Source organism: Oncorhynchus kisutch, linkage group LG25 (genome assembly GCF_002021735.2).
Source record: "Oncorhynchus kisutch isolate 150728-3 linkage group LG25, Okis_V2, whole genome shotgun sequence".
Taxonomy (NCBI): domain Eukaryota; kingdom Metazoa; phylum Chordata; class Actinopteri; order Salmoniformes; family Salmonidae; genus Oncorhynchus; species Oncorhynchus kisutch.
The window spans coordinates 24,220,717-24,292,805 of record NC_034198.2 but is presented as its reverse complement, the minus strand read 5'-3'; the positions used below and the strand labels follow the sequence as shown (position 1 = coordinate 24,292,805).

At 41.9% G+C, this 72,089-nt stretch overlaps 2 protein-coding genes across 2 annotated transcripts; both read left to right on the top strand.

The window, feature by feature from the left end:
• Nucleotides 1–13,724: 13,724 nt before the first annotated feature.
• tekt3 (tektin 3) lies at nucleotides 13,725–29,519 on the top strand. Its single transcript, XM_031804551.1, has 7 exons — nucleotides 13,725–14,337; nucleotides 17,911–17,994; nucleotides 18,101–18,171; nucleotides 18,826–18,969; nucleotides 21,575–21,797; nucleotides 28,987–29,141; nucleotides 29,276–29,519. Exons 1-7 carry the CDS (start codon nucleotides 13,753–13,755, stop codon nucleotides 29,490–29,492), a joined length of 1,479 nt encoding a protein of 492 aa, XP_031660411.1. The 5' UTR covers nucleotides 13,725–13,752; the 3' UTR covers nucleotides 29,493–29,519.
• Nucleotides 29,520–50,826: 21,307 nt separating this feature from the next.
• On the top strand, nucleotides 50,827–60,106 carry pmp22b (peripheral myelin protein 22b). Its single transcript, XM_020460378.1, has 5 exons — nucleotides 50,827–50,965; nucleotides 51,618–51,709; nucleotides 51,923–52,016; nucleotides 56,790–56,930; nucleotides 57,804–60,106. The coding sequence occupies exons 2-5, from the start codon at nucleotides 51,632–51,634 to the stop codon at nucleotides 57,962–57,964; spliced, it is 474 nt and encodes a 157-aa protein (XP_020315967.1). The 5' UTR covers nucleotides 50,827–50,965; nucleotides 51,618–51,631; the 3' UTR covers nucleotides 57,965–60,106.
• The last annotated feature ends 11,983 nt before the right edge of the window (nucleotides 60,107–72,089 follow it).

Sequence of the window (72,089 nt, the reverse complement as noted above, 5' to 3'; positions counted from 1 at the left end):
TTTTTCAAGCAGAAATTTGCTTCCTGCAACACTAACTCAAAAAAGTTCTGGGACACTGTAAAGTCCATGGAGAATAAGAACACCTCCTCCCAGCTGCCCACTGCACTGAAGATAGGAAACACTGTCACCACTGATAAATCCACCATAATTGAGAATTTCAATAAGCATTTTTCTACGGCTGGCCATGCTTTCCACCTGGCTACTCCTACCCCGGACAACAGCACTGCACCCCCAACAGCAACTCGCCCAAGCCTTCCCCATTTCTCCTTCTCCCAAATCCATTCAGCTGATGTTCTGAAAGAGCTGCAAAATCTGGACCCCTACAAATCAGCCGGGCTAGACAATCTGGACCCTTTCTTTCTAAAATTATCTGCCGAAATTGTTGCCACCCCTATTACTAGCCTGTTCAACCTCTCTTTCGTGTCGTCTGAGATTCCCAAAGATTGGAAAGCAGCTGCGGTCATCCCCCTCTTCAAAGGGTGGGACACTCTTGACCCAAACTGCTACAGACCTATATCTATCCTACCGTGCCTTTCTAAGGTCTTCGAAAGCCAAGTCAACAAACAGATTACCGACCATTTCGAATCTCACCATACCTTCTCTGCTATGCAATCTGGTTTCAGAGCTGGTCATGGGTGCACCTCAGCCACGCTCAAGGTCCTAAACGATATCTTAACCGCCATCGATAAGAAACATTACTGTGCAGCCGTATTCATTGATCTGGCCAAGGCTTTCGACTCTGGCAGTCTCTATGGGGGTGCCACAGGGTTCAATTCTTGGACCGACTCTCTTCTCTGTATACATCAATGAGGTCGCTCTTGCTGCTGGTGAGTCCCTGATCCACCTCTACGCAGACGACACCATTCTGTACACTTCCGGCCCTTCTTTGGACACTGTGTTAACAACCCTCCAGGCAAGCTTCAATGCCATACAACTCTCCTTCCGTGGCCTCCAATTGCTCTTAAATACAAGTAAAACTAAATGCATGCTCTTCAACCGATCGCTACCTGCACCTACCCGCCTGTCCAACATCACTACTCTGGACGGCTCTGACTTAGAATACGTGGACAACTACAAATACTTAGGTGTCTGGTTAGACTGTAAACTCTCCTTCCAGACCCATATCAAACATCTCCAATCCAAAGTTAAATCTAGAATTGGCTTCCTATTTCACAACAAAGCATCCTTCACTCATGCTGCCAAACATACCCTTGTAAAACTGACCATCCTACCAATCCTCGACTTTGGCGATGTCATTTACAAAATAGCCTCCAATACCCTACTCAACAAATTGGATGCAGTCTATCACAGTGCAATCCGTTTTATCACCAAAGCCCCATATACTACCCACCATTGCGACCTGTACGCTCTCGTTGGCTGGCCCTCGCTCCATACTCGTCGCCAAACCCACTGGCTCCATGTCATCTACGAGACCCTGCTAGGTAAAGTCCCCCCTTATCTCAGCTCGCTGGTCACCATAGCATCTCCCACCTGTAGCACACGCTCCAGCAGGTATATCTCTCTAGTCACCCCCAAACCAATTCTTTCTTTGGCCGCCTCTCCTTCCAGTTCTCTGCTGCCAATGACTGGAACGAACTACAAAAATCTCTGAAACTGGAAACACTTATCTCCCTCACTAGCTTTAAGCACCAACTGTCAGAGCAGCTCACAGATTACTGCACCTGTACATAGCCCACCTATAATTTAGCCCAAACAACTACCTCTTTCCCAACTGTATTTAATTTTAATTTATTTATTTATTTTGCTCCTTTGCACCCCATTATTTTTATTTCTACTTTGCACATTCTTCCATTGCAAAACTACCATTCCAGTATTTTACTTGCTATATTGTATTTACTTTGCCATCATGGCCTTTTTTGCCTTTACCTCCCTTCTCACCTCATTTGCTCACATTGTATATAGACTTGTTTATACTGCATTATTGACTGTATGCTTGTTTTTACTCCATGTGTAACTCTGTGTTGTTTTATCTGTCGAACTGCTTTGCTTTATCTTGGCCAGGTCGCAATTGTAAATGAGAACTTGTTCTCAACTTGCCTACCTGGTTAAATAAAGGTAAAATAAATTTTTAAAAGGCTAAAATAAGACTGTAAATAAATAATAAGCTATTCACTTTTTGTCCTCGATACAAGGTGTTATGTTTGGGGCAAATCCAGTACAACACATTGCTGAGTACCACTCTCCATAATTTCAAGCATAGTAGTGGCTGCATCATGTTATGGGTATGCTTGTAATCATTAAGGGCTAGGGAGTTTTTCAGGATAAAAAATAAAAAGAATGGAGCTAAGCACAGGCAAACATTTTGAGGAAAACTTGGTTTAGTCTGCTTTCCACCAGTCACAGGGAGATGAATTCCCTTTTTCAGCAGGACAATAACCTAAAACACAAAGCCAAATCTACACTGGAAATGCTTAACAAGAATGTGAATGTTCCTTAGTGGACAATTTACTACTTGAAAATCTATGGCAAGACCTGAAAATGGTTGTCTAGCATTTATCAAAAACCAATTTGACAGAGTTTGAAGAATTTTAGAGACGTATATAGTGTATGTAGACACCCCTTCAAATGAGTGGATTTGGCTATTTCAGGTGTATAAATTGAGGTGTATAAATTGAGCACACAGCCATGCAATCTCCATAAACAAACATTGGCAGTAGAACAGCCTTTCTGAAGAGCTCAGTGACTTTCAACGTGGCATTGTCATACAGTAGGATGCCTCCTTTCCAACAAGTCAGTTCGTAAAATTTCTGCCCTGCTAGAGATGCCCCAGTCAACTGTATGTTTTATTATTTTGAAGTGGAAACGTCTAGGAGCAACAATGGCTCAGCTGCGAAGTGGTAGGCCACACAAGCTCACAGAACGGGACTGCCGAGTGCTGAAGCACGTAGAGCATAAAAATGTTCGTCCTCAGTCTGAACAGTTCCAAAAGCAACATCAACACAAGCACTACTCATCGGGAGCTTCAAGAAATGGATTTCCATGGCCGAGCAGCCGCACACAATCCGTAGATCACCATGCGCAATGCCAAGCGTCGGCTGGAGTAATGTAAAGCTCGCCGCCATAGGACTCTGGAGCAGTGGAAACACATTATCTGGAGTGATGAATCACGCTTCACCATCTAGCAGTCCGACGGAAGGATCTGGGTTTGGTGGATGCCAGGAGAACGCTACCTGCCCCAATGCCTGGCCTGCACAGAGCCCAGACCTCAACTCCATGGAACACCTTTGGGATGAATTTGAAAGCCGACTGCGACGCAGGCGTAATAGCCCAACATCAGTGCCCAACCTCACTAATGCTCTTATGGCTCTTATGGCTGAATGGAAGCAAGTCCCCGCGGCAATGTTCAAACATCTAATGGAAACTATTCCCAGAAGAGTGGAGGTTGTTATAGCATCAAAGGTGGGACCAACTCCTGTTTGCAGGTGACAACATACTTTTGTTTATGTAGTGTATTTTCGTATTTCATTATCATTTGCTAAGAATTCTAAAAACATGTTTTCACTTTGTGATTATGGGGTATGGGTGAGATTTTTGGGGGAATTAATCCATTGTGAATCAGTCTGTAACACAACAAAATGTGGAATAAGTCAAGGGGTATGAATATTTTCTGAAAGAACTGTATCTTGCCCAAAGATGTTATGCAGTTGGTAGAATCTTATTCCAAATTATTCACAGCTTTCTTGTGTGAAAAATGTGTGAAAAATGTGAAAAAATGTAAAGGGGGTATAGACCTTCTGTAGGCACTCTATGCATATACATTTAGCAGACACTCATCACATCATAGTGCCATCAGACTTTTGATACCAATGTAGGGTAAAAGATGGCCAATACATTTCTGAAAATACAAATGACAGCTTTCCAAAGTGTCTTATTACAAAATACATTGGAGTTCAGCTCAGAAGTCATTCAAATCCATATTTAATATACATGTCGCAGAAATAATCTCTGAAGACAACCAATGCCAATAGTTGCCGGCCACCATCACTCTTCCATACAAGATGTTTTGCTTTTGTATCTGTGCCCAATTTGCATATAATACAGTACATCTCATCACCTGTCTGACACTGACGACAACTGGAGACAAGCCCTGGGAGTGGAGGGCTACTGTCATTGTCAGTCCAAACCCAAAATCCTGATTACCCAGATTAGTGTAAAAGATTCTGGTAACATGACACACATATTGTTATTGTGTGCTACATTAGCTTACTGTGTGGACTCTTCCTGTGCTATGAATTATTAACCAGGAGACTGTAACCTATAGGCCCCAGGGTAGTTACCTCAGAGTGGGGTTAGGTTGGTTGTTGATGTGTCCAAAATGGCACCGTATTCCCTATGCAGTGAGTTACTTATTGGGCTCTGGTCAAAAGCAGTGCACTATGAAGTGAATAGGGTGCCATTTGGGACACAGTTCTGATGCTGCTGGAAGTGAAGACGGACTGAACTCATCTGCTTCAAACACTACACATACAGAAAAAAAGACATTTAAAATATACTTTTAGATCAATTTTTTAGGATACATGTGAAAAATGTCAAATTGGAGAAATAACCCCCCTCCGTTTGTTTTGTACACTGTTGCTACTCATTGTTTACTATCTGTGCATAGTTACTTCACCCCCACCTGTATGTACAAATGACCTCGACTAACCTGTACCCCCGCACACTGACACGGTACTGTCACGCCCTGACCGTAGATATCTTTGTTTTCTTTATTATTTTGGTTAGGTCAGGGTGTGATGAGGGTGGTATGTGTGTTTTGTCTTGTCTAGGGTTTTTTGTACATCTATGGGGTTTTGGTATTGTCTGGGTAAATGTAGGTCTATGGTGGCCTGAATTGGTTCCCAATCAGAGACAGCTGTTTAGCGTTGTCTCTGATTGGGGATCCTATTTAGGTTACATTTTGGTTTTGTGGGTTATTGTCTATGTGTAGTTGCCTCTCAGCACTTGTGTTATATAGCTTCACGTTCATTTTGTTAGTTTGTTTAGTGTTCTTCGTTTTAATAAAGAAGAATGTTGCGCCTTGGTCTCCTCATTACAACGAACGTGACAGGTACCCCCTGTATATAGCCTCATTATTGTTATTTTATTGTGTTACTTTGTATTGTAATTTTTTTTTTTACTTTAGTTTATTTGGTAAATGTTTTCTTAACTCTTCTTGAACTGCAATGTTGGTTAAGGGCTTGTAAGTAAGCATTTCATGGTAAGGTCTACACTTGTTGTATTCGGAGCATGTGACAAATAAAGCTTGATTTGATGTTCTTAATAACTAAATACTTTTGAGAGCTGAAATTTGTATTTTCAAAACACAAAATACTTTTTGATACTTTTTGTTTTGTTTTTGTGATTCACAATTATATGGCCCCCTTTCACCCTGCAGTGATATTAGACGTCTGATAGCACTTTGGTGTGATAAAACCAACTGCTAGTTGAACTAAACTTTGCCTTAAAGTTTTCATACCTCTTGACTTTTTCCACATTTTGTCATGTTCATCAACATAAAATACTCCATAATGACAAAGTGGAAACATGTTTGTAGAAACACATTTACATAAGTATTCACAACCCTGAATAAATACATGTTGGCATCACCTTTGGAAATGATTACCGCTGTGAGTCTTTCTGGGTCCCTCAGGGGCATTGTACACCTGGATTGTACTGTATTTGCACATTATTCTTTTTAAATTATTTAAGCCCTGTCAAGCTGGTTGTTGATCATTGCTAGACAACCAGTTTCAAGTCTTGCCATATATTTTCAAGCCAATTTAAGTCAAAACCGTAACTAGGTCACTCAAAAACATTCAATGTTGTCTTGGTAAGCAACTCCAGTGTATATTTGGCCTTGTGTTTTATGTGATTGTCCTGCTGAAAGGTGAATTTGTCTCCCAGTGTCTGTTGGAAAGAAGACTGAACCTGGTCTTTGTGGCTGAATGTGTTTGAAATTCACTGCTCGACTGAGGAACCTTACAGATTGGATTGGATGTGTAGGGTACAGATATGAGGTGGTCATTAAAAAAATCATGTCAAACACTGTTATTACACACAGATTGAGTCAATGCATTTTATGTTATGACTTTATAAGCGCAATTCTACACTGAATTTATTTAGGCTTACCATAACAAAGGGGTTGAATACTTATTGACTCAAGACATTTCAGCTTTAATTTTTTTATTAATTTGTAAAGATGTCTACAAACAGAATTCCACTTTGACATTATAGGGTACTGTGTGTAGGCTAGTGACACAATTTCAATTTAATCCATTTTGAATTCAGGCTGTAACACAACAAAATGTAGAAAAAGTCAAGGGGAATGAATACTTTCTGAAGGCACTGTATGTACAGTACATGCATCTCTAGCCATATAGAAATCGGTGGTGGTTGTTAGCCGATTTTAAGTGTGATGCAGTTGAATAGTGACAATGACATGTATTGCAGTTGACATCCATTCAAGCATTACACTCCAGTTTTTACCCCAATGTGTGAAATATATACAGAGCCAGTCAAAAGTTTGGACACACCTACTCATTCAATGGTTTTTCTTTATTTTTTTACTGTTTTCTACATTGTAGAATAATAGTGAAGACATCAAAACTATGAAAGAACATATATGGAATCATGTAGTAACCAAAAAAGTGTTAAACAAATCAAAATGTATTTTATATTTGAGATTCTTCAAAGTAGCCACCCTTTGCCTTGATAACAGCTTTGCACACTCTTGGGATTCTCTCAACTAGCTTCATGAGGTAGTCACCTGGAATGCTTTTCAATTAACAGGTGTGACTTGTTAAAGTAGAATTGTGGAATTTATGTCTTCCTTAATGCGTTTGAGCCATTCAGTTGTGTTGTGACAAGGTAGGGGTGGAATACAGAAGATAGCCCTATTAGGGTAAATGACCAAGTCCATATTATAGCAAAAACAGCTCATATAAGCAAAGAGAAACGACAGCCCATCATTACTTTAAGACATGAAGGTCAGTCAATCCGGAACATTTCAAGAACTTTGTGCTATGATGAAACTGGTTGCCACAGGAAAGGAACACCCAGAGTTACCTCTGCTGTAGATGATAAGTTCATTAGAGTTACCAGCCTCAGAAATTACAACCTAAATGCTACAGAGTTCAAGTAACAGACACATCTCAACATCAATTGTTCAGAGGAGACTGCGTGAATCAGGCCTTCATGGTCAAATTGCTGCATAGACACCACTAAAGGAAAAACAATTATAAGAAGAGACTTGCTTGAGCCAAGAAACACAGGCGATGGTCTGGTAGAAATCTGATGAGTCCAAATTTGAGATTTTTGGTTCCAACCGCCGTGTCTTTGTGAGATGCAGAGTGGATGAACGGATGATCTCCGCATGAGTAGTGCCCACCGTGAAGCATGGAGGAGGAGGTGTGATGGTGTGGGTGTGCCTTGCTGGTGACACTGTCAGTGATTTATTTAGAATTCAAGGCACACTTAACCAGCATGGCTACCACAGCATTTTGTAGCGATACGCCATCCCATCTGGTTTGCGCTTAGTGGGACTATCTTTTGTTCTAGAAAATGCAAAATGGTACAAATAAAGTAAAGCCCTTAAATGAGTAGGTGTGTCCAAACTTTTGACTGGTACTGTATATAAACAATAGCCTAAAAGTAGGCTAATTTTGATTGGCGTCAATAAGGAGATTCTGAATCTTCCCCCACAGGGGAATGCGTGAATGGCATTTCCATCATCTTGGTTGAATATCGTTTATATTGTAACGAGTGTGCTGAGATTCAGGAAGCAAGTTCAGGGAGTGAGTGTTTTAATAAATGAATGACCGAATGAATACAAACAATAAACACGAACCACAAACAACGCACCGACTTGAAAACAGAGTCAATAACACCTGAGGAAAGAACCAAGGGGAGTGACAGATATAGGGAAGATAATCAAAGAGGTTGATGGAGTCCAGGTGAGTATCATGAGGCGCTGGTACGCGTGACGATGGTGACAGGTGTGCGGGATAATCAGCAGCCTGGTGACCTAGAGGCCGGAGAGGGAGTATACGTGACAGATATTTTTATCACATCTATAAGCCAGGGAGGAGCAGCAAAGTTGCCATGTAACTCCTGAAATGCAAAGAAGCAGTAAATACTCATAAGGATAGTTAATAATAGAAATGCAATTTTACGGTGATGAAAACACAGCAGCCTGCCACTTCTGATGTGATATTGCACCCCAAAATGAGGAGATCCTACCAGAAATGCCAAAGTGACAGCAAATTTACGCTGCTATTTTCCATCCATCAACCATTTTCAGGCTGTTATAATGCAGACACTTATCCATATGACTCACAGATGTCCACTCTAAAGTAATGTTTCCCCTATAACATTCCTTCATGGCTAATCAGAAGGTTTTCAGCTCTGCTGGTGTTTGAGTTCCTCCTATTCTGATTTGACTAAAAGGTATTCTGGGAGGGTGGTGGTGGAGAAGTCCAGTTGTGTGTTCTAATGTGAGTTATTATACACAGCTGTAGTGTGAGGGAGGCCCATACTCCCTCCCCTGCCAAGATTTACAACCACTGTCCAAATGCACCCACCAGATGTGTCTGCCACTCCTAGGCCTAACCAACAGGAGCCAATGTCCAAAATCACACCATGGAGATATTATCTCTCCCACACACATGGTCCATTTCATCTGCACATGGATCTGGGCCTAGATCCAACAGAGCCATAGATGATTTAGCTGAGGGGCTTAACGCCCAGACAGACTGCACATATTACAGACACGTTTACCGTCCAGATGTTCAACATTCACATTTCATCTGGTCATAACCAGGCAGGAAGCCTGATTTAAAAACCATAAAGTTGATATTCACATTTAGAGGCCTTGAAATGCAACCTTCAAGGCATTTAGCAATAATTTTATATTTTCATCAGCAAAGGATCTCCTCATTTTGGGGTGCAATATCACATCAGAAGTGGCAGGCTGCTGTGTTTTCTTCACAGTAAAATTGTATTCCTATTATTAACTATCCTTATGAGTATTTACTGCTTCTTTGCAGTTCATGGGGCAGCAGGTAGCCTACTGGTTAGAGCATTGGACTAGTAACCCAAAGGTTGCAAGATCAAATCCCTGGTCTGACAAGGTAAAAATCTGTCGTTCTGCCCCTGAACAAGGCAGTTAGCCCACTGTTCCTAGGCCGCCATTGAAAATAAGAATTTGTTCTTAACTGACTTGCCTGGTTAACTTAAAAAAAATGTATTTGCATTTCAGGAGTTACAACCTGCCCTCCTGGCTTATAGCTGTGATAAAATAAGCTTGAGGCTCAACATGGTGAGAGAAGCAGGTGAGCATGTTCTTCTGAAAAGTATTGCTTTGCTTTCATGGCAAATTAATTCAGAATGTCTCCAACTGTTACAGCTACTGCAATGTCTGTAGATGGCTGTTGTTCAAATGGAATTGGCTATACTGTGACTATGTCCAAGGAGAATGGTGGAATTGGGGGGTAACTCTAAACTCCAACTGTCCTCCAAGTCACAGCAAATCCCATAATCAAAATGAGTAATTATTTTGCTTACAAGAGACACAATGCATGCAGTTTTGTGGGGACTCTCTCTGTACCCATTGATGTTGAAAGTATAACGTCCGCAGTGTGTCCATCAAGCACATTTTTTGATGGATTCAATCTATAAGGAATAATCCTGAACAGTATGCAGAAGGAAAAGGTTCTGTGTAACTGCATACTCATATGCAGTGGCCTAGCCTACCTTGAAGTATTTAACCCCCCCCCCCCAAAAAAGCTTCTCATTGCTTCTCATAGCAACCCATAGCAACTACCTCTGTGGCAACCGGAATGTAGGACAACTCACCTCCCAACTGAAGCAACCAGCTTTTCGGACGGTCCAAGATGCCATTGGTTTGTTTGAGCCCACAGCAGGAGTGGCCTGCGAACTTGTCCATCAATAATGTATCTTGGATTACCTTTCTAAATTCTTCAGCTCATTCTTAGGTGAGGACCGGTCGAGGAGAGCCTGTGTGCCGTTAGCGCTGGGTGTCAGGGAAACCTTTGTCTATTCACGTGTAAGTGGATTTTATTTCAATTCAGCCTACTGTTATTTACAAAAGATGCTCACATACCTGTGACTAAATGGCTATTTTTGCAGACAATTGGCCATGTGATATTTCTTTTAATTAACGTTTTTTCCAGTGGACATTTCATTTTCTCATATTATTTGCAATTACTCCATATATCAATGATATGTTAATGATGCCAAAAATGTGTGACATTCATGCAAATGTGGAATATTGAAATATTCTCAAATATTTTAAATATCTTAAAATGTCTGGCATCAGAAAGTAGCCTAACTTTCGAATTTTCCAAATCTCATCTCAGAAACTGAAATGGGAATAGCAGCAACCCAATTTGGCGACTGGAGTATGGGTGAGTGGGTGTGTGGAAAGGAGTGGGTAAGTGGAACTGAAAGTAGTGGATATGTGGAAGGGAGTGGGTGAGTGGAAAGGAAAGTAGTGGGCGTGTGGAAGGGAATGGGTGAGTGGAACTGAAAGTAGTGGATTTGTGGAAGGGAGTGGGTGAGTGGAATGGAAAGTAGTGGGCGTGTGGAAGGGAGTGGGTGAGTGGAATGGAAAGTAGTGGGTGTGTGGAAGGGAGTGGGTGAGTGGAAAGGAAAGTAGTGGGCGTGTGGAAGGGAGTGGGTGAGTGGAAAGGAAAGTAGTGGATATGTGGAAGGGAGTGGGTGAGTGGAAAGGAAAGTAGTGGGCGTGTGGAAGGGAGTGGGTGAGTGGAAAGGAAAGTAGTGGGCGTGTGGAAGGGAGTGGGTGAGTGGAAAGGAAAGTAGTGGGCGTGTGGAAGGGAGTGGGTGAATGGAAAGGAAAGTAGTGGGCGTGTGGAAGGGAGTGGGTGAGTGGAATGGAAAGTAGTGGATATGTGGAAGGGAGTGGGTGAGTGGAAAGGAAAGTAGTGGGCGTGTGGAAGGGAGTGGGTGAGTGGAAAGGAAAGTAGTGGGCGTGTGGAAGGGAGTGGGTGAGTGGAAAGGAAAGTAGTGGGCGTGTGGAAGGGAGTGGGTGAGTGGAAAGGAAAGTAGTGGGCGTGTGGAAGGGAGTGGGTGAGTGGAAAGCGCTCTGCTATATTTTAGAAGGTTTTGATTGAGCAGTATTTTATTTGTTTCGTTTCTTACCACTCAACTACCGTACACTGAGCTACGATATGTGTTTTGAAGCCAGAGGATTTATTTATTTTATTTAACCTTTATTTAACCTGGAAGGGCTCATTGAGATTTGAAATCTATTTTTCAAGAGCGTCCTGACCAAGGTAGGCAGCACCAAGTCATTACACAATTACAGACAGACAACATGAAAAACCTACAGGTAGTCTAGTAAAAAAACTGAATTCACAAGAGTATAACAAAATCATAAAACAGCAAATTAAAAACATTGACAGGTCAGGGAATCAGCCTCAAAATCCTTCATCAATGATTTAAAAACATTGACAGGTCAGGGAATCAGCCTCAAAATCCTTCATCAATGATTTAAAAACATTGACAGGTCAGGGAATCAGCCTCAAAATCCTTCATCAGTGATTTAAAAACATTGACAGGTCAGGGAATCAGCCTCAAAATCCTTCATCAGTGATTTAAAAACATTGACAGGTCAGGGAATCAGCCTCAAAATCCTTCATCAATGATTTAAAAACATTGACAGGTCAGGGAATCAGCCTCAAAATCCTTCATCAGTGATTTAAAAACATTGACAGGTCAGGGAATCAGCCTCAAAATCCTTCATCAGTGATTTAAAAACATTGACAGGTCAGGGAATCAGCCTCAAAATCCTTCATCAGTGATTTAAAAACATTGACAGGTCAGGGAATCAGCCTCAAAATCCTTCATCAATGATTTAAAAACATTGACAGGTCAGGGAATCAGCCTCAAAATCCTTCATCAATGATTTAAAAACACCAATCGGGACAAGTTCTTCCAGTTTAAAAGTATTTTGTAAGGCGTTCCAAGCCGATGGCGCAGAGTACATAAAAACCCTTTTAACAAATTCAGTTCGGACCTTTTGAACAGTTAGCAGGATTAAGTCCTGCGAACGAAGAGAGTACCAACCACATTTCTGAACAATAAAAATGCCTAAATAATATGGTTGTAAATCCAAAAGGGCTTTGTAAATAAAAGTATACCAGTGACTGAGCCTACGATTGACTAAAGAAGGCCAGCCAACCCTTGTATATAATGTACAATGGTGCGTAAGGGTTTTGCAGTTCAAAATAAATCTGAGTCGTAATTTCACTGTTGGTTTTACACAAAGAATGGTACATTGTCGGTTATTAAACTGGCAATTGTTGATTTTTTATTAAAAGTACTGACGATGGGTGCACTGTTTCCTTGTGTGTTGTACAGTATGTGTGTGCTTACTGTGAATGTCAGCCTAACTAATACAGTAGGTAGCTACTTCCCATGCTATTGCCGGTCAGTAGTGCTTGTTAAGCTGGAGCGAAGGGCACTGTGTCCCAGTGTTGTTGCCATTCTTTCCCTCCCCATTGAGTAGTAAACTATATGTATCTATCAAGATGACATCTAGATGGTTATCAACCTTAGTTATTTCTTGTGTAGGCCTACTTGAAATAAAATCATGGAAAGGAGAAAAATTGGCAACTTCAGTAACAGATAGCGACACAATGATGATACCAAAGATATTTACAAGAAATCCAAGATTGTTCATCTGTGTCGTTATCAATGGGAGCAAATTAAGCATAGTGGACAGAACAAGCAAGGAGGTGGTCAGAGCCAAGCACGAGCTAGCGAGATCCTTTGGCGCTTGATTGGATGTTTTTGCATATTTCCATTGGGGAACACCTTCTCTGTAAAGTGAGTGAGCACAATAACTCAGTTCACCCTTGCACTCCTTGTAAACAACGCAAAGGTTCACGTCTACAAAACTTAATGCACTATTTTCGTAACAGATTATAGTTTTGACAACAGAAAACTCTATTGAGCTCAGGCTTTTATTTTGTGAGAAAATGAGCCGAATGTTGGCCCAGTTCCATCTCGCTGCAGACTCTCTCACTGATGGCCACTGGGCTTCCTCTCCTCACCATATTGGTGGGGAGTGGACATTTCAACCGGATGCTTGAGAATTATACATCCAGTGAAACATCTGGCCCCTCGTTCTAGCTGTCGTGATAACCAGTAGGAAGCATGTCGGCAGGCACGTCAATACAACACCGGTGAACTGGTCGCCGGCTTATCGGCTCCTTGTGTAGCCGAATCAGTCACGCAATTACCTGATTCGCTTTCCATACACCCACTCCTTTTGACATACCCACTTGCCTATACTCCCGTTGCCATATTGGGCTGCTTCTACCTATACTTGTGGAAACTGCCGAGCAAGTATAGCATCATCACTTCAGATTTTTGTATCTTATTGCCTTCAAAGATTCTCAATTAAATCAGTCGTCATGACATGTTTAGTGAAGCATTTGTTGACTGCAAACGACGATAGAATGACTCAACTGTTTGACAGATAATCATCAATTTATTGACAAAATGGCTAAATCACGACTCTTTTTCAATCCTAGAAGACATTAGAATGTGTTGGTCTTGTGAAAATATAAGAGAAGGATACCAATCTTTCTCAGTCTTATAAAGACTTAATGATAACAGATGACATGTGATATGCAAATACACTAATACACAGATCCAATATTGCATGTTTTCAGGAGAAAAGAAGAGCCCTGAGAGGAAGAGCGACAAATGGAGCTAATGGGATCCACCTTGACGGCGGAGTACACCCGACCCAAAACCAGCCAATACTTCCCAGCCATCTCCAACATGGTGTCCTCCTACCGGAGCAACCAGCCTGTGCTGGCCATGAACCCCAGTGCCAACCAGCCCTGGAGGACTAACGCCTACTACCGCACAGGCAGCGCTGCCGCCATCCCCTCCCTCTCCTCCATCCAGAGGGAGAACCTAGGCTTCGACCTGGTCCGGGCCAAGACCATGTTCTACCCGTCAAACCGGTCAGCCATGACCACCCGCTACACCCCAGACGACTGGTACAAGTCCAACCAGAGCAACTACCGTGAGTCGGAGTCGTCCAGGAACAGTGCGGAGCGGCTGAGGAGGGATACCATCAGGTTGATGCAGGATAAAGAGCAGCTGACAAGGAGGACCCAGGAGACCACCAGTAAGAACATCGGGGAACGCCTCAACGACATCAGTTTCTGGAGGTCAGAGTTGAACCATGAGATAGACAACATGGTGAGCGAGATCATGGCCCTCACTGAGGTGAAGAGAAGGCTGGAGAGAGCCCTGCAGGAGACCGAGGGGCCTCTGCAGGTAATGGTGTGTGTGCATGCGTGCATGCGCGCTTGCACGTGTGCGTGCTAAGCTCTATGTAAGAGTGTCCTGTAACTCCAACAGTACACAATGCATTCACACAGAAATGCAGATTGTGCAGTATAAAGCATAACAAACTCCATCTCCAGTGCACCTATTTAATCATCCATGCATGTCACTTACTCAACACAGGATCTTACTGTGTCTGATGGTGGTGGATAAAGTGACAGTAGAGTTATTGGTTCTTCACACCACTTCAGAGCAGATGGGGTCATCATTCACAATACTCTAAATTAGGTCACACGTGTCCTGTTAAGGTTGCTGGGCAACCAGGCAACCTTCCACAGAACAGCACCGGTGGTCATTTGTCCTAACCCAAAGTTCTTTGGGGTGTATAGTAGCGTCAACTTGATCTGGCTGGAGATCTGGTGACATGAAGGACCCACACATGGTAGTGGAGATCAGGTAGCAATAGATCGTTTTCAGAGAGGACCTCTAATAAGTAATTGGAACCTATGAAAAGAATGTATACTCACTGTATAGAGAGTCATACCAATCAAATCATAATTTGTGTATATACAGTACCAGTCAAAAGTCTGGACACACCTACTCGAATCAAGTGGAGAAGATGCAGGTCTCCCTCTACAATATTCACCCAAGGAATGCTCTTTGTTTCAAGATTATTTTTCCCGTTGAAACTCTAACACGTTCAAAGCTGAATACTAGAGCAATATTTCTAACATAGAACGTTGAGAATGGTCAGAGGCGATCTATAGAACACTAATGTAAATTGCATTTGTTATTTTGTGATGTCATTAAAAATGTTATAAAGGAAATACTGTAATTTGGAAAGTATACCCACTACATGTGCAAAGTTTCCATGCTATGTATTGTGCATGTCATTTGAAAAATGATTAGTGTTTTTGTTAACAGAGGGATGTGATCAAATCAAATCAAACTTTTTGTCACATGCGCCGAATACAACAAGTATAGACCTTTCCGTGAAATGCTAACTTACAAGCCCTTAACCAACAGTGCAGTTCAAGAAGAGTTAGAAGTTGACTGTTTATAGATGTGATAGGTAAAGACCTTTTAGAGTTGACTTCGGGAGATGGTAACTCTTAAAACCACTCTCAAGGTTCCCAAATCCTAATGAGTTCATTGTTACATTATTAATTTAAATTGGGTAACAATTAAACATAGTTAGTTGATTAGATAAATAACAGTCCTCAAATTAACGTTAAAGTCAAGTCACGACATAAGTATTCATACCCTTTGCTATGAGGCTCGGAATTTAGCTCAGGTGCATCCTGTTTTCATTGATCATCCTTGAGATGTTTCTACAACTTGGAGTCCACCTGTGGTAAATTCAATTGATTGGATATGATTTGGTAGGTTTACAGCCTTATTCTAAAATTAATGGAATAGTTTTTTTCAATACCCCATAATGACGAAGCAAAACTGTTTTTTTTTTTTTTTTTGCTAATTTATTAAAAATGAAAATATTACATTTACATAAGTATTCAGACCCGTTACCCAGTATTTTGGTGAAGCACCTTTGGCAGCGATTACAGCCTCAAGTCTTCTTGGGTATGACGCTACAAGCTTGGCACACCTGGACTTGGGGAGTTTCTCCCATTCTTCTTTGCAGATCCTCTCAAGCTTTGTCAGGTTGGATGGGGAGCGTCTCTGCACAGCTATTATCAGATCTCTCCAGAGATGTTTGATTGGGTTCAAGTCCAGGCTCTGGCTGGGCCACTCAAGAACATTCAGAGACTTGTCCCGAAACCACTCCTGTGTTGTCTTGGCTGTGTGCTTAGGGTTATTGTTTTGTTGGAAGGTGAGCCGTTGTCCCTATCTGAGGCCCTGAGCACTTTGGAGCAAGTTTTCATCAAGGATCTCTCTGTACTTTGCTCCGTTTTTCTTTCCCTCAAGCCTGACTAGTCTCCCAGTCCCTGCAGCTAAACACATACCCACAGCATGATGCTGCAACCACAATTTTTCACCATAGGAATGGTGCCAGGTTTCCTCCAGACGTGACGCTTGGCATTCAAAGATGCCTTTTGGGAAATTCCAAGCAGGCTGTCGTGCCTTTTACTGAAGTGTAGCTTCCGTCTGGCCACTCTACCATAAAGGCCTGTTTGGTAGAGTGCTGCAGAGATGGTTGTCCTTCTGGAAGGTTCTCCCATCTCCAGAGAAGAACTTTGGAGCTCTGTCAGAGTGACCTTCGAGTTCTTGGTCACCTCCCAGACCAAGGCCTTTCGCCCCAATTGCTCAGTTTGGCAGGGAGAGTCTTGGTGGTTCCAAACGATGGAGGCCACTGTGTTCTTGGGGACCTTCAATTGCTGCAGACATTCTTTGGTACCCTTCCCTGGATCTGTGCCTCGACACAATCCTGTCTCGGAGCTCTAAGGACAATCATTCAAACTATTGGCTTTTGCTCTGACATGCACTGTGAACTGTGGGACCTTATATAGACAAGCGTATGCCAATCCAAATCATGTCCAATCAATTGAATTTACCACAGATGGACTCCAATCGAGTTGTAGAAACATCAAGGATAACCAATGGAAACAGGATGCTTCTGAGCTCAATTTTGAGACTCATAACAAAGGGTCTGAATACTTATGTAAATAAGGTTTTTCGGGTTTTTTATTTTCATAAATTCGCTAAAAAATCGAATCAGTTTTTAACTTTTTCATTATGGGGTATTATGTGTAGATCGAAGAGGAATACTTTCCAAATGCACTGTAAATCAGGAATGCAGACAGGCTAGCTCATTATATCTGTATGAGTGACTGTGTCCAACACAATACCCCCTGTTGTTATGTTGGACACATAATGACCAAAAAGAGGATGTTATTTTTCTCAATGACATGTAAAAAATAAAAGGAAGGAAATACATTACTACACAACATAACCCCTAACTAAATCAAGCCTGAGGGTCTTGTAAGTATAAAAGCAAGGATTGCTTTCATGTAATAAAAAAACATTGAAAAGATAGTGGAATGGGATAATGTCTTACTGTGTTGTGTGAAGAATCAAATACTTACCTTGTATGCGGTACAAATCCCATTATTGCGGGAGCACCTCCTATAAGAGTATAAATTAGGCTGTTTGAGAAGGTTTGAATTCGAAGACACCTGCCTACACATTGTTTCAAGTACAACAGACCAACATACCTACTTTAGTAGGTCAGAGCTGTGTGCTGGAAAATCTGGGTAGAGAATGGGTGGAGTGGGCATTGTGGTGTGCATGTGAATTTCCATTATTTTTCAGCTTCAGACCAATGCCAAATTTTCAGCTAAAACATTGTTTTTTGTTTTTCATATTAGATAACGTAGAGTTATTTGGCCATTAGATTGGAAGACGATCCTTCTACCACACCAGACTCTGTCTGTGCTTTACACTACTGCACTAATATATTTCCTATATAGTGCCTACTTTGGGCCAGAGCCCATAGGGCTCTAATCAAAAGTAGTGCACGATGGGCCCTGGAGAAAAGTAGTTCACCATGTAGGGGAATAGGGTGCCATTCGGGACACTGAATTAATATTGTGTGACCATCAACAGGTGTCCCAAGAATGCCTGTATCACAGAGAGAAGAGAATGTCCATTGATCTGGTTCACGACAACGTGGAGAAAGATCTCATAAGGGTACAAACAAAGACATGTCAATACAATCATGACTTATGACTATTAATCCTAATGATCAGAACCTTATTAACTGAACTGATTCCTGTTTTGCTCATTATGTAACCAGGAAGTGGAGACCATTAAGTCATGCCAGGAGAGGATGAGGAGACATCTAGACAAAGCCATCGCTCAACTAGCGTGAGTCTACACTCCTAGAGTATGGACAGGACTACTGTATAATAGGCCTTCACTGTTTGAAAACTACATAGCAAATCCTCCAGTGTAAAAAAGAGAGAGAAATCAACACAGAGAGTGTTAAATCAACACTGACTGTGTTAAGTCTGTGGACCCATATAGACACCAGAACCGTATTAAAATACATACTGTTTGGTGTACAGCCAAACTGAAAATTGATAAAGCAACATTGATGTCTCTGTCACTAACAAACCACAGTCATGGGTGGTAACTGTACAATTTACTCGAAAGCCAAGGCACTCTGGGATATTTTTGAATAATGCTTTACACTAAGCATTGTGTTAACGTAACACTGTTCCAGCATCTATATGGGTCCACAGAGTGTTGATTTAACACTCTCAGTGTTAGTTTTGTTTGTTTTTTAACACTGGAGAATTTGCAGTGTAGGGGCCATTTTAACCAATAGTCCTACTCAGGAAAAAGCAAGCTAAAAAAAGGTCTCTCTCCAGGTATAGAAATATATTTACAATGATGAGACTTATAATAAGACATTACAACGGCTCATACTTGCACATAACACAATAAAACATTACACCTGTCGGCGCAACGTCAAGTGTTAAAGTGTTACTATGCCTCTGTGTGTGTTACTTCCATCAGGTCAAACCGAGCAGCTCAGCATGAGCTGGAGAGAGACCTCAGTGACAAGGTGACAGCCCAGAGAATAGACAATAGGTGTCACCATCTCAGGAATGCGTCAGACGGGATCAGCTACTACAGAGGGATCGAGAGACTGGACCCATCGTAAGTCATACCTCCCCACTACTTTAGATGTGAACGTTATACAGCTTTGTGATTGAAATGGGAGATACTGTATATGCTGTGAAAGGGATTGCCCCCTCAGCCATGAACATTGTAAAACATTTTCATGATCTTCAAGCGCGAAAACTTTCAAAAATGAAAACAATTAAAAATCTTAACAAAAGGCGTCTGGTAGAAGTAAATTAATCCACAAAAAAAAACAAATACAATTGTAGATACAGTTGAAGTCGGAGGTTTACATACACTTAGTTTGGAGTCATTAAAACTCATTTTAGGACTGGTGCACTTCACAAAATAGATGGCATCATTTGGAAGGACAATTATGTGGATATTGTGAAGCCACATCTCAAGACATCAGTAAGGAAGTTAAAGTTTGGTCGGAAATGGGTCTTCCAAATGGACAATGACCCCAAGCACACTTCCAAAGTTGGGGCAAAATAGCTTAAGGACAACAAAGTCAAGGTATTGGAGTAGCCATCACAAAGCCCTGAACTCAATCCTATAGAGAATTCGTGGGCAGAACTGGAAAAGTGTGTGCGAGCAAGGAGTCCGACAAACCTGACACGAGCTCTGTCAGGAGGAATGGGCCAAAATTCACCCAACTTATTGTGGGAAGCATGTGGAAGGCTACCCGAAATGTTTGACCCAAGTTAAACAATTTAAAGGCAATGCTACCAAATACTAATTGAGTGTATGTAAACTTCTGACTCACTGGGAATGTGATGAAAGTAATACAAGCTGAAATAAATCATTCTCTCTACAATTATTTTGACATTTCACATTTTTTAAATAAAGTGGTGATCCTAACTGACCTAAAACAGAGAATTTATACTAAGATTAAATGTCAGTAATTCTGAAAAACCGAGTTTAAATGTATTTGGCTAGGGTGTATGTAAACTTCCGACTTCAAGGATGAATCAGACTTGTGGAGATCTACATTTGGTCTTCTGAGGTCTTGGCTGATTTCTTTTGATTTTCCTATGATGTCAAGCAAAGAGGCACTGAGTTTGAAGGTGGGCCTTGAAATACATCCACAGGTACACCTCCAATTGACTCAAATTATGTCAATTAGGCTATCAGAAGCTTCTAAAGCCATGACATTATTTTCTGGAATTTTCCGAACTGTTTAAAGGCACAGTCAACTTAGTATATGTAAACTTCTGACCCACTGGAATTGTGATACAGTGAATTATAAGTGAAATAATCTATCTATAAACTATTGTTGGAAATATGACTTGTGTCATGCACGAAGTAGACGTCGTAACCTACTTGCCAAAACTATAGTTTGTAAACAAGAAATTTGTGGAGTGGTTGAAAAACGAGTTATAATGACTCCAACCTAAGTGTATGTAAACTTCAGACTTCAACTATATAATCTGTTGATTTATTGTATAGCAGATGTAACAGATATACATTCAACCCCTATCTTCATCAAAGCTGTGAGGAAGTGATGTAATAAATAAACAGACGCCCTCACTGTAACGTTAACAAAACTGTGGAAAAGCACCGCCGGATGAGGCAAAAGACACGGTTCACCGGTGTCCTAGCTAGCTAACTACCGGTGTCGTCCCCTCCTGTGTACTCCGATGGAGAAACAAAGCTTACTGAAGTATTGCGGTTTTCCAGCCAATCGTGTCAAAAATAGGCTTTGATCAACACAGTGTACTCTTGTATCAAAATAATTTATAGCAGCCAAATCATTATAGATGACGTCCCACACTCCGTAGCGCATGCGGAGCATAGCCTTTTTGTCTTCTACCAAACCAATACCAAACCAATCAGGTGGTTGTTTGATGAAACTAAGCTTTGGACATCACTGATCATGTGTGCCTGATAAAGTAATACAGGCATCGGCACACTGCTTTGAAGTACACTGCTTAGTGATTTCGACATATGCCTCAGAGCTCCCATATCAAACATAACATCACTACCGGAGACCCAGCTAACTAGCAAGTACCCAGTGTCCTTCGCCCCCGCCTGCCGAACACCTGCCCTTGCTGTAACATTAACAGACCTGCCTTGAAGGCAGTGCTCGGCAGACGGGGGCGAAGGATAGTGTCTATTGGTGTCCTAGATTGCTAGCTACTTACATTTTCCCCCCGCCTCCCTATAAAGAGGGGTTCCTACAGATGCAGGAATGCCCACATGCAGGAATGCCCACATGCAGGAACGCCCCGAGTTGCAGGCGGCAATCACACCCTTCTCTGCACATGTGCAGATACTGTGTTTGACAATGTGAGAGCGAAGTCTTTCATCTCGCTTATCTCAATATCTGCGGTGCTGCTCGTAGCAACCTAATTTTGCTACCTTTATTCTACCTTTAAATGACTTCATTTCCACAAATTGGATGATATTATCTTTAATAACATTCAAACTAGTACGGGACTGGATATGGAAGTAAAGCAGAAGGGGTCATCACATTCAGATTGTATTGACACAGGTGCTTCACATTTTCTCTGACTATAAAGCACCAATCCCAAATTCAACTCTGGCTACATCCACCCCAGTGTATCTCCTGCATGCCTTCCAAAGGCATCCCAATTCATTGACCATTGTGTCCATTGTCATTTCTCACCCACTTGACCAGGCTCTCCCTGCCCGACTCATGGTCAAAGTTCACAGATGACAACATTCTTCACTCCCAGAGCGAGCGGGCGGCTTCCCACAAGCTGCGTGATGTTATTGAGATCCTGCTGAACGTCACGTCCAATGAGATGTGGAAACATTTCAACACGGTCAACGTGGCCTTCACCAACCGCATGTCAGAGACCACCGACGCCAAGAACAGCCTGCAGACACACCTGGCTAAGGTGACTGACCATTACCTGACCAATGACCATCAAGCTCGTCTTTCATGTTTAATTCCTTTTTTGTTTAGTTTCATTCAATCAGTGAAATGCAGTTTGCGTGTATCTTGTTAAACATCATAGTACTTCAACATCAGGTCCAGGGGACAGTAAGGAAGGGGTTATTAACTGCCTGCATACCATAGTTGATGATTGCTGAAATTTTACTGCTGTCTTTGATTGATTTTCCTACTGAAAAAGCAGCATAGACCAGCATAAATTTCAAGCTGTGTTTTTCGGTGGCTATACACAGAGATGCAGGTGTCATTTGGTTAGCTAGCAAGAACTTGACAGACTGCTATACAGTTAGCATATTTGCATTGCAAATTCACTTTGGCTATCTACTCCGATTACAGAATACTCTTGTTTGAGTGTGACAGAGCACAGAACAAATTACGAATTTACAAACATGCAACACCTGCTGAATATGACCGGTGTCAGTAAATGTAGGGGGAAAGTAATAGTTAGTCAAGAACACTCTAGATATCATGTAAACAGCCTAATCCGCTCTGCATCAAAGAGTAAAATGGCAGAGTGAGGTTTTCTCTCATTTGTGTTTGGAAGTAGATAGCTAACCAGCTAGCCAACTTTAGCCAGTTAGCTTGGGTGCTTGGTTGGGACAAGTATGCATTGGCAGGCAAGCTGCAGAAGGATGAGGAGGCTACAGTTCCCCATCATTTAGCAGTGCAATTTTGATAGGCAACTAACTGAGAGTGTTTATCTAATGTTCCTTCGTTCGATTTTTGCTCATCTTGCTCTGGCTAGCAATAGTTGTTGATCTTGTTGTTATTGATGTGCATAACTGAGGGAGGGAGAGCCTACCTTTTCATGGTTGTTTGATCAATAGGATTGTAAAGTTTCCAAATGTAAGAGGACTCCTGTGGTGTTTACATATTTGCAGAAATCCATTCAGGTCTATATTGTGGCTTTTTTTTTTTTTTTAAGTGTCATATTCTTCCTGGGGGTGTATGTGAACACATTTTAATAAGATTTCATGTTGCTAAAGTGCTGTTGCTTCCACTTTAAATGCAACAATGTTACACACACACACACACACACACACGTTATTTTCAAAGAGATTATTAACAACAGCAACAGCTTCTGATGGCCTTGCCCATTGCTGACTTAGCTAGCTAGATTTATCTCCCCAGAGACCAGCAAGGAAAAATCCTGATTGGATTTTTTTTTCTCTTCTAAATTAACCCTTTCCTTTCCAACAAAACTGAAGGGATTAAATCAGAACTTAATTGAAAATAATAATATAATTATCATTATTATTATGTTATTATAATCATTATTTTATAAATCCTTAGCCCTTCTCTGAAGGTGTAGAAGGCTCATTGTGCTCCACTGTGTTTGGGTTAGTAATCATTTGTATAGTGGCTCTATTCTCCCTCAGCCTGCATTTATTCACTATTCTGAATGTCTAAAGAATCCATATGTTGTTCTGAAATATGAACACAGAAATACTGGACATTTTGAACTCTTATTATGGTGGGGATTTGACAAAATTACCATCATGGTCTTTAATTGGACTCACATTTTCCTTGTCTCGGTCTCGATACAGTCTCGGATCTCTTGTCCCCCTCCCGGTCTCGGTTATGACTCGGTCTCACCCCCCTCCGGCCTTGGTCTTGACATGGATTTGTTTGGCTCTGATCTTGGCCGTGAATCGGTTTCGCTTTAGGTGGTCTCGAACACAACACTGCAGCATGGTCTAGCTTGTCTGACCAGCATGGTCTAGCTGGTTCTGCTGGCCAACCAGCATGGTCTAGCTTGTCTGACCAGCATGGTCTAGCTGGTTCTGCTGGCCAACCAGTATGGTCTAGCTGATCAAGCTGGCAAACCAGCCTTTGGTGTGTTTTCGCTGGTAACCAGCCTTCGTTGTGATTTAGCTGGTGACCAGCCTTCATTGTGTTTTTCACTGATGACCATCATTCGCTGTGTTTTGGACACTGGTGACCAGCATAAACTAAAGCAAAACCAGCATAAAGTCACATTATGCTGGCTTGCAAAGTAATGTTTTTAGAGGTCATGAACAGTAAAAATCATGTTTTTCAAGAAACTAGATGATATTTGAAGGAAACCAGACCAAAGTATGATGACGAAAGTATAAAAAATGACTGTTGCTTCAACATTGATAAAGTTTAAACATAAAGTTACTCGTCCCCTCCCCATGTGAAACACTTGGATTCATTATTACGGGAACAAGGAGAAATCGCCTTAACTCTCATTTTAATACAACGATAGTAACATGATATTCTCTTACCTAATTTAAATAAGTACTGCCTTGTAAATAATATCGGAACAGGCGTTTTTGCAGAGGGTTGTGGTTTATATAGCTAGATAAAGTGCCTTCAGAAAGTATTCATACCCCTTGACTTATTCTACATTTTGTTGTGTTACAGTCTAAATTCAAAATGGAATCAATATATATGTTTTACCTATCTACACAAAATAACCCATTATCACAAATTGAAAACATGATTTTTGACATTTTTGCTATTTTATTGAAAATCAAATTCAGAAATATCAAATTTACATACAGTACCATTCAAAAGTTTGGACACACCTACTCATTCAAGGGTTTTTCTTTACTTTTACTATTTTCTGCATTGTAGAATAATAGTGAAGACATCAAAACTATGAAATAACACATATGGAATCATGTAGTAACCAAAAAAGTGTTAAACAAATCAAAATATATTTTAGATTCTTCAAAGTAGTCACCCATTGCCTTGATGATAGCTTTGCACACTCTTGGCATTCTCACAACCAGCTTCAACTGGGATGTTTTTACAACAGTCTTGAAGGAGTTCCCACATATGCTGAAAACTTGTTGGATGCTTTTCCTACACTCTGTGGTGCAACTCATCCCAAACCAGTTCAAATAGGTTGAGGTTGGGTGATTGTGGAGGCCAGGTCATCTGATGCAGCACTCCATCACTCTCCTTCTTGGTCAAATAGCCCTTAGACAGCCGGGAGGTGTGTTGGGTCATTATCCTGTTGAAAAACAAATTATATTGTTGCAGAATGCTGTGGTAGCCATGCTGGTTAAGTGTTCCTTGAATTTTAAATAAATCACTTAGTGTCACCAGCAAAGCACCCCCACACCATCACAAATTCTCCTCCATGCTTCACGGTGGGAACCACACATACGGAGAGCATCCGTTCACCTACTCTGCGTCACACAAAGACACTGCGGTTGAAACCAAAGATCTCAAATTTTGACAGATTTCCACCGGTCTAATGTCCATTGCTAGTGTTTCTTGGACCAAGCAATCTCTTCTTCTTATTGGTGTCCTTTAGTAGTGGTTTCTTTGCAGAATTTCAACCATGAAGGCCTGATTCGCGCAGTCTCCTCAGAAAAGATGATATTGAAATGTGTCTGTTACTTGAACTCTGTGAAGCATTTATTTGGTCTACAATTTCTGAGGCTGGAATCTCTAATGAACTTATCCTCTGCAGCAGAGATAACTCTGGGTCTTCCTTTCCTGTGGCGGTCCTCATGAGAGCCAGTTTCACCATAGCACTTGATGGTTTTTGCGACTGCACGTGAGGAATCTTTAAAAAAAAAATCTGATTGACTGACCTTCATGTCTTAAAGTAATGATGGACTGTTGTTTCTCTTTGCTTATTTGAGCTGTTCTTGCCACAATATGGACTTGGTGTTTTATCAAATAGGGCTATCTTCTGTATACCACCCCTACCTTGTCACAGCATAACTGATTGCTCAAATATATTAAAAAAGAAACAACATTTCTCAAATGAACCTTTAGCAAGGCACACCTGTTAATAGAAAAGCATTCCAAGTGACTACCTATTGAAGCTGGTTTAGAGAATCACAAGAGTGTGCAAACCTGTCATCAAGGCAAAGTGTGGCTACTTTCAAGGATCTCAAATATAAAATATAAATATTTTAATTTGTTTAACACTTTTTTGGTTACTACATGAGTCCATATGTGTTATTTCATAGTTTTATGGCTTTTCAACCCCCCCGCCATATTGTTGATTCCTAGCTATCTATCTAATCAAACTCAGTTTTATTTTATGGAAGCGTCTCCAATGTCAAACATGTAGGGTGTGGTGTACCACCGGGCAGCTCTCTAGGTCCTCTACTATTCTATTTTTACCAATGACCTACCACTTGCATTAAACACAGCTTGTGTGTCCTTGTATACTGATGATTCAACCATATACATGTCAGCAACCACAGCTAATGAAGACATTAAAACCCTTTACAAGAAGGGAATGGATGTTGGAATGGATGTCCAGTAATAAACTCTAAAATTAAGTCATTATATTTTGTGCAAATCATTCCCTAAACTCTAATCCTAACCTCAGCTGAACCTGATAATGTTGAACAAGTTATGGAGTAGTGGTAAAAACATATACTGTAGATTCAATGGTTGTTAAGATGGGGAATAGGTCTGTCCATAATAAAGAGATGCTCTGCTACGTTGAGTCATACTGTCCTCTAGTTTTGTCTTATCTTGACTATTGTCCAGTCATGTAGTCAAGGGCTGCAAAGAAAGACCTAGTTAAACTGCAGCAGGCCCAGAACAGAGCGGCACGTCTTACATTGTAATCAAATGTGCATTCTATGCATGCCAGTCTCTCTTGGCTAAAAGTTGAGGAGAAACTGACTGCATCACTTCTTTTTATAAGACATGTGAATGTGTTTCAAATTCCAAATGGTTTGCATAGCCAACTTACACACAGCTCTGACACACACACTTACCCGACCAGACATGCAAATTCAAGAAAGCGTACAGTATTATATGGAGCCATTATCACGTAAAACTCCCATACATCTCATATTGCTCAAATGAACAGCAAACCTGTTTTTTTCTTAAACATAAAGCAACACGTCACGGCACAAATCCTCTCCCCTAATTTACCTATATATTTTGTGTGTATGTATTGATATGTAGGCTATGTGAGACTTTTTAACATGTATGTAGTTCTGTCCTTGAGCTATTCTTGTCTCTTAATGTTTCATGTTTTGTGTGGACCCCAGAAAAAGTAGCTGCTGCTTTCGCAACAGCTAATGGGGATCCTAATAAAATACAAAAAACCTGATGTAAAACTGTACAAATGTGAAGGAGCATTATAACTCTGCCTGAATTGTCACGTTTTATGGTGACAATAACACCCTTATTTGCTGTCTACTTTGTAGGCATTGGAATTAGGCCAAGACAGTACATCTAAGGGAAATATAAATGGTAAACTTGATCAAATGTCTTTAGCAGTGTTAACAGAATGTTTGCTGACATTTGCTGTATCTGATCGTTTCTGAAACGCAAAAATAATAACAAATTGCTATGGACCTGTAAACAGATCATTTGAATTCATAATGTTTTGCATTTACTTTCTCCCGAACATAAATATGCTTGCACTGCCCGTGAACTGATGTCACTTATTAAATCCACATCAATCAGTGTAGATCAGGTATTCCCCAAAGGTGTACGCGCAATGCCGTCGGGGAACTCCAAATAAAAATGTGATTCACATTTTAAAAAATAAAACTTATTTTGTATTTTTTTTAGAAGAAAAAAAATCTTCACATTTTCAAACAGTCCATTACGGGACTATAAAAAGTATGGGACTATAAAAAGTTTGGGATTTTGTACAAAAAGTTTCATCCGACTGGTACAGTAGCTTAGCAGGTCGACAATGGAATACTCAGGGGAATGAGAGTATGATGTCGAATCCTGTTGAAAGCACACTATTTTGAAAATTGTTTTATGTGAAACCACACTGTTGTTAAAATCATTTGTTTTATTTAGTATAGTATACGCTTCTGTGTTAAGCATCCTAAATAATGCCATAAATTCTATATAGTCAACTTCAAGGCAAAAACATTAAGCATGATGTATGCAGACCTGGTATTCCAACTGATTATAGGTTACGAAAGTCAATAACTTACTGCTGCGCCACAGAATTTTGATGAAAACAGTGGAGGAAAAAAATGTCTATCTGAAAGTCACAGGCTGCTATTTATTGTTGAACGGCAAATGTCACTTATGTGCATTGTGAACAGATAATGAAGCGTTGAGTAATGAACTGTTTTTCGGGACAATTTGGTGAAAGCCTCGAACTCTTCAGACAGCCTCGGTTTTCCATCACTAGCGAAAACACAACGAAGGCTGGTCACCAGCCTATGCTGGTCTATGCAATTTTTTCTCCAGGGTTGTAAACAAACTATTCAAGGGTCTATTGCATTTTCACGTGACATCTTTCATGATAATGGAAAACAAAGGTTTAATCCTATCACATTGCTTTTACTGTTCAATGAGGAGAAAAATAAAACTCCTTTCAGCCCCTTTTACTTGTGTCTCACAAGATCAGCGTTTGATGGGCAGAGACATGTGAGTTTGGTGGAGTGATCACCCTCTTCACTGGTCTAGGCCTTATTTTTACTGTAATCTTGTTATGGAATCCAGGCATGCAAACTAATTCACCAAACTTTGTTACTGCTAAATAGTCTTGTCAAAAGAACACCAAAAATAGATTTATCTTGCATTGCCTGTGTTCAACACTTTCCACTGATACATACCCTTGGTAGTGGAGTAGTAGACACTGGAGCCCATTGTTGTCGAACGGTTAATTGGATGTTGCAGGGCTCTATCCACCTCAGCTGTTCTCTGGGTTTATCCATTGACAGCAGCTTTGATGTGAGGCACACAGTCTTTAATAACGCCACTCAGCCAGTCAGTCAGCCAGGGATGGTTCTGAGGAGTGGTTGAGTGATTCAGGGGAATGAGATAACATGATAATGTGATGGTGGGATGAGAAGGAGGAAAGTACTGTACAGTACAGTGTTAATCTGATTTGATCTACAGTTACATTTGGTGTTAGTTTTGCTTTTTCAGACACCTGCATCTGTACTATACATTTCACATCACCTAATAGTGTGGTGTAAATAAACAAGTTCTTTGAGTTTCCTAGAACTCTTTACCTCAAACCCTTACACAGCAGGCAAAACTGGTTGCAATGACGTCCATAGCATTATAGACAGTTCCGTTTGTAAACTGGTTGTAACAGCGCCATTTCAACCGCTAGAACTGCTCCATTCCTGACCACTTAAATTCCTCTGTTTCCTTACTCCCTGGATCGTCTCACCATCCCTCTCGCCTGTTTCTACTGGCAGACCCTCCAGGAAATCTTCCAGACAGAGATGCTGATAGAGAGCCTGAAGAAGGCTCTGAGGGACAAGGAATGCCCCCTGAAGGTGGCCCAGACCAGGCTGGACGAGAGGACACGCAGGCCCAACGTGGAGCTCTGCAGGGACAACCCACACCACAGGTAGGGCTCGAACATGTTGTGGGTATTTTATAGCCTGTAAAATGAGGACGTTTTACATGGACATTCCCTTCCTTCTCTGCCATTTACCTCTTGTCCTCCGTTTGTCTTGTCCCTATCCTTATCGCTATTTCCAGACTGGTGGGAGAAGTGAGGGAGATAGAGGACACCATCCACAAGCTGCGTGAGAGACTGATGGAGGCAGAGAACACCCTGCAGAAGCTGGTGAAGACCAAGGCTGCCCTGGAGCATGACCTCTCCATCAAGGCTAACTCCTTGTTCCTGGATCAGGAGAAGTGCATGGGCATAAGGAAGAGCTTCCCCAGCACTCCACGCCTGGTGGGATACACCTAAAGCCATCACATACAGTGCATTCGGAAAGTATTCAGACCCCTTGACTTTTACAGCCTTATTCTAAAATGGATTAAATGTTTTTTCCCTCATCAATCTACACACAATATCCCATAATGACAAAGCAGATTTTTCGATTTTTTTTTCTAATTTATCTTAAAAAAAAAAACTGAAATATCACATTTACAAAAGTATTCAGACCCAGCCTTGAATCTCCTTGGTTATGATGCTACAAGCTTGGCACAGCTGTATTTGGGGAGTTTCTCCTATTCTTCTCAGCAGATCATCTCAAACTCTGTCAGATTGGATGGGGAGCGTCGTTGCACTGCAATTTTCAGGTCTCTCCAAAGATGTTAGATTGGGTTCGAAGTCCCTGTTCTTGCTGGGTCACTCAAGAACATTCAGAGACTTGTCCCGAAGCCACTCCTGCATTGTCTTGGCTGTGTGCTTAGGGTTGTTGTCCTGTTGGAAAGTGAATCTTCGCCCCATTCTGAGGTCCTGAGGACTGGAGCAGGTTTTCATCAATGCTCTCTCTGTACTTTGCTCGGTTCATCTTTCCCTCTATCTTTACTAGTCTCCCAGTCCTTGCCACTGAAAAACATCCCCACAGCATGATGCTGCCACCACCATACTTCACCGTAGGGACGGCGCCAGGTTTAATTCAGATGTGACGCTTGGCATTCAGGTCAAAGAGTTCAATCTTGGTTTCATCAGACTAGAGAATCTTGTTTCTCATAGTCTGAGAGTACTTTAGGTGCCTTTTGGCAAATTCCAAGAGGGGTGTCGTGCCTTTTAATGAGTAGTGGCTTCCCGTCTGGCCACTCTACCATAAAGGCCTGATTGTTGCTGCAGAGATGGTTGTCCTTCTGGAAGGTTCTCCCATCTCCACAGAGGAACTCTGGAGCTCTGTCAGAGTGACCATCGAGTTCTTGGTCACCTCCCTGACAAAGGCCCTTCTCCCCCAATTGCTCAGTTTGGCCAGGCGGACAGCTTTAGAAAGAGTCCTGGTGGTTCCAAACTTCTTCCATTTAATAATGATGGAGGCCACTGTATTCTTGGGGACTTTCAATGCTGCAGAAATGTTTTGGTACCCTTCCCTAGATCTGTGCCTCGACACAATCCTGTCTCGGAGCTCCACAGACATTTTCTTCGACCTTATGGCTTGGTTTTTGCGCTGACATGCACTGTCAACTGTGGGACCTTATATAGACAGGTGTGTGCCTTTGCAAATCATGTCCAATCAATTGAATTTACCACAGGTGGACTCCAATCAATTTGTAGAACCATCTCAAGGATAATCAATGTAAACAGGGTGCACATGAGCTCAATGTCGAGTCTCTTAGCAAATAGTCTGAATACTTATGTAAATAAGGAATTTCTGAAAACCTGTTTTCACTACGTAATTATGGGGTATTGTGTGTAGATTGATGAGGAAAACATTTAATACATTTTAGAATAACGTAACAATGTGGAAAAAGGGAAGGGGTCTGAATACCTCCCGAATGCACTGTACATGTATACCACAGGAGGTTGGTGGTAGAGGTAGGGGAGGACGGGCTCGTGGTAATGAATGGAGTGGAATTGGTGGAATGGTATCAAATAAATCCAACACATGGTTTCCATGTTTTTGATGCCATTCCATTTGCTCCGTTCCAGACATTACTATGAGCCGTCCTCCCCTCAGCAGCCTCCACTTATGTATACCATAAGAGTGGTGGGCTACACTTGGGCAATGACGAAGTACTGTATACACTAACTAAGGCCCAGAATGTTTCCTGGTCAAGAGCATTGCACAAGGGAAAACTCCTGGATCCTATAGCAATGAGCATCATATAGGGATAGGGAAACACATATCCTTTCCATGCTACTGTACCAACCTGACCTGTACTATTCTGGCTCCACTTTTCACCTTTTCCTTTCTAGCATGGTTCCAGCCAAGCAAATCTGCGCTATACTGCTCTGGCCTGGTTCTTCCTACGCTGAGGAACCAGACCAGAGCAGTAATAGTCAGATGGGCGTGGCTTGGCAATAGAGAATGATAGAGGACTCTAGTGCACAAAAGCTTGTTTTAGCATGAGCACCGCCATTGAGGACGTTCACCATTTGGGAGTCGTCAACTGGGTGTGACTTCCTTTAGGTGAAGGAATGATTAAATAATTTTGTCCAGGTCATCAGGAGAGATCAGCCAATGAATTGTACTTGTGAGTAAACATTCCATGACTGCAGGTGGCAGTAAATCGCTAACTTTGTCTTTATACCTTTTCAAACAACACACTACAGGTGGCAGTATATACCATTTCAGGTTGTTTGCCAACTCATATATGTAGTAGAAGAAAAACATTGACTACTTCCAAAATGTAGATAGCCTCAATGGCGCATGCTCTAACATATGCCATAATGGGACAGATACAATGATGTGATTTATATCTAAGTCTATGGTGGAACATTATCACAACAACATATTATCAGGTCTGGGACTCAGGTTAGGGGACAGCCCTATTGTTCTGACAGTCCATGGAAACCAAACAGTGGTTCTGGGCGAGCAGCAGATGTGGCAGTAATCTCCAAACAAACATACAGGATTAGCTCCTGTAGCAGAGAGGCTAGAACAAATATATAGGCCTCTGGAGGGTTACTTAGTCAACCTCTGATCTGTCAGAGTCAATAACTAGCCTGGATGATACCTTTGTGAGCCATTGACACTCACTGGTGGTGGTTTTACTACTGTTTGAAAGAAAGCTCAGGCCCTGGAAAGACACTAAAAGTTCAAGTGAAACTGACACAGGTGGCCATTTTTTTATTACTTCCAGGCTGCTTGGTATACCATTATTTTTAAACCATTCAGTGAGTGAGATGTATTGTATTGTCAACTTAATTTAGTATTTGATTGCCTTTACTGGTGGTATATAAATAATTTGACACAATGGTGGAGCTGTGTATATAGTACATCCACCCATCTTCTCCTTCTCCCTGTATAGATTATACCTATCCCCCTCTTCTCCCCTTTCCTTCTCATCCTCTTCCTGACGTCTTTATAGTCCAGCATTGGGCAGTGATGGATTGTTGTAATAGTTTTCCAGACACATACGATAACACACAGAGAAAGGCATTACCCTGTAGCACTCACTTCTGTCATCATGAAGTCCTTTGAGAGGCTAGTTAAGGATCATATCACCTCTACTTTACCTGACACCCTAGACCCACTTCAATTTGCTTACCGCCCCAATAGATCCACAGACGATGCAATCGCCATCACACTGCACACTGCCCTATCCCATCTGGACAAGAGGAATACCTATTTAAGATTGCTGCTCATTGACTATAGCTTAGCATTCAACACCATCGTACCCTCCAAGCTCATCACTATGCTTGGAGCCCTTGGTCTGAACCCCGCCCTGTGCAATTGGGTCCTGGACTTCCTGATGGGCCGCCCCCTGGTGGTGAAGGGTGCGTGCTCAGCCCCCTCCTGTACTTCCTGTTCACCCTTAACTGAGTGGCTACGCACGCCTCCAACTCAATCATCACGTTTGCAGACAACACAACAGTAGTAGGCCTGATTCTCAACAATGACGAGACAGCCTACAAAGAGGGGGGGAGGTCCCTGGGAGTGTGGTGGCAGAAAAATAACCTCTCACTCAATGTCGACAAAACAAAGGAGCTGATCGTGAACTTCCGGAAACAGCAGAGGGAGCAGCCCCCTTTCCACATCGACTGGGCCGCAGTGGAGCAGGTGGAAAGCTTCAAGTTCCTCAGCATACACATCACTGGCAATCTGAAATGGTCCCCCAAACAGACAGTGTGGTGAAGAAGGAGCAAACAGCATCTTTTCAAACTCAGGAGGCCGAAGAAATTTAGCTTGGCACATCAAATCCTCACAAACATTTACAGATGCACAATTGAGAGCATCCTGTCGGGCTGTATCACCGCCTGATACGGCAACTGCACCGTGCGGTCTGCCCAATGGATCACCGGGGTTAAACTACCTGCCCTCCAGGACACCTACACCACCCAATGTCACAGGAAGGCCATAAAGATCATCAAGGACAACAACCACCAGAGCCACTGCCTGTTCAACCCGCGACCATCCAGAAGGCGAGGTCAGTACTGGTGCATCAAACCTGGGACCGAGAGACTGAAATCCCACTTCTATCTCAAGGCCATCAGACTGTTAAACAGCCATCAGACTGTTAAACAGAGGCAGGATTAGCTCCTGCTGCCCCATATACATAGACTTGAAATCACTGGTCACTTAAATAACAGAACACTGGCCACTTTAATAATGGAACATTAGTCACTTTTTTTTATTTCTTTTTTTAACCTTTATTTAACCTTTATTTAACCAGGCAAGTCAGTTAAGAACACATTCTTATTTTCAATGACAGCCTGGGAACAGTGGGTTAACTGCCTGTTCAGGGGCAGAACGACAGATTTGTACCTTGTCAGCTCGGGGGTTTGAACTCACAACCTTCTGGTTACTAGTCCAACACTCTAACCACTAGGCTACGCTGTTTACATATTTTTGCTTTACTCATCTCATATGTACAGTGGCTCTTCCTTTAAACGTTTGTGGTAGATGGTGGCAGATTGTGGTAAATTGCATCATTCTGGCAACAATGGCTGACACTTAAATAATGTGCCATAGCATTCTGTGGCACCCTGCAAGCTGTGCTGCAGCACACCTCAACTTTTAAAGGAAGAACCACTGTACATGCTGTATTCTATTCTACTGTATTTAGTCTATGCCACTCTGACATTGCTCATCCTAATATTTACATAAATATTCCTTAATTCCATTCTTTTACATTTAGGTTGTGTGTATTGTGTGTATTGTTGTGAATTGTTAGATATGACTGCACTATTGGAGCTAGAAACACAAGCATTTCGCTACACCCGCAATAACATCTGCTAAACATGTGTATGTGACAAATAAAATTTGATTTGATGAACAATATTGATTTCCATTTAACTCCATTGAGCGCCTGTACTAACCATTAACACATTTCCTCCCGTGACCTAATCCAACCCTGCTACTTTAACACTCTGACCTCCGACACAACCTTAGGTTCAACTAAGGACTGTCAGTCTTGCTCAAGTCCGATGGAGAAGAGCGACATCTTCCGAGTTCCAACCCAACTTTGCTATTTAGATATTTTTTTTCATTGGTATCTTTACTTTTTTGTACAGAAAGTTCATACTATTACCTCATATGAACGCCAAACATTTCTGGACGTCAGATCGGCAGTAACTAACCTAGATTTCGACTTCAAATCCGACTCCGACTCAGCTGTTCCCTTGTTCATACCGGATTGCATTCTTTTGTTTTATGGGCTGCCAAAATGCAGCAGGCGTAGATGCAGTAGACGAGCCAGCATCCTGGTGAGACTGACAAAGAGAAAATCAACCAGCACTCTCTTCCGTTCTATTGGCAAATGTCCAGTCATTAGAGAATAAGATGGATGAGCTTTGTTTGAGAGTCTCCTTTCAGAGAGACTTGAAGAACTGCAATATTACATGACTTGCAGAGACGTGGCTGGATGTCAGTATACGTAGAACTCAGTGGTTTCTCCATGCAGTGGCACGATCGAATGAAGGCAGCCTCAGGCAAGTCCAAAGGGGGAGAGGTGTGCCTCTTCATAAACAACAACTTTTGTGCCATTTCCATTGTGAAGTAAATCTTGAGCGTTTGCTCACCTGATATAGAATACCTCATGCTAAACTGAAGACCCATTTATTTACCAAGAGAGTTCTCATATGTAATTATCATGGCTGTCTACATCCCTTCACAAGCCAACACCACTTCTGCACTCAAGAAACTGTATGGGGTTATAAACAAACAAGGAACCGCTCACCCAGAGGCAGTGTTTCTAATGGGAGGAGACTTAAATCTGTTCTACCTCACTGCCACAAAAGTGGGGCGCTAAAACTCTAGACCACTTTTATTCTACACACAGAAACGGATACAAGGCCCTCCCTCGTCATCCCTTCTGCAAATCTAACCACAACTCTATTCTCCTGCTTTCTGTTTACAAACAAAAGCTCAAACAGGAAGTACCAGTGATGCGCTCAATACGGAAGTGGTCTGATGAAACAGACGCAAGGCTACAAGCCTGTTTTGCTAGTGCAGACTGGGATATGTTCCAGGATTCATCCGATAGCATTGAGGAGTTAACCACATCAGTCATGGGCTTCATCAATAAGTGCATAGACAACGTCATCCCCACAGTGACTATACAAACGTATCCAAAAAGCTAAAGGCTAGAGCTACCGCTTACAAGGAACAAAACACAGACGCATACAAGAAAGTCTGCTATGACCTCCGATGAGAAATCAAACATGCAAAGGGACAATATAGGAGGAGGGTGGAATCCTATTTCACCGGTTCCGACACTCGTAGTATGTGGCAGGGCTTGCAGATGATAACAGAGTACAAAGGGAAACCCATCTGTGAGATGCCCAGTGATGCATTTTATGCATGCTTTGAGGAATGCAACAATTAGTCTTGCGTGAAAGACTAACACTCGCAAGGCCACCCGTCCATACAGAATACCAGGGCACATTCTTAAAGCATGCGCAGACCAGCTGGCAAGTGTCTTCACAGACATTTTCAATCTCTCCTTGTCCCTGTCTATAATCCCAACATGTGTGAATACGCTCTTTATGGCCGATGTGAGTAAAACTTAAAAAGGTTCATACTCATGAACCGCCGGGCCAATTGGAATACCAGGGTATATTCTTAAAGCATGTGCAGACCAGCTGGCAAGTGTCTTCACAGATATTTTCAATCTCTCCCAGTCCAGCATGTTTCAAATTTACCACCATTGTCCCTGTTCCCAAGAACTTCAAGGTAACCTGTTAAAATAACTATTGCCCTATAGCACTCACATGGTGAGGGTAGGCAACAAGCAACACCTCCACCAAGTTTACCATCAACATGACTCCAACCCCATTATCAACTTTGCTGACTACAAAATGGTGGTAGGCCTGCTCACCGGCGGTGATGAGACAGCCTACAGGGAGGATGTCAGAGACTTAGCAGTGTGGTGCCAGGACAACAACCTCTCCCTAAATGTGAATAAGACCAAGGAGCTGATCGTGGACTACAGGAGGAGAGAGCACGCCCTCATCCACATGGAGCAGGTCAAAAGCATCAAGTTCCTTGGTATCCACATCACTAAAGGCTTAACATGGTCCCCACACACCCGCAGAGTCGTGAAGAAGGCCCGACAGCACCTCTTCCCCCTCAGGAGGATGAAAAGATTTGACATGGGGTCTCGGAGCCTCAAAAGGTTCTACAGCTGCACCATCGAGAGCATCTTGACTGGCTGCGTCACTGCTTAGTATGGCAAATTCCCCTCCTTCGACCACAAAGCGCTAGAGGTTGGTGCAGACAGCCCAGTACATCACTGGGGCTGAGCTCCCTGTTATTTAGGACCCCTACTGGTACTGGTACTTCCTGTATTTAGCTCCATTCTTGTATTTTATTGCTCTTGTGTTTCTATTTGAATTTTTATGATTATTTTTTAACTCTGCATCTTTGGGAAGGGCTCGTCAGCAAGCATTCACGGTAGAGTCTAAACCAGTTCGGCACGTATGACAAATGCAATTTTACTTAATTTGATACTGTTTGAGCCCAACTTCCGAAAACTTCTGAAACCCTACCTCTTCAAAGAGTATCTTAAATAATACATTTCAGTCTTACGCCCCAGTATTTTTGTCACAAAAACTGTTGCATTAAATTGCAAATATACCTACTCTATCTCTCTACTATCCCACAGATACAGTTGCCGATAGGCTGGTCTACATGATAAGATTATTATTGATAAGAGCATTCAAGCATCATGTCACCAGAATAAGACCCTCAATATTTATTGGAAAGGAGCGTCAGGCTCATAGTGTGCACTTTCAACACCATGTGAAGTTCATCGTAATTTATTTAATCTGTAGCCTAATAATCTGAATGGTTTCCCAAGTCATAGCGGGAGGACCACACACCATATCTATCAGGAATCAAGGTAAGACCCAGATGCAGGCTGTCGAAGTAACAATGTTTATTATAGCAACAGGGGCAGGCAACGACAAGTCAAGGCAGGCAGGGGTCGTTAATCCAGAGTATCGGGGCAAACGTACAGGATGGCAAGCAGGCTCAGGGTCAGGTCAGGCAGAGGTTGGTAATCCAGAGGTAGGGCAAAGGTACAGGACGGCAGGCGGGTTCAGGGTCAGGGTCAAGACAGGTAGAGTAGTCGGGCAGGTGGGCTCAGAGACAGGACCGGCAAGGGTCAAAACCAGGGGGGGCGAGAAAAGGAGAGACTGGGGAAAAGCAGGAGCTGAGAAAAAAGTGGGTTGACTCGACAAACAAGACGACCTGGCAACGGACAAACAGAGAACACAGGTATAAATACACAGGGGATAATGGGGAAGATGGGCGACACCTGGAGGGTGGTGGAGAAAATCACAAGGAAAGGTGAAACAGATCAGGGTGAGACAATATCATCTGTCTCCATGTTTGCTTTGATATGATGGTTATTAGATCAGTATTTGCGCATAAAGCTGTTAACATCGCCATTTCTCGCATAATTCATTTTTCGAACACTAAAAGATCCCACCATGTCGAATTAACACATTATCTGTTTGTGTTTATAAAATTCTACCGAAACTTCCTATTTCCATCACAGCTGTCATGATTTTTTTAAATAAATGGTATGACTGCAAAAAAACTGATTGGCCATCTGATTGGCCAAATTAACACAGGTTGGGTGAGCTAGCGCAGTGAGAAGGTTTTGAGGGTTGCGAGCGTGAAACTGAATGGGGAAAATATATATATTCATACATATTTTAATAGGCTACATGTAGCCTACCATTTGTATTTTATAGGTATCTTTGCTTATTCGATCTGGTCACTAACATAGGCCTACAGCATTGCACCACAATCTTGTTTCAAAAACAAGAACCAAAAAGTTGCGCTTCTTGACTGTTGACCAATGACCAGTCATCAGCATTGGGGCGCAAAGGCAGGCGCACATATCCAGATTAGTGACCCGAAAACTTTGTTCAAATTTCTCTGGTTTTGCATAGCAAAAACAGAATAGCCTACCTACATTCATCTTTGCCACAACAATAGGCTACCTGGTGATGATTGAATTTATAATTTTCATATTTGTGCATGAGGTTCGCAAGCTTTGAACCACTTCTTATTGGTGGTCATGGGTCAAATCATCTGATTTGCTGTACAGCTATAGGATTGGGTGCAGCGTAAATGTCAAATTTTAGGGAGAGATGACTATCATAAACGAATATGCATCTGCAGCTCCAAAAATTGTTTGGTGATCAAGAATATGAACCTTTTGCTTTGCATGCTCACCAGCAATGGGGCATCAAGCAACAATTACTAGCATAAGCATACTGGTCTTTTGGTATGTCAAAATTGCTTGAAGTTGATAATTTGCTTATCAAACAAGTCATTGCCTGTAAGGCCAGAGGGGCAGCCATTCTTATCAGAAAAGGCACCCCGTTTGTCTCCTTCAAAGTCATTTCAGATACTAATGGCAGTGATGGGGGAAATTGTTTAGCACGCAGGTTATTCTGGCTAACCTCTATGGTCCTGATTGAGATGACGCTACATTTTTCTCTGACCTCATTGGAACACTTCCCGACCGTAAACTCTCATCATTTGATACTGGGCGGAGATTTTTATTTATTTTATACACAGCATATGACAACAAACTGCGCACTAAACGCTTATCGGCGCTATCTCAACTCATTCTAGATGTGTGTATGTGTGTGTGTGTGTGTGTGTGTGTGTGTGTGTGTGTGTGTGTGTGTGTGTGTGTGTGTGTGTGTGTGTGTGTGTGTGTGTATGTGTATGTGTGTGTGTGTGTGTGTGTGTGTGTGTGTGTGTGTGTGTGTGTGTGTGTGTGTGTGTGTGTGTGTGTGTGTGTACTTGTGTGAGTACCAGCAAGCTTGTTTTTGTGTTGGAGGTTAAACTTGCACTTTTATTCAGGGGTGCCATGTTTTATGTCTCTACTATATGTTATCTATTGTTTGCACAGAGCTTCCCATTTGACACACATACACACACACACCCGTCACTGCCCTCCCCCCTGCTGTACAAACAGTATTGCGCTTGACTGTGACCTACAGCAGTAAGTACATGGTGGATCCACAGTGGTTTCTAGCATTCCCACCCTCCAGTGTTTGTTTGCAGGCCCCCCCACATATCTCTCTTACATCACAAGACTTGCGCCTCTCATCGCTCAGTGATTAGAGAGAACAGAGCTGAGGCTTTCCCCCCTCGTCTCCCTCTGTCTGTCCTCTGTCTCTCAGTTTCTAAGTGTGTTTCTCTTTATCTGTCTTTCTGTCATTTTCTCTCCCCCTCTCTGTATCTCCCTCTATCTCTTTTTATAGTCCCCCTTTTGACCTCCTCTCCCTCCTCTCCCACCCCTGCATACAGGGAATGTCCTCTGGAATTGTCCCCACAGTCCAAGCATCTTGGCAGTTTATAACTTTGGTTATAGATGACCCTCAGTTCATAAACGCAGCACAAAAAGGAACATCCCTTTTTAAGGACCCTGTCTTTCAAAGACAATTTGTAAAAATTCTGTGTTCCATGCTTGTTCAATGAACCAGAAACAATTAATGAACATGCACCTGTGGAACAGTCGTTGAGAGACGAACAGCTTAAAGACGGTAGGCAATTAAGGTCACAGTTATGAAAACGTAGGACACTAAAGAGGCCTTTCTACTCACTCTGAAAAACACCAAAAGAAAGTTGTCCAGGGTCCCTGATCATCTGTTTGAACGTGCCTTAGGCATGCTGCAAGGAGGCATGAGGACTGCAGATGTGGCCAGGGCAATACATTGCAATGTCCGTACTGTGAGACGCCTAAGACAGCGCTACAGGATGGACAACCTTATTGTCCTCACAGTGGCAGACCACGTGTAACACCTGCACAGGATCGGTACATACGAACATCACACCTGTGGGACAGGTACAGGATGGCAACAACAACTGCCCGAGTTACACCAGGAACGCACAATCCCTCCATCAGCGCTTAGACGGTCCGCAATAGGCTGAGAGAGGCTGGACTGAGGGCTTGTAGGCTTGTTGTAAGGCAGGTCCTCACCAGACATCACCGGCAACGGTGTTGCCTATAGGCACAAACACACCGTCGCTGGACCAGACAGGACTGGAAAGTGCTCTTCACTGACAAGTCGCGGTCTTGTTTCACCAGGGATGATGGTTGGATTCGCGTTTATCGTCAAAAGAATGAGCGTTACACCGAGGCCTGTACTCTGGAACGGGATCGGTTTGAAGGTGGAGGGTCCGTCATGGTTTGGGGCGGTGTGTCACAGCATCATCAGACTCAGCTTGTTGTCATTGCAGGCAATCTCAACGCTGTGTGTTAGAGGGAAGACATCCTCCTCCCTCATGTGGTACCCTTCCTGCAGGCTCATCCTGACATGACCCGCCAGCATGACAATGCCACCAGCCATACTGCTCGTTCTGTACGTGATTTCCTGCAAGACAGGAATGTCAGTGTTCGGCCATGGCCAGCGAAGAGCCCGGCTCTCAATCCCATTGAGCACGTCTGGGACCTGTTGGATCGGCGGGTGAGGGCTAGGGCCCAGAAATGTCTGGGAACATGCAGTTGCCTTGGTGGAAGAGTAGGGTAATATCTCACAGCAAGAACTGGCAAATCTGATGCAGTCCATGAGGTGGAGATGCACTGCAGTACTTAATGCAGCTGGTGGCCACACCAGATACTGACTGTTACTTTTGATTTTGACCCTCCCTTTGTTCAGGAACACATTATTCCATTTCTGATGGTCACATGTCTGTGGAACTTGTTCAGTTTATGTCTCAGTTGTTGAATCTTATGTTCATACAAATATTTACACGTTAAGTTTGCTGAAAATAAACATAGAGGACGTTTATTTTTTTGCTGAGTTTATATTTAATGTACTATGTTTATGTTTAGACTAGAGAGCTGATGATGTTTAGTGGGGAGCCACAGTTCAATACTGTATCATTGAGAGGTTTGCGGTCTCAACTCCACATACATTTTTAAAAGCCATATGGGTCGTTCCCACCAATTTTGAGAAGTTTTAATTTCACCTCATTTTAACATTCTGTCAAAAAGACCACATGTTCAACTTCATAAAAAACACCTTTCCCATCTCAAGAGGTTAAATAATGAAAGGTCTGTAGTAAGTGCTTATTAAAGACATGGCCCGGTGAGTAAGAAAGTTTTTTAAAAACCTCCCAATTTCGCCTGGATGTGTCACTGCGTAGTTCATACATTTATAATCTATGAGCAGCGACTGTTTACTTGAAGCTGTGCTGCTCCATTTTCCAATTTTAGTCATTTAGCAGACACTCTTATCCAGTGCAACTAGGGTTAAGTGCCTTGCTCAAGGGCACATCAACACGTTTTTTACCTAGTCAGCTCTGGGATTCAAACCAGCAACCTTTTTGTTTACTGGCCCAAAGCATTTACCCGCTAGGCTACCTGACACCCATTCCCTACAATTCCTTCCACGTGGGCCAGCCCCCTGACATTTACAGTTCTAGCCTATGAGCTTCAGCCTCTCGCATTTGAGTGACAGCCAGTCCCAATGGCTCAGTGGACACAGCAGAGAGAGAGAGAGAGAGAGAGAGAGAGAGAGAGAGCAATATCTGCACATGTGTGACGTAGTACGCAAAAGTATACAAAAGTACCAGAGAATTTCTTAAAGTGTCAAATAAAGTAACAGGGTTGACTAACAGGGTTGATGATTTCTTAAAATCAGCCATAAATCCCCTTGTGACAGGGAAAATGGAAGCTTACTGTGTATAACAGGGAGTGGCAATTGAATGCAAGAAAATATTTTGTTGTATAAAAGTTGGGTAGCAGGGTTGAAGTGTTGTGCTTGACAAGCTCAGTTTTCCACCTCTAAACATCAGAAAATGGTTAAATGAGTAGAACCAGCTCACACGCTTTTCCTCTATGATTTTACTGTCAAATGTTAAATCTTTAAAAAAATTCCCTTATTAAAATTAGAGTTCAGATCACGTAACACCTAATATAATGTTTACATACCCTACATTATTCATCTCATATGTATATGTATATACTGTACTCTATATCATCTACTGCATCTTTATGTAATACATGTATCACTAGCCACTTTAACTATGCCACTTTCTTTACATACTCATCTCATATGTATATACTGCACTCGATATCATCTACTGTATCTTGCCTATGCCGCTCTGTACCATCACTCACTCATATATCTTTATGTACATATTCTTTATCCCCTTACACTTGTGTCTATAAGGTAGTAGTTTTGGAATTGTTAGCTAGATTACTTGTTGGTTATTACTGCATTGTCGGAACTAGAAGCACAAGCATTTCGCTACACTCGCATTAACATCTGCTAACCATGTGTATGCGACAAATAAAATTTGATTTGATTTGATTTGTAACAGTATTTTACTTAAAATGAGGGACAGACGTAAATGATTCACTTAATGACATGAAATAAACAATAATCTTCAGAAATGACTTTGTCAAAGCAACAAATAACTAGGGCTTTACAATGATGGTGTAACTTGGAGACATTTGGGGATTAAGTGGGTTAAAATCTTCCTAGAAGTGACACAGGGTTGACAGAGGCACATGACTATATTAAAGGGCACTTAATTTATTATAACGGGCTTTTAAAATTCAATATTGGAGAACAAGTTCTACTTAAAATATCAAAGCGACGCAAAAGGATCTCATTTCGTGGGAGACCCACATAAAATATAATATTTTTGAGGGCCTCCTGGGTGGCGCAGTGGTCTATCGCACTGCATTGCAGTGCTAGCTGTGCCACCAGAGACTCTGAGTTTGTGCCCAGGCTCTGTCGCAGCCGGCCACGACCGGGAGGTCCGTGGGGCGACGCACAATTGGCCTAGCGTCATCCGGGTTAGGGAGGGTTTGGCCGGTAGGGATATCCTTGTCTCATCGCGCCCTAGCGACTCCTGTGGTAGGCCGGGCGCAGTGCAAGCTAACCAGGTCGCCAGGTGCACGGTGTTTCCTCCGACACGGTGTTTCCTGGATTCCGGGTTGGATGAGCGCTGTATTAAGAAGCAGTGCGGCTTGGTTGGGTTGTGTTTCGGAGGAAGCATGGCTTTCGACCTTCGTCTCTCCCGAGCCCGTACGGGAGTTGTATCGATGAGACAAGATAGCAGCCGGCCTACTACTAACAATTGGATACCACGAAATTGGGGAGAAAAGGGGGTAATATATATATATATACAGTATATATATAATGTTTTTTTTATTAAATTCTATTTTCCAGATGTGTCTTGGAGAGTGACGTGAAACTAAACTTATCCCACTCTAGAAATTGATATTGAATTACTATACATTTTGACCATTTTATTAATTTTCCTTAGGAATCAAGGCCAATTTAATCAAATCCTATAGTATAATTTATGTGGCTCTACTAACTGTGTGCATATATTAGTCTGTTGAAAAACTATATTACACTTGTATACTAGAAAATGCAATGATATTATATAACATCAAAAGGCAATACCTCAATGCATCCAAGTCTGATACTGGTTATGATAATGTTACCTGCTAATTTCACAAAACATCAAAGGTGTGATTCTCTACTTGGGAGGAGTGTCATATTACAACATTATGACAGTGATATGGATTAAACAACAAGTGGAACATTAGCTCATCTAATCTCTCATGGACAGACTAATTATATCTTAGTTCTGGACAGAACCTGGGTTAACCGAGACTAGCTCATCTCTGATCCCATAGTACCACCAGGGCCCCCATACAACCAAATCCTCCACAGCTGGTACAAAGGCCTGCAGGAATATGACAACAAGCAAACTAACTGTGTCTAACCTGACTTCTCCTATTGAGTTTCCAGTTTCCACATCATGCTAACAGTGAACCCTAACATCCACAGGAACAATTGTCTTCTCAGGGGACTTAGTCCCTGGCCAAACTCCTCTTCTCGGCCTTCACCACTAATATTAGGCTAGTGTAGATTCTGACTATGAGAAACGGAAGGGCTGTGATGGTGAGAGAAAAACAGTAGTAGAAGGGTGTGAAGGTGAGAGGTCACACCCTAGTACACATGATTTCATCTACGGCTAAGCAGGCATTCAACATGACTTGTTTCATGGAACCTATGCGTAATGATACCAAATGTGTCTCTATCCTGGGATTGATGTAATACATTTATTTTTGGTCATTTTGTAAGAGATGGCCAACTCATGGAGCCAAGAGTCTGAAGATTCCACAGTGAAATTGTTTGCCTGGACAATCTATTTAATAAATCTGTTGTTCTCTCCTTCGGTTCATTCTGCAGGCAGATATTATGTTAGACTGAATGAGAGAGAGAGAGAGAGAGAGAGAGAGAGAGAGAGAGAGAGAGAGATGGGTGGGTGGGTGGGTGGGTGGTGGGTGGGTGGGTGGGTGGGTGGGTGGGTGGGTGGGTGGGTGGGTGGGTGGGTGGGTGGGTGGGTGGGTGGGTGGGTGGGTGGGTGGGTGGGTGGGGTGAAGGGGTGAAGGAGTGAGGAGAGGGGGGTGATGTTAGCCGACTGTGCTGAATCAGAGTGTGGGATGATTCTAGAATTTATTTTCATTCACTGTTGTTTATTTATTTGTCTGTCTCTAAGGAGACAACAGGAAATGGGGTAGTTATAGAAAGATAAGGGAAAGAGGCCGTCAGGCAGCCAAAGCAGAGCAGTTCCTCACACCACCGTGAACTGATTCTGATCATAGATGATCACATTATCTTTAGAAACAGCACAAACACCTCGCAAATTAGCATATTTTAGCAGTGGCACTCTTTGGTTTTGTTCCGAATGGTACTCTATTCCCTATTCCCTATGTAGTAGACTACTCTAGTCAAAAGTAGTGCACTACACAGACTCCATTGTCAACACCTCGTGCTTTGTTTGTCTGAGAATGTAATGTAAACCTGATGACAAGACTACCATACTAGAGCATGAGGTTAAACTAATAGATACACAAACACACTTCATCGTGTATCCCTCTCTCTCTCTCTCTATCTCTCCAACCATCCCCCTCCCTGCACATTCTGTTTCTCTGACTACACACGCAACATTCTCCTAACCTCCTCACACACACATGCTCAGAAAATGTGCTGACTCATATCATGCCACTGTTTCCTATGCGTGCTATTTTACCGGAAGAAACACCATGTGCCTTCACTAATCCCCTCTATGTAAACCTGATTTATCTTTGCATCTCCTTTAGGTGTGCTTTCATGCACATGCATATATGTGCATATGCACGTGTGTTTGTACGTGCATGTGTGTACGTTTGAGAGAGACTGCATCTCAATGTAATTTTTAAATAGCAGGACTTAGCAGTCCATTGTGACACATCTGGGCTGTGTCAGACAGAGGGAGGGAGCGGGGCAGAGCGGGTGCGGGGGGTGGGGCGGTGAGGGTGGGTGGGAAGCTGTTGAACTAACTCTAAGGACCAACAGAGATGAGCACTTCACACTGATGCCAGCCCAGGACACTGGGAGTAACCTAACCCTCGTCTGACCAACACCCAATAGCAGCTTTCCAAGTGGTTATCCATTGTCCCTGGGTACTCCTGACCTCCAAGGAAGGAATCCCACCTGGAACCTATTGCTTTGCTGTCCGTCAATAGCCAATCCACTGTAAGTCTGATGAGTTCTTTCCCGGGTAACTACGTATCTTTCTTTTTTTGCTCTCTGCACCTACAAGTAACTGAATGGGCTCTATTTGAACATACATACATAACACAATGGTAGCATCCCCTAGTCGCTTCTTCACACTTCTTCACGTTGAGACTGGTGTTTTGCGGGTACTATTTAATGAAGCTGCCAGTTAAATACTTGTGAGGCGTCTGTTTCTCAAACTAGACACCCTAATGTATTTGTCCTCTTGCTCAGTTGTGCCCCGGGGCCTCCCACTCTTCTTTCTATTCTGGTTAGAAACTGTTTGCACTGTTCTGTGAAGGGAGTAGTACACATCGTTGTACAAGATCTTCAGTTTCTTGGCAATTTCTCATAAGGAATAGCCTTCATTTCTCAGAACAAGAATAGACTGATGGGTTTCAGAAGAAAGTCTTTGTTTCTAGCCATTTTGAGCCTGTAATCGAACCCACAAATGATGATGCTCCAGATACTCAACTAGTCTAAAGAAGGCCAGTTTTATTGCTTCATTTATCACAACAACAGTTTTCAGCTGTGCTAACATAATTGCGAAATGGTTTTCTATTGATCAATTAGCCTTTTAAAATGATAAACTTGGATTAGCTAACACAACGTGCCATTGAACACAGGAGTGATGGTTGCTGATAATGGGCCTCTCTACGCCTATGTAGAAATTCCATAAAAAATCTGCCGTTTCCAGCTACAATAGTCATTTACAACATTAACAATGTCTACACTGAATTTCTGATCAATTTGATGTTATTTTAATGGACAAAAAAAATGCTTTTCTTTCAAAAACAAGGACATTTCTAAGTTTACCCCAAACTTTTGAATGGTAGTGTATCTTTACTAAATACTTTAACTTGAACCCATTTGCAATCCACATTGTTCTAAGTAATTACATGGCTTCAATAGCATTCACACTGATATAGGGGCCTGGCCTACTGTAAATTGCATTATGGCTATGCATGGTTATGCCAAACATTATCAATAAGCAAGATTAAATTCATTATTGATAAGGCCTAATAAGTGAACAAATAATTCTAATCAAATTCTAAACAAAATAACTAGTTTTAAATAGACTATGTCACACTTACAGGTACCATCATTTCTCACTGTGGGCATATAATATTAAAACAATGCAGACTATTGAGAGTTGTATGCACATCCACACGTTTCACACTAGCCAGACAAAGATCCAATATAAAGAGAAAGGGAGAATGTCCACTCACCGTTATATTGCTCCCAAATAGGCCTGTTTTATGAACATAATCGCAACCATTTTACAGATTAGATAGCATTCCCACATCTCCAAGAAATTACATTGCAATCACGCCACGGACGTTGTCACCATGAAGGTTATTAACCATTCTGTTAGGTTGTAATAAAATGGAAAAACATAAGCATACAAATAATAATACATAAATCAGTGTAAAATGTAATGATATCTTAATATCGCCAGGATAAAAAAGACACGAATTGCTGTTGGCTTTTGTTGGCTTGGCTTTTGAACATATAAAACGGAAGACAAGCAATTTTACAGGTTACAGATAAACGTCTCAATACAAAAGTGCAATGGTATTCACCACCGGTTCTATGATATATCTATCATTGCATGATGGGCATGTAGCCTACATCATTTTACGCACGTCCTAAACGGGACTTGCGTGGCTAAAATAAGGTGGATCTGCCTACAATGCATAGATAAAAAGGAAATGTCAGCTCACTGTTTTATTTGATATAAGACAGGTAAATTGCCGAACCTGGCGTTAGGGGTGGGAAATGTTCAGTGCGCAAGGTTTTACATGACGAAATTTCAAACTAATGTGCGTTTGACACAAGCGCCGCCTTATCACCAGCCGAAAATAGAGCCCAATTTCCTCATACTTTTTTTGCTACAATATGGAATGAGTATTATGTTGTTTGTTTGTCTTGAAGTCGTGATGACATTTGATTAAATTTCCTCAAGAATGTTTTCGTAAAAGAACACCATATTTCCCGTATCAAGGATACACTGATAACGACGTGTTTCTCCTTTCCTTCAGGTCTCAGTATTTCTGAAAATGTTAATTCTCATTTTGATTTAGCTTGGGTATTTTCCCTTAGGCTTTCAAGTGCTTTGATTTTTGACATTAAGAATGAGGTGCTGATTCACTTGGAAAAGGGAAGACAGAGCTCCTACCATATGGTAGTTTGCAGCCATGGATAAGATACAGAAATATAAATAGGCCACAAAATAAGTTTTGTGGCCTATTTCTGAACATATGTCTTCTTTGTAATGCAGAGATAAATCACTGTGTTAGCTCATTAGTGATGGAGATGCAACATTAGACACAGGTCAGATCCTGACCAGTTGACTGTCTCTTCCAGCTGGGTTGGCTCTGGGCCTCTGCTAAACAGATAGATTAAATGTAACACTCCCGTGCGGTAGGAACGTCCACCCACCAACACACTCACTAACTCTTGTCAGTCTTTTACAAACATTGGCATATATGGGGCTAGGAGGGTGTGCTAGCTTTTCATTTCAAGCAGTAGTGAGCTACTCCTCTAGCCTGGTCCCAGATCTCTATGTGCTGTTTGGCAAGGCATTGACTATAGCAGTTGAATATGCTAAATAAACTGATCTGCGGCCAGGCTTCTCCTTCTCAGCACCTCTGGGGCAGTATGCTGTCTCTATATCACTGCCAAGAACTGCCATTGTATACCTACTACTACATAAATACATGGAATAAAGTGTAAGAGGTGTCCGTGTCATCTTGATACACATCTACTGTCCTACAAAAGTACATTGACTAAATGGAGGAGTTTTGAAATACTCACGTGATGTGAGGTCAATCAATGAACTGAGTTGAAGCTCTGTGTATCAGAAGTTTGTTCATTGAAGCACACCAAATGTAATAACATTACATTGTTTGACAATGTTTTACTAAGGGTGGGCAAACATTTATATTGGGCATCATCCCTTGACAATAAGATACATTAAGATGTGAATGTTTATCTCTCACCAACACTTAACTGATACTTTTTCATTCTGCTGAACTTGCTTTCAGCCAAGACGCCTCCACCATTATCCAGAGAGAGGTTTGAGTGTGTGTGCATATATATGTCTGCTGACATGGGTTATCTAAGTCCTGTGGGCCTGTAGAGCTGCTCTACTAGCCTACTGAGTGTGTGTTAAGTGTCTGTCTGTCTGTCTGTCTGTCTGTCTCATGCTGTGAGTGTGACATCCACCCAACACACCCTGTATTCAGCATCCAGGGCTAAAACACTATGCTGGAGTATTCTTCCTTATAGGCATAATGACTGACTGTTGAGTGCAGCAGTGTGTGTATCTAATGAGCCTAATCTGGACCACAAAGACCCTTACACTGTATAATTTATAGAATATGTCTTTCACTGTGCAGAATTCAGTCTCTTTCACTCAGAATGTAGATTTCAGTCTCTCTCACTGAGAGTGAAGCAGCATTGACTGACCGTTTCTATACAGCAGGTCTCCGTGCTGTAGTGTGCTACTGGTTGTTTACGTTAGAGGGAAAGTCATGTCTTAATACTTACAGAGAGAGCTTGGGACAGTTTCTCCAAAGTATTCCTGCTGAATGGAGAATCTCCATTCAAAGTACATTTCAGTCCATGACATTGAGTATAATCTGTGTCCAGGAATCAGGGTCCTAAAGTTTTGCTTTAACTCCTCACTGCTCTTCACACTTAAAAGACGCTGTCTGAATTCCGATCATTGTAATCATTGCAACACCCATGGCTTTATTACCCTGTTAACTGTATCTGTACCTGTAAAAAGGAGTAGAATCCATCCCTTTGGAGATTGGAACGCCCTGACACTCCCACACTCCTAGTTGTATGAGTCAGGTCAAACAGAAGATAAGAGGATAGCCCAATATCCTGTCTGTGTCCCAAATGGCACCCTAATCACTACATTGTGCATTACTTTTGACCGGAGGCCTATGGGCTCCCAGCTGAATGAGTCATGTCAAACAGAGGATAGGGGATAGCCCTAGATCCTATCTCTCCTATCCAGCAGGCCTACGTCCCATAGGCGCTGCGCTGCGGCTGGGGCATACCCACCCGTCCACACATGCAGTGTGATGGGGTGAGTCACTCATTGGGCAGACCACACTGTATGCTATGGCTAGTATCCAGCGGGAGGGAGAGGGACTCCCACCCTTGGAACTAACAATGTTTGTGTACCTTATTGCCCAAACAACACTGCAGCAGGATGAATGAATGACTGACTGGAGGGAGACACCTCAGTATTAATTCAGTTTGGAGCACGTCCAACATACCTTATTCTATACAGCATACTGTACATGGTACATCCACCCTGACCCCTCTCAGTTTCAACATGAGAGAAATTATCATGTCTAAGGAATTATATCCAGATAGATGAATAAATGCATGTGTTGTTCATGGTATTCAGGATAAACAAACAATGTGTCATGAAATCACTTATTTTAAAGTACACAAAGTGAGTAACTTACAAGCGGCTTTCCTGCTGCGTAAATACGCACCGCGTCTTCTAGGGATATCAGGAATCCTAGCCGTCGGACACTCCATGACGTAGCGACGCACGGATGGGCGTTGTTCTTCCATAATGAGATACTTTATAACTGCAGCGCTGCCACTGACGTCAATCTAGCCAGAAAGATTTGTGACCGGTGGACTACAGTTTTTGGACTCTTTGGGAAACTTGCTTTTTGCAATTTTCGGCTGAAAACCATTTTTGTGATATTATAGTCACTCCGCAGTCGCATTAAGTAAGTTGACTTTTCTTCCAATTGTGGTTATTTATTCGCTAAATTAATGCGGATGGAATATGTGGCACGCACGGAGCACCAACACCAAGCGGGCTTTCAGGGGAGCGGCTTGGTTTATTTTTCTAGTACATATAACACCCATAACGTGGTTGACAGATGTTTGTCTTTATTTTACTTATCGACTATCAGTGTGTCGACATACAATAACCTTTTCTGTTATGTGACATTTATTTTTGCTACGTAGTCGGAGTAGAATTATGTTTGTTTATAATTCTTGCGCACTTAATATGGATGCAACCTAGGTCCAAATGGATCTGCGGTGTTGTGTGAAAGGTGGTCTGTTCTTATCTAGACTGCCTTTTTTTTTTAAATACATTTTTAGTAAGGACAGGCTACATTAAAAATCGTGTAGTTAGTATGCACATATCTTCAGCTTATTACAAGTTGAATATAAGGAGGACATTAACATTGTCTTTTTTAGAACTCTGCTGATAGACCTTCCACGGTGCTGATAAAGTTTTGGGAGTAGGCGCTGTTCTGAGTTCAGAACGGGTACTGCAAATCCTGCAGTGACACACCCATGTCCCAGTCCCACAGAACTGGAGAGAGACTGAGAAATTCACAAACTAACGGTGTCCCTTTTATCATTTAGCTTCTTCTGGCAAGATGCTGCTCCTTCTACTGGGAATTGTTATCCTGCACGCCGCAGCCCTAGTCCTCCTGTTTGTGTCAACAATTGTCAGCGTAAGTAAACCATCGTTATCAATGAATGATCTGATAAAGCAATGTATTACTGATATCTAATTTCTGATAATCATTCCAAACAGGAAAAAAATGTTTTATACATTCAAAAATCAGTAGTTTGTTTTAAAGCATTGACATCTCTGCTATCTGTAAAGTTGTTTTCTATCAGGCTGCAGTGTTCTTGTTAATAGCAATATGGTGTTTATCCTCTAGGCCTGGACAACAGGGTCCACTAGCAGCTCAGACCTCTGGAATAACTGCTCTACTATCAATGGAGGATACCACTGTGACCCAGCCTACACTGGAGGTAGGATGCAGTACAGACTGACTTTGTACATCTGATACTGTGGCTTGTTTTTCTTTTTCATTCTGCATGATGCTGATGCCTCCTCTTGTCCAATTGTAAACTTATTTTGAAAGGATATACTGTAGACATGTATTTCTTGACCTTGTAAATTGAGTAGTGTGTTTGTGCATTCGATTCTTCTGAGGTGTGTCTTGAGAATAAGTTAAGCACTGTTGGTTGACTGAAAGATCAATAGACAATAAGACATGGGAAGACCTGAACTGTGATTAACTATAACTGGCTTAAGCCCACCCATTCACTCTCTAGTTTACTGTGCCCCTGAAGGGCGTGTCAGGCGCCACTGTGACTCTACTGCCATCAAGGGGTGAGGATGTGAACCTAGAGTTTGCACTGTTCATAGGCTCTCCTCTGTATAAATAGTCATGGTGTGATGTCCATATTCAGGCTGCATGTTTGGGAGGCCATAGTGGTGGGATGAAGGTTTAGGGTGGGACTTTGTAGGAAATCTCAAGTGTTAGATCTGGGGAGGTGTGTGTGGCAGACAGGGAGGCCTTGGACCACCCCATGTAGGACATAGTGTGCTGACAACCCTGGTCACGCCCATGTATCAGATTGTGTGTACAGCGAGATCATTAACAAAACGAGAGATCTAGCAGCCGTGATTGTCTGAGACAGATTTAGACCAAAGCCAACAGTGGTTGGAGGGTAAGACTGCAAAAAGATTGCACCTAGACCATATACTGTACTCTATCATCTACTGAGTCTTTATGTAATACATGTATCACTAGCCACTTTAACTATGCCACTTTCTTTACATACTCATCTCATATGTATATACTGTACTCAATACCATCTACTGTATCTTGCCTATGCCGCACTGTACCATCACTCATTCATATATCTTTATGTACATATTCTTTATCCCCTTACACTTGTGTCTATAAGGTAGTCGTTTTTGAATTGTTAGCTAGATTACTTGTTGGTGATTACTGCATTGTCAGAACTAGAAGCACAAGCACACTCGCATTAACATGCTACACTCGCATTAACATCTGCTAACCATGTGTATGTGACAAATACAATTTTATTTTATTTATTAAATGAAGTTATGACTGTGCATTACATGACAAAGTATGTGGACACCTGTTTGTCTAAGATCTCATTCCAAAATCATGGGAATTAATGTGCTGTATGGACCTCGCTTTGTGCATTGTCATGAAATGGCAAAACGCCTTCCCCAAACTGTTGCCACAAAGTTGGAAGCTCAGAATTGACTAGAATGTCGTTGTATGCTGCAGCTTTACGATTGCCCTTCATTGGAACTAAGGGGCCTAGCCCGAACCATGAAAAACGGCCCCAGACCATTATTCCTCCTCCACCAAACTTTACAGTTGGCACAATGCATTCGGGTAGGTAGTGTTCTCCTGGCATCCACCAAACCCAGATTTGTCCGTCGGACTGCCAGATGGTGAAGCGTGATTCATCACTCCAGAGAACATGTTTCCACTGCTCCAGAGTCCAATGGTGGCGAGCCTTACACCACTCCAGCTGATGCTTGGCATGGTGATCTTAGGCTTGTGTGCGCGGCTGTTCGGCCATGGAAACTCATTTCATAAAGCTCCCGACGAACAGTTCTTGTGCTGACGTTGCTTCCAGAGGCAGTTTGGAACTCGATAGTAAGTGTTGCAACTGAGGACAGAAGATTTTTACACGCTACGTGTAATAACAGCACTTACATTTGACCTGGTCCGCTCTAGAAGGGCAGACATTTTCTCGTGCCACATTGTAAGTCACCGAGCTCTTCAGTAAGGCCATTCTACTGGCAATGTTTGTCTATGGAGATTGCATGGTTGTGTGCTCGCTTTTTATACACCTGTCAGAAACGGGTGTGGCTGAAATAGCCAAATCCACTAATTTGAAGAGGTGTCCACATGCTTTTGTGTGTATTTGCAATATAATATCTTACAATTTCCAGAAACATGATTCTAGAGGCACTGTAATACTATAGAACTTGTGTTCAATTGCCTTAGAGACCCAGTACCACAGTGCTAACTGCAGTAGCCTCGAGCTAGCTGCCTGGTGATGTCATGTGTCTAGAATGTGCGGGTGGGTCTTGGGCCCCGGTGTGTGTTGTCAATGAGACAGGCAGTAGAGCCAACAGCAGGCTGAAGCCAACATGCTCACTCTGTCTTTCTCTCTCTCTCCTCCTCTGCCAGGTGGATTCATGGAACAGCTTGTTTGTTTGATTTGCTTTCATTACACCACTGATTGACGCACTGTTTGTATAAGGAGGCACGTGTGTTTGTGTTCTGTGAAGAGGGAGGGATCGAGGGGAAGATAGTGGAGTCTGTACTCAAGTGCACGGGGCCCGGCCCAGTCAATCAGTAGTGCTCAAAGGCCCCTGGAGTGCTTTACTGAGAAATCCGTACAGCTGGCATGCCTGGGCTGGGAGAGATCAACATGAGGACTGAGTAACATGAGGCTCCATATACTGAGAGGGCGGGATGGTGGTGGAGGCACGAGCGAAGGTCACACCCACTGGGTGGCCTTTTATTTTTAATTTTGCTATTAGGAGTTATGTAGTTCTGCGTAGTTTATATTCCACATGGGGATTGGTTTGTTTTGTCCATCTTGTTTGTACTTGACCTGCCTTTGCCCCTGAAATGGGAATCCAGTCTTAGTTTGTATGACAAATTAGAGTTGAGCAAAGTCCACACTAGGGATGCGCCTTACTGTATGTTAGTTATTACATGTCATGGACACACAACAGCTGGTAGGATCTCTACTGTAGCCACAAGCTGGCACAATCTTTTATATGAAGCTTCGATAGTCAGGACTCAACAAAACCAGAACAATTCTTAATTTTCTTGTTTTTGACTTTTCTGTGAAATCTTTGTCTGTCTGTATTTTTATATACATTCTAGAGTATAGACTCCAGTATAACATATTGTTGTACGGGTATACCCATGGCGCATATAATGGCAATACCTGTAGACACAAGCACAACAAGCGTTATTATGGTAGATATTCTGGCCCCAGAGGACCACATCTCACACCAGAAAATCCCCCATGCCACAACGTCACAGCCTTCTGGTACCAGACAGGCAGCCCTGAAGAGAACACGTCTGTTTATCAACAGTATAGATGGAGATATTTATAGAACCCTAATATAGAGCAGGACAACCAAGGATAATGTAACCTATCATGTTTAGGCCTATACATGGAGTTATTGCATGCCATTGCATATACATTCCAGTATTCTCGTTATGAGAGCTGTTTGTATTGGTTTTGTGTAATGCTTTCGTGGATATAAATAGTGTTTGTCATATTGCTGTACAGTGGATGGGTTCGATAATAGTGTTGGCAATTTCCTCCGCCATATCTCCTGTCTAGTGTGCTCTGCTCTGGGGTGAGTGCAGCATGGGGACAGACATAATTGTCGTTATGGGTAACCTGACTCTTTGATGGCCTCATCGAATCCATTAAACCCTGTTGTCATTTCCCCAAACCTCTCATGAAAAGATGTATTAGTTTCCTGGAAAACTACAGGTGCATCATGGGAGATCTACCAATGATGTCAACTGAAGAAACGTATGAATTAGTAATGTGTTTGCAGACTGAGTACTTTTGCTGGTGATGTTTGTTTGTGTAGTCACGCAAGGTCGCCACAAAGCCAACTGTCTCCTTACTTCAACATTATTTACACATCTACTTCTTAGCTGCCGTCATTCATTCAGGTTTCTTAACCAATTTAGTGATGCTAAAGCAGTCTGAGCAGGGCCTCAAACCATTGTGTTCGTGATGAATTAAATACCTGTAAAAACAAGCATGCACAGTAAGTTTGGTACCTGACAGACTCAAATTCTGAGACATGGAGGATGCATGGTATATACTGAGACTGGAACCTTCTCTTCCTACTTGACTAAGGTCCAGTGTCTTTAGTATCCTATGGGAGCATGCAGATCTGTTTGGCTCTGTAGAACAACATTTTTTTTGGGGGGGGGGGGGGGGGTAGCATTAGCCACCAAAAGAGGACTGCAAGCAGACGCAGCTAAACATGAGATGAGAGGGATAGCTGGCTTAGGAAACCTGAGAGTGGATGCAGGTTGCATGCATGACCCTCAGACAAGAAATAGACCCCCTTGGAAGTCCAGGCATTCCAGACATAGTGCTGTGGTTGTAGCGCTAACACACAGATTGGTGGGGGCAACGTCTCAAAGTCCCTGGCTGTCAATACAGGTTACTAGAATGGGTTAACAGGGCTTTCTGTATTGTAGTAAGCTGTATTGTATGTAACACAAAGTGTTAGGGGCCTGTGTGTATTACTGAGTACGCTACAATGCTTTCAGGAACAGAATATCTATGTAGGTACCATTCTTGTAAATCCATTAAGGATTCCAGGTTACTAAACAAGACTCATTCCGTGTCTGGCCAGACCAATATTTAGCTGATAAAAAAAAAAAAAAAAAAGGGTTTCATTCTCATTAAAAGTGGTTGCTTTAGTGTGGCGACCTCGGCATGATTCGTTTACCATGTTGTGTATAAAAAGTGAAGTTGATTTCTAGAAGTGAGTCTTATGGGTCCATGTACTGTATAGCCATGTATCCTGTGTGGTCCTCTGTAGCTCAGTTGGTAGAGCATGTCTCTTGCAACACCAGGATAGTGGGTTTGGGACCAACCATAATAAGAAAATGTCCACTTTGGATAGAATCATCTGCTAAATGGCATATATTATTATCTATAATTGACTGACAAGCTCTCTCTTCCCTACAGAGTGGATCCAGGCGGTGCAGGCCCTGATGATCCTGTCCATCATCTTTAGCTTCATCTCTCTCTTCCTGTTCTTCTGTCAGCTCTTCACCCTCCAGAAGGGAGGACGCTTCTTTGTCACTGGAGTCTTCCAGATCCTCGCCAGTGAGTAGCCATTTTGTCATCCAGGAAAACAAAACTGAAACGGACACATTCAGAAGTTTACACTACACTCTTCGAAGTATATGTGCCTCTGGAAGAACCTTTTGGGTTGCCACACCTGCGGAACCTTTCCACTTGAAACATGTTCCTCAAGCAACCCCTCTGAAAAGGTTATTTGAGGAACCCATGTGTAAATGTTCAAACCAGAACCTTTGTGATTTAGAGGGCTTTTTATATGCTCTTGAAGAACTCAAACTCCTCTGTTAGCTTCATTGAAACTACAGAACCATCAGTGTTCAACCTTAGCATGCAATGACAATAGAACAGATGAACTGGAATGACATTTACTCTTAACGGGTGACTAAGATATATTTTACAGCCACACCTCTACTCCAGGGTCCCCTCCATGAACCCATTGCTACAATAGGGGTTTATCCATTGTTTATTGTGTTCCGTGCCCTTTGGCTATGGATAGACACTTATTCTAGTCTATTGTGTCAAAGGGCTGCCAATGTCAAACCTCCCAGGTTGGCACTGTAGACTGCCAGTGGGCACAGAGACGATCACACAAGTGGAAATGTCAAGACAGGCAATGTAGGGGGTGAACAACAAAACATCAACAAAGAGACAATGCCATGACATGCCAGTTCACAGTGGACTGGGGAACTTGGAAGTAGACAAAGGTTCTAGATGAGGAAGTGAGAGGCCTGTTTTATGGTTAAATGGCCACCATCTCCCCCAATGTTGCCCAGCAGGGTTCATAGTAGGACACATTAAATAAAGCACAGATTGTGATTACATGACACACAATTTGATCTTCAGGTTCAAATGGAATTTACTCTATTGTATGTAAACATTTCCTCTCATCCTTTCCAGGTCTGTTTGTGATGAGTGGAGCAGTGATCTACACAGTGATGAGTCCGAACTGGGTGCCAGTATCGGAGGCCTTCGGCTGGGCTTATATCCTGGCCTGGGTGGCCTTCCCTCTGGCCCTGATCAGCGGACTCATCTACGTCATCTTGAGAAAACGGGAATGAGGCCCATGTCCCCTAACCTCCACCCCGCCCTCAGCATTAACAATCACCCTAGGAGACTAAACTCAAAAGCCTGAGGACCTGTATACCTCACTGGGTCACAAGGCTGCTTCACCTAGGTCTGCACCGCACCCTAGGGGTAACACCAAAAACACAACCACCAAAAATGACATAATGAAACAACCAATACTGTCAAATGTATATACTGTAGTATCTATGGTTTAAAACCTATTTATAACACATTTTACGTGTATGTACATAGTATTGTCGTGTTGCTCCGTTGACAAAAATATTCGTATGAGCTTCATTTTAGCTGATAAAGTGCCTAAATATTTGTTTGTAATTATGAAATAATTAGACGCTGTTTGTTTCTCTCTATGTAACCCACCAAAAAATGAAGAATAAAAAAGTTGAACTATTTTAACCTAAGTGCATGTATAAAATAGCTAGAAAGAATGTAACTGAGTTTGCTTTACAAAAACTAAAAGTGGTAACATTCAAATGATGGTGGTTAAAGGGATTCTCCAGTACTTTTTTATACTTTTTAGCCAGTAGTTTTACAAGTAGAGCTCACGATCCAAAAGTGGCCCAAGAAAATTGCGTACTACGACACGTGCCCAATGTCACTGCTTCCACTCATGCTCTGCTGTGTGTGCATCATGTGCCTCTTCCTAGTTTTCACAAATATGGTGAGGAGCTGAAGCTCATTGGTTGAACTCAAATTGCTAAGGGGCTGGCTCAAATGGGAGAAATTTTAGGAAAAATGGTGAAGCACAGCTTCAAGAAAAAGTTGCTTTAAAAATAGGGATTTCGTGGCTAATTGCAGTAAGACAGTAATTCTGAACTACACATCCAGCCCAAAGCGGGTAGTTTTAAAACAAATACTAGTTGCCAAAGGTCCGGAGCATGTCTTTAACCATTCAAATGTTGGTTTGGTTATTTCTGTTTGTAAAATGTTTCAACATTTTTTCTATTTTTATTTTCAACAAAGATGGTGCTATGTATTTACCATTCCTATTACTGATAGCCATTTTGCAATCATTTACAGTCAAATTACTTGACTTATGCCATGACGTAACTAGGACATCAGGATGAGAAGTAGACTCCATTGTAATGTCCATGTGCCTAACTGCTTATGTGTATAGAGAAGGCAATTCCATTTTGATCTGTCTAAATCAAAGCTTTGAAACGATCAGCTTTGATTCATCGGCTACAAGGCGTTTGAGTGATGTAGCATTAGTTTATTTTGTTGGAATGTCAGTATTAGAAGATCCTGCCAATGTTCCATTTGCATTACTTAAACTGTTTTAGACAAGTTCAAGGATGGAGAATGTGATCTAAATGAAATTCACGGTGACTAAGATCTGTGTCTTTTCTCTCTTTGTAAGGCCATGCCATGTTGTTTTGTTGTGTTTGTGTGTTATAGCATATGTACGACCAGTAAACACACTAGAACCTTTCTCTTGGACGGAGCACTGTAACAACTAGTAGGGCATTGTAGCCAGATCCAAATTGATTAAGTTTTTATATCTACCATTTTATAGAGATATTTCAATAGTAATGGTAAGCTCTGAGGCAGCCTACTCAAACCTGATCGAGGCAGAATAGAGGACATTACTTTTAGTATTAGCTTTGTCATGTGGGAGAAAAATGGACAGTGAGGTTTGTTCTGTTTGCATACAAATGTTCTGTTTCACATACTTGAAGTTTGACGAGCTGCAGTCTCTGCTACCCTGAAGAACGCAACTTCTTTCTTTTTGGGGAAAACATTGTTTAATATATCTATGACTATCTAGTATGCAGACTGATTCAATAAAACCAACCAAATTGAAAACAGCTCCTACCTACGGGGATTTCTATATATTTCAGTACTCATACTGTATGTTGTGTATTCTTCCTCATCACAGAATATAACTAACACTAACCCCATTAGACCTATATCTGATACATTGCATAATGTTGAACTCTATAACTATTTAGCCAAATACAATGTTAATAGCTATTGTCTGCCTTGAAGTTATGGTAAACTACTGACATGAAAGGTGCAGTACATGAAAGAGTGTAAAGTGGAATCCCTGCCAATGTTAACTGTATCTGGTTGGTCTTAGATAACTGTGTGCTATTAAAGAGTGCAAATTCTGAGTTCTCCCTCTCTGTGTCCATGATGTAATGATACCTGCACTAGGGGCTCGATTCAATCTGTATTGCCGAAGTCCAGCGCTATAGCGCGCTTTAAATTTAAAGGTACTTTCCTATTGAGCCGACATATGCAGTGTTTACTGTGAATGCAGTCTGTGCGGGAACATTGCCTTTAAATGTGCAGTGCATTCAGAAATTATTCAGACCCCTTGACTTTTTCCACATTTTGTTACGTTACATCCTTACTCTAAAATTTATGAGAAAAATGTATATTTTATCCATCTACACACAATACCCCATAATGACAAAGCAAAAACTGAAATATGATATTTCCATAAGTATTCACACCCTTTACTCAGTACTTTGTTGAAGCACCTTTGGCAGCAACTACAGCCTTGAGTCTTCTTGCGTATGATGCTACAAGCTTGGCACACCTGTATTTCCGGAGTCCCATTCTTCTCTGCAGATCCTCTCAAGCTCTGTCAGGTTGGATGGGGAGTGTCGCTGCACAGCTATTTTCACGTCTCTCCAGAGATGTTAGATCGGATTCAAGTCCAGGCTCTGGCTGAGACACTCAAGGACATTCAGAGACTTGTCCTGAAGCCACTCCTGCATTGTCTTGGCTGTGTGCTTAGGATCGTTGTCCTGTTGGAAGGTGAACCTTCGCCCCACTCTGAGGTCCTGAGAGCTCTGGAGGAGATTTTCATGAAGGATCTCTCTGTACTTTGCTCTGTTCATCTTTCCCTCGATCCTGACCAGTCTTCTAGTCCCTGCCGCTGAAAAACATCCCCGCAACATGATGCTGCCACCACGTTTCACCGTAGGGATGGTGCCAGGTTTCCTCCAGATGTGATGCTTGGCATTCAGGCAAAATAGTTCAATCTTGGTTTCATCAGACTAGAGAATCTTGTTTCTCATGGTCTGAGAGTACTTTAGGTGCCCTTTGGCAAATTCCAAGCGGGCTGTCATGTCTTTTACTGAGGAGTGGCTTCCGTCTGGCCACTCTACCATAAAGGCCTGATTTGTGGAGTGCTGCAGAGAGAGATGGTTGTGCTTCTGGAAGGTTCTCCCATCTCCACAGAGGAACTCTGAAGCTCTGTCAGAGTGACCATCGGGTTCTTCTTCTTCCCTGAGCTCCACGGACAATTCCTTTGACTTCATGGCTTGGTTTTTGCTCTGACATGCACTGTCAGCTGTGGGACCTTATATAGACAGGTGTGTGCCTTTTCAAATCATGTCCAATACATTTCATTTACCACAGGGGGACTCCAATCAAGTTGTAGAAACATCTCAAGGCTGATCAATGGAAACAGGATGCACCTGAGCTCAATTTAGAGTCTCATAGCAAAGGGTCTGAATACTTCTGTAAATATGGTATTTTAGTTGTTTTGTTTTTTTTGCTGTTATGACAAACCTGTTTTCACTTTGTCATAACGGAGTATTTTGTGACGATTGATGAGTAAAAAATGTATTTAATCCATTTTAGAATAAGGCTGCAACATAACCAAAATGTGGAACAAGTCAAGGGCCTGAATACCTTCTGAATGCACTGTATATCGCGCTGTAGCGCAGGTCTTCAGCACTACGCATTGAATCCAGCCCTAGCTCTGCATACACAGACATACATTTTCTGTACATCTCCTTATTTAACATGTGCTTCATACAGTATGTGCTTCATGTCACTGGTTCAAACACACCTTCTGTGCCCATTCCGGGGCAGTCTGTCTGTAGCATGTGGGCTACTGTAACTTAAGGTACCTGGTGTGACTGCAGCAGCAGCTATGTGACTAGTGTTTAACATGGTGGTACTAAGGCATGATGTGCGACCCGGCGATGCAGTCTTCCTTGGCATGCAGCTAGTGTTTCTCTGTCAGCAACCTGTCAAGAGAACCATCACGCTCTCCCAGAAGCTTGACTGATGCGTAAAACCCGCAAATTCAGACAAACAAAAAGGTATACTGGGTTCGCAATCAAAAAGATATCGCATAAAGCTTATTTAATTATTATCACTATTTTTTATTCACTGGATCAGGGATAGCGTGCACAGACGTTTTGGCTTTACAGCTATACAAACTGAAGAAGGCTGTAAAGCCGAAATGTCTGTGTACGCTATCCCTGATGCAGTGAAAATCATTTTTAAAAAGTGAATAAGGAAGTAAGCATTATGCTACATCCTTTTGAGTGCGAACCCATAACAACTTTTTGTTTGTCTGTCAGCAAACTGCCCAGTGAGAGAGAGAGAGAGAGAGACAGAGAGAGAGAGAGAGAGAGACAGAGACAGAGACAGAGAGAGACAAGAGGACTCAGATAAGATACAGTATGATCACTGTTGACGAGAATTTGTCCATCTTAAACTCTAGGTGAGAAGTAGCTACAGTAACATACAATCTTGTGAGAGAGAAACAAGCTGAGCTGTCAGGAATAAAATAAGATCTAAACAGACAGATGTAGGATCTTCATTTGTTCACCCTTTAGTTGCATGAAATTTCTTGCACAGCAGGAAATACAAATGTGTAGTGTATTCAAGGTTTACAAATGCTTCTAAAGTTTGTAGTTTCGGCTTTAAAATGTCAACGTCTACATTCGTTATTCGTTATAATCCACACAATAATTCAAATTTCTTGTTGCTGCAATATTATTTTCCTGCTGTGAGAAACTGGTCAATTTAAGATCCTACATCGGTCTGTATTCCGTATAGCTGCCCAAACCACTGTCCTTTTCATGTGTGTTTAGACGGTCATTAGCTAACTGTTGTACAAGGGTTCAGTTAGAAGATAAGTTCCTCTAATGAAGACTGCACCTTCATGTATCTCTGTCTGTACAGCTGCACAGAATGCCATGTTCTGAGCTCAACTCAAATGACTTTTGATATGACTCATTCTAAACTCAAATTACTTTTGATATGACTCATTCTATACTCAAATTACTTTTGATATGACTCATTCTAAACTCATCAATAAAGGATGTTTGTTACCACCTCCTCTTTTTGCAGCCTTGTGGACAAGGCTAAATATTTCTGCATAGTTTTTTTTAAATCCCTTTTTTTATTAACAACATTCTGTTTGAGTATCTAGACTTCCAACTAGGGTTGCAAAATGTCTGGTGACTTTCCACAAATTCCTAGATTTACTCCTTATTCCCTCCTAATTCCAGAAGTCCCCCCAACTCGGATTTCTGGAAAACCTGGGGATATTGGTTAAGTTACCAGAATTTTGCAACCCTACTTAAGACATACAGTATCGCAATCCCATCTTTAGAACAGAGGCACTTCTCGTTCACGAATGAAATTGTCAGTTCAGAACCAGCTCACTTTTGTAGATCTATGTCATGTTTGAAAGCAAAGTGATGACGGGTGAGTTTCCAACCATGAAAGAGGACACCTGGAGACATCTTGGATTCCTGCTGGAGGCCTGGGAGGTCACTCTGCCCAACTGCCTCCCCTCATACTTCACATAGCTGTGGGTAAAACAAGGACACTGGGCTGTCTCACTGTGTGTTGGCATCCAGCACAAGAAGCTGCTGCCTGTCTACCCAGATCTCTTTTCATACACACGGGCGAAGAAGAAGATGATGATGCCTGTGCACTTCATGGCAGCTTGAGTACTTTTAAACACTAAACATTATGCAATTAAAGTATGTCTTGCCAGTGACGCAGAGGAAACACATTTAGGGGTCTATTCAATCTGTATTGCTGAAGCCTTCAGAAATGATTCCCCTTGACTAATTCCACATGTTGTTGTTACAGCCTGAATTCAAAATAGATGACATAGATTTGTATTTCTTAACCATCTACACATAATGACAAAGTGAAAACATGTTTTTAGACATTTTTGCAGATGAAACAAAGAAATATCTAATTTACATAAGTATGCACACCCCTGAGTCAATACTTGTTAGAATCACCTTTGGCAGTGATTACAGCTGGGAGTCTTTCTGGGTAAGTCTCTATGAGTTTTGCACATCTGGATTTTACAATTATTTGCACATTATTCTTTAGAAAATACTTCAAGATCTGTCAAGTTGGTTGTTGATCATTGCTAGACAGCCAATTTCAAGTCTTGCCATAGATTTTCAAGACGATTTAAGTCAAAACTGTAAATAGCGCGCTCAGGAACATTCAATGTCGTCTTGGTAATTAACTCGTGTTGATTTGGCCTTGTGTTTTAGGTTATTGTCCTGCTGAAAGGTGAATTTGTCTCCCATTTGTCTCCCGGTGTCTGTTGGAAAACAGACATGAATCAGGTTTTCCTCTCAGACTTTACCTGTGCTTAGTTCTATTCTGTTTCTTTTTAGCCTATAAAAACTCCCTAGTCCTTGAAGAAGAAAATATGAAGAGTGATACTTTGTATTCAGGACATTTTTGCAGTTTTACTAGTGCCTTATTGCAAATAGGATGCGTGCTTTGGAATATTTGTATTCTGTACAGGCTTCCTTTTTTCACTCTGTCATGTAGGTTAGTATTGTGGAGTAACTACAAAGTTGTTGATCCATCCTCAGTTCTCCTATCACAGCCATTAAACTGTTTTAAAGTCTCCGTTGGCCTCATGGTAAATCCCTGAGCAGTTTCCTTCCTCTCTGGCAACTGAGTTAGGAAGGTCTGCTTTTAATTTTTTTTACCCATCTACCAATAGGTGCCATTCTTTGATGTATGTGTGGGGGACAGAGATGAGTTATTCATTCAAAAATCATCTTAAAAGCTATTATTGCACATATTGTGTCCATTCAACTTATCATATGACTTGTTAAGCTAAATTTTACTCCTGAAATATTTAGTCTTGCCATTACAAAGGGGTTGAAAATCCAAAAAACATAATTCCACTTTGACATTATGGGTTATTGTGTGTAGGCCAGTGACATAAAATCTGTAACACAACAAAATGTGGAAAAAGTAAAGTGGGTGTCAATACTTTCTAAAGGTATGTGTGTGTGTCTGTGTAGGTGTGTGCATGACTGACTGCATGTGTACTAAGATGCGGATAATCAGAGCAGGTGGTCAGCAGTCTGATGACTTGTACTGTAGATAGAAACTATCTCTGAGCCTGTTGGTATGGTATCTCATGCTGCGATACTGTCTGCCCGACAGTAAGGGAGAGAACAGCTCGTGGCTGGGGTGTGTGGGGTCCTTGATGAAGCTGTGCGTGCCTTCCTCAGACACCGTTGTAATGTACTGGGCTGTCTTCACCACCCAGTGGAGGGCCTTGCGGTCGTGGGCGGAGCAAATTCCCTTACCAGGCCGTGATGCAACCGGTCAGGACGCTCTCGATGGTGCAGCAATAGTATCGGGGCGGTATGCCACATTTCTTCAGCTGTAACACATTCTAGATGACAGAATATTCTGAGAGAAAAGACTCAGAAGACATTACAGACATTACATTGTAGTTTTGAAATACAATAAGATGTGGCAGTTTGACATTTTTTTTTCAAACCCATAAAGCATGGCCAGTAGTCAAAAAGACTTCAACACAGCCATTATTAGTAGATCATATATTTACCATATGAGGTCTGCATTAGTTCACTGGCCTTTGTGGACTAATATAGCCTCCTGCCTCTATTACGACTAATAGTGGGGGTCAGAGGATTTCACAGCCCTGTTTACATGATAATAGCCCCTGATTGACTCACATTCTAACAAAGAAATGTCTGTTCCTACTCACTTTAATTGGATGAAATCTAATCGATGATTCTCTCCGTACCATGTTTGTTTTGTTGTTTTCAGAATTGTCTCTGTTCTCTCACTGCCTCCAATTGTTTAAGTTAGGGTAGCCCATCTATTTTGGGTGGAGATGCCTGGAAATCTACAGTACTAGCCCTCTAAATGTTTCCTTGTTCGCTTAAACCACATGGGCCAAACTGGGCCAATTGTGTGCCGCCCCAATGGGACTCCCGATCACGGCCGGTTGTGATACAGTCCGGGATTGAACCGGTGTCTCTAGTGACACCTCTAGCACTCTGATGCAATGCCTTAGACTGCAGCGCCACTCGGGAGGACAAATCTTTTCCATTTCTAACACTAGATCAGGTTCTATGGTTTTATGGGGATAATTTCCTAAACCAAACAAATGTAATTTCTAAAAAGGGATTTTCTTTTGGGAGAAATGGTGGGAGTGCCTGTGGGCCAAAGTTCAGCTAGAATAAACAACATATTTGCTCTGCACATGTACACGTAGGCATTATCTCACATGTACAGTTCAACATGGCTGGAGAAGGGTGTAATTGCAAACCACAATTAGGGACGTCTTCTGATATAGGCATTTCTTGATATCAAGTTACACCCATTGATGCTAGCCATTGTTCCGTGGCCATTTCTTTTGCATCGGGTACAACAGTTCTTGACAACTGTAGCTAAGCCTAACCCTTTTCCTAACCTTAACCTGTCTCCTAACCTGCCACGTTAATTATCCTAACCTGTCACGTTACTTGTCCTAACCTGCTATGGAAACAAATCATCAGATTCATAACACCAGAGCTGACCATTGGCAGGTATCAATGGACATTTCCTGATATCAAGGGACACCTACATCAAGAAATGCCCCAAATTGCAATCTACAATTACACCATATTCCATGGCTGATCATACCTGGATGTTGTCTTGTGGTGCTATAGAGTGCCATAGTATGAGTCATAATACCCACAAAACCTAGCGGTCAAAAAGGAAAATGGTTCCAATCATTTTTCCAACACTAATTTTTAGAAACACTTAAAATAAGGGCTGGGTTTCGTGTAGGGTTACCCTGACGTGTTGTTTTGATAGCCGTGTTAATCTCCCTAGAACAAGGTGATGTTTATAAAGGCAAGCTCTCTTACCACACCATTCCAGCTCCTTCCAACACCTTCCCAGTTAGGAGGCTAATAGAGCCCAGCTGAGGTTCATTAGTCAATCAAGTGTGTGATTGACTGGACAATTAGCCCAAACAGTTGAGAAGACCGCTGCTCACTTTCAGAGATTATTTTTCTTGAGCATTTCTTTACCTTTAAATTAACTGCCCTCTGCCTCCAGGGAGTGATGTACTGACACTTCACAATGTAGCTCATGGTCCTCCCGGGCCAGCAGGTGGTGCTGGTGCACCCATTCTCCGCCATTTGTGACAGAGCCTGGGGAGAGGCCACCGCCACAGACCAGAGCTAGGAGGGGTCTCAGGGTACAGAGGCTCAGTGAGGCAGAGTAAACGGCTTAATTCCCTAGGCTTGGTTACATCTTTTTACAAACAGAAATGCTCAAGAATAAGGTACTTAAAGTATAAATTCAGTCTCTAAGGTTTCTCTTAAACTGAAAGTATTTAAGCTCCCAACTTGTCTGCTGCTGTCTCCAGTCCTTTCTCCTCTGAAGACTGGTTCAGCCTTCTCAACTGTTTGGGCTAATGGTCCAGCCAATCACACAAAATTATGAAAAGAATATATATAGATGACATTGGTTTTAGCGTTATTAAATAGGAATGGCGCTCACATTGGCTTGGTCTCGTAGTGAGTAGCTAGTTCCATAAACATATTTTGGAGAATTCGTAAATTCATTGAAATAAATGACCAAACTATAAAACTAGCTAGCCGGCTATGGGTAATTGTAGCTACCTACCTGAAAGTAGTGCTACGTTAGCTTGCTGGTACATTAATAGCTCAGGTTGGTTGTTTTTAAGCTCAACTTCAAGATTTCCACCAAGGATGTTGCCTCTCCGATCATCACTCTCCCTGCTTGGGCAAGTGATATTTAAGGTACACTCGGATGTGGCGATGTAAAACATCATTCAAGGGCTGAGGGTTTAGGGCCGAGGGCTGTTTACTCTGTATTTGAACTACAGCTTTCTAAAACAGGAGGCACAGTGCTAACCCTAAGGTCTGGGGGCAACGGGAGCCTGACAAATTCTGTGACAACCCCTCATCCCACTTCCTCTGAACACTCAACAAGATGGGCCCAAGCAGCCCCTCCGGACCCTAGGTTTCCTACCCAAAATGAGAGCCTGATCCAAGGGCCCTCCTCTCTCCATATGCCAGGATGTGGGAGGGCTTAAAAAAGGTTCACTAAAAGCAGATCTGGGCATTCAGAACTGTGATATTGAAGAAGGAAAAGGATGGAAGAAAACTCCCCTTAACCCAAGTCAAAGATCAAATAACCCAGCATGTATGTTCGTGTAAGCTAAAAACAGTAAGCTATTCATTCTCCTGCTGACCACTTATAAGTAGGAATCTACAATGAATAAAACATGTTTAAAAGAGATGGAACCACAGGTTCAAAAGGGGTGTGTAAAAAATGTATGTCTCTTTACTCTTTACTTTTCCTGATCAGTTAAAACTCTGGGTCCTATTCGTAGACTATGACAAAATATTGTTATTACAGATAGCTTCCCTTTTCATCTGTGCTATGACTAGGGCTAGGGTTTTTCTTGTCATGTCATGTGAATTGGAAACACTCCTGGCCTAAGGTGGATCAAACTCTTTCACACTACCACAATCTTGTTATTATTAATTCTGAATCTGATATCAAAAGAGCCAGAGAAAACAACTTCAACTTCTTCAACATACTCTGACGTTTCGTGAACTACTGTAGCACGGCTGAGTGTTATGCAAAGAATGGTTACAATGTCTTCAAATATTAATTTCATCACCTCAGCTTTGTCAAAGACTGGTTCACCCTGGCTTCCTGACCCTGCTGAGACCCCGTTCACCCTCTGATCCTGCTAAAATGAGGCTTGACAAATAATTCACTCGGTGTACATTTATACATTATATTATCCAAGAATAGAATCAATGGTTCAATAATTGAAATGACCACTATTTCCAGATACCATACTGTAGCTTTATGTCAATTCCTGACCATAGAAAGCCTTTATTTTCTATGGTGGAGTAGGTCAGGGCATGACTGGGGGGTGTTCTTGTTTATTATTTCTATGTGTAGTCTAGTTTTTGTATTTCTATGCTGGCCTGGTATGGTTCCCAATCAGAGGCAGCTGTCTATTATTGTCCCTGATTGGGGATCATATTTAGGCAGCCTTTTCCCACCTGTTGTTTGTGGGATCTTGTTTTTGTATTGTTGCTTTTGAGCCCTACAAGGCTGTACGTTCGTTTGTTTGTTTCTCTTTATTGTTTTGCTGTGAGTTTCACTTAGTAATAAAAAGATGTGGAACCCCAGATCACACTGCGCTTTGGTCAACTTATTATAACGATCGTTACACTTTAAGCTAAATTAAATGTAACTATATGTAATAAAAGTCGTAATTTATTAGGAGAGGACCATAAACAATAACTAGTAATGCTGCATACCGGGTGTGTGTGTGTGTGTGTGTGTGTGTGTGGGGGGGGGGGGATTAGTAATAGTATTACTTTAAATGATAGGTATGTACAATCCTGTTACTCTGGTTGTGTAAGATGCTGTTGTCACCTAACTCTGTCTCTAAATCCACAATGGCTGTGCACATCTCATGTTCTTACCCCCACCCCCTGTAATCTGAAACTTGTATGTACGGAAAGAGGTATCTCTGTTCCAAACAAGTCTCTCCTTATCCTCTTTTCTAAGAATAAACAGTTCTTAGTACGAGAACACAGAAGACCATCGGTTGGTTCAACAAATTGAGACAGTTGTGGTGGATTAAGAAAATGGAACAAGGTTGGGCTATACAAGGCAAGCACTCTATTCACTTTTGTGTGTGTATTGTGACCAGCCCCCTAATCAATACGTTTCTCCTCATTATTGGTCATTTAAAATATCCACCACAATACTAGTGTTAGAATCAAGTGGTGTCAGTATTCACATCCTGCTTCACACAGGCAAAAGAGACATACCCTGAGAATCGGGGTCTACCGCTCAATGCGATGGTGTCCGTGGATCAATTTAAAGCAAAAATGTCGGCCGGAACCAGTACCAAAGCCACGCAGGTCGCAAAAACAAGGGACTTTACATCTAAGAGGATCATTAAGCTGTTGCCATGTAGCTTCTGTAGGCCTACCCATCAACTCAAGAAGAAACGTATCCATTCACTGATATTGTTAATAATATACTAAATTCACCTGAGCTGCATAGACTGGTCTTCCCTGGCTGTCTGACACTGTTGGGACACCTTTCACCATCTGATCCTGCTAACCCATGATGAGCACAGTGTTGTGTACTAACTGTGCACCCCAACAGTGAAGCCAGTAGAGCTGTTTATTGCTGTGTCATTGTGAAAAGTTGGCAGTTAGCTAACTGACAGATCAATAACGTTGCACATCTAATAAAATGTCACATTGCACTGAAAGAAATTAAGAATATCAGTCTTCAATCGTTTTGCCGCTGGTTTCATTGTTTGATTCAGGTCTAGTGTGATGGAGGCAAAAAGAATAGCTAACGTTAGAGAGATAGCTAACTAGCTAATGTTAGCTAACATTTGGCTAGCTCTCACTCTAGGGGCGGCAGGGTAGCCTAGTGGTTAGAGATCCCTGTTCAAATCCCTGAGCTGACAAGGTACAAATCTGCCGTTCTGCCCCTGAACAGGTAGTTAACCCACTGTTCCTAGGCCGTCATTGAAAATAAGAATTTGTTCTTAACTGACTTGCCTAGTTAAATGAAGGTTAAAAATAAATCTCTCAAAAGTTATAACTAGTGAAAGCTAGCCAAGTTCATTTACTTCTGTTGAAAAGGGACAAAACAAAGTTGACAAAACATTTCCATACACACAACAGCTTTTAGATAGCGATATGAAGTGGCTATTATAGCACTATCTGACAGATAGCTAGAGACTAGCGATGAACATATTGACATATTGATTATCGCGGACTAGGCCCAAATTCCCGACACTCAAGAAGAAGGAGGAGAAGGAGGAAAGGCGTGCGGGATACCTGACAAGACTTCGTTGGAGATTGGATAAATTTCCTCTACCCTCTGTTCTATTGGTGAAAGTGCAATCACTGGAAAATAAACTGGATGAGCTCCGTTCGAGACTATCCTATCAATGTGATCTGAAGAACTGTAATATCCTACATTCCTCAGAGACGTGGCTGAACAAGGACATGGTCAATATAAATCTAGCTGTTTTTCTACACATCGGCAGGACTGAGCGGTTGCGGAGTGGGTGTGTCACTTTGTTAATAAAAACTGGTGCACGATCTCTAATATTAAGGAAGTCTTGAGGTTGTGCTCGCCTGAGTTAGAATACCTCATGATAAGCTGTAGACTACACTATTTACCAAGAGTTTGAATCTATATTTTCTTCGTAGCTGTCTATTTACCACCAAAAAACAATGTTGGCACTAAGAACACACTCAACGATAAGGGCATAAATAAACAAGAAATTGATCACCCAGAGGTCACGCTCGTAGTGGCCGGTGACTTTAACGCAGGAAATCTGAAATCAATTTTACAAAATCTTTACCAGCATGTCACCTCTACAACTAGAGGCAAAAAAAACTAGATCACCTTTATTCCACACACAGACACATATAAGACTCTCCCTCGCCCTTCTTTTGGCAAATCTGACCATAACTTTATCCTCCTAATTCCTGTTTACAATCAAACACTCAAACAGGAAGTACCAGTTACGGCCACAATATAGAAGTGGTCAGAGGAAGCAGATGCCAAGCTACAGCACTGTTCTGATAGCACAGACTGGAATATGTTCCAGGATTCATCGGATGGCATTGAGGAGTTAATAAGCATTAATAAGCGTCTCGAAGACGGGGGATAATAATCTTGACCAACAACTGTCTGTCATATACAGTGCCGTCAGAAACTATTCAGACCTCTTGACTTTTTCCACATTTTGTTACGTTACAGCTATATTCTAAAATGGATTAAAAAAATAAAACTCAGCAATCTACACACAATACCCCATAATGACAAAGTAAAAACAGGTTTTTAGAAATGTTTGCAAAATTATTACAATTAAAAAACAGAAATTCCTTATTTATATAAGTATTTAGACCCTTTGCTATGAGACTCGAATTTGAGCTCAGGTGCATCTTGTTTCCATTGATCATCCTTGAGATGTTTTTACAACTTGATTGGATTCCGCCTGTGGTAAATTCA

Bases quoted from the DNA above. Each gene is read 5' to 3' on its own strand.
- tekt3 (XM_031804551.1), top strand. From the start codon at position 13,753: ATGGAGCTAATGGGATCCACCTTGACGGCGGAGTACACCCGACCCAAA. The intron at 18,172-18,825 runs GTGAGTCTACAC...TACTTCCATCAG, and splicing joins AAAGCCATCGCTCAACTAGC to GTCAAACCGAGCAGCTCAGC. The intron at 29,142-29,275 runs GTAGGGCTCGAA...CGCTATTTCCAG, and splicing joins AGGGACAACCCACACCACAG to ACTGGTGGGAGAAGTGAGGG.
- pmp22b (XM_020460378.1), top strand. From the start codon at position 51,632: ATGCTGCTCCTTCTACTGGGAATTGTTATCCTGCACGCCGCAGCCCTA. The intron at 51,710-51,922 runs GTAAGTAAACCA...TTTATCCTCTAG, and splicing joins TTGTGTCAACAATTGTCAGC to GCCTGGACAACAGGGTCCAC. The intron at 52,017-56,789 runs GTAGGATGCAGT...TCTTCCCTACAG, and splicing joins TGACCCAGCCTACACTGGAG to AGTGGATCCAGGCGGTGCAG.